The 71,678-nt window shown below is 45.8% G+C and overlaps 1 protein-coding gene and 1 pseudogene across 1 annotated transcript; both read left to right on the top strand.

The window, feature by feature from the left end:
* Positions 1 to 28,565: 28,565 nt before the first annotated feature.
* Positions 28,566 to 28,772, top strand: LOC133765005 (U2 spliceosomal RNA; annotated as a pseudogene).
* Positions 28,773 to 57,980: 29,208 nt separating this feature from the next.
* POU2AF1 (POU class 2 homeobox associating factor 1) lies at positions 57,981 to 62,060 on the top strand. The gene is made up of 4 exons (XM_062198356.1): positions 57,981 to 58,127; positions 58,611 to 58,653; positions 58,738 to 59,003; positions 61,606 to 62,060. The coding sequence occupies exons 1-4, from the start codon at positions 57,981 to 57,983 to the stop codon at positions 61,918 to 61,920; spliced, it is 771 nt and encodes a 256-aa protein (XP_062054340.1). The 3' UTR covers positions 61,921 to 62,060.
* The last annotated feature ends 9,618 nt before the right edge of the window (positions 62,061 to 71,678 follow it).

Raw genomic sequence — 71,678 nt, 5'->3', positions numbered from 1 at the left:
CCAATCTGACCCAGTGCTGAGTTATGGGACTGTCCTAGTGTTATTTCAATTCTGTGTTGTCTGGGAGCCCTGATTCCTAAGATCTTCTGGAAGAAGTTGCCCTTATTGTCTTACAGTAGATGCAGAGAGAGTTGGCAGTTGTTCCTGGAACCTAATTTTGTAGAATGGTGAGGTGATTGGATTGGGGAAGGAGGGAGAGTGGAAGGGTTGCTATCATGTGAGCTGTCAGTAGGGGGAGCTCTGCCACTGTGGTGGCTCCTCTACATCTCGCTGAAGGGGTCTACAGAGTGGCCCACATTTCTGCCCAAGGAACCCTGGCTGTGTGTTGAAGAGTAGCCAGGTCAGGAGGCACTGGTTGTGGGATTCTCGGCTAGAAAAGAAGTAGAAATCCACTGGTCTACTGCCCAGGGGGTTGCTGGGGTGATCAGGATAACATGCAAAGGAAATGCACCAGTGTCCTGCTTCAGGGAGTCTCAGTCAGGTGAGGAAGGGAGAGAGGAGTGTGACCTCACTAAGAAGCTGCTACAACATCTGCTTACTAGGATTCAGAATTTCCCTCCCTTCCCTGCTTGGGGGAACTGGTCACGTGCGTGTGTGTGTGTGTGTGTGTGTTACAGAGCCTGGGGTTCCTGTGTTGTCCTGTGTGGATACCTTGCATCCAGACTCATTGAGCATCTCTTGGGGAGATACCCGGCATGGCCCGGGCTGATCCCAGAAGTGGGAAGTTTGTACATGGGAGAGTTTCCACACAGCAACAGGTACTTCTTGACTCAGGTCGTCTGTCTTCGTATGCACTTGCTCTCTAGACTCAGACTGGGGTGGGGGGGTGCGGAGATAAGGTGCAGGGAAGCAGCCTTCCATTCCTGTCCACTTTCATTGGTCATGTGAGCTCTAGGGCACAGATGTGAGTGTGCGTTCCCAGGACTCTTGGGGTGGGGGATGGGATGCATAGCATGAGTGTCCATCCCCAGCAGAAGGTCTTAGGGTCAGGGGAACTAGGGTTAGCCTCTGTCAGGAGGCTGTGGAGCCATTTATCCTATGCCTCTCCTCATCAGACTAGACAAGGCCCCGAGAAGCCCCAGGACAGGATGTTAGGCTGGTTGTCCTTTGTGTTCCTGTGTGATAGGATTCTGTGTGGCCTGAATCCTGGCTTTGGGGCAGGTATGAGTCTAGAAGGCCCCAGAGCCAAGCTCAGGAACAATTTCTCATAAACATGTGAGGAGGAAGTGGACTGAAGTTGACAGAAGTGGGTTTTTACCTTCCTAGTGACTTCTGAGGTCAATCTTTGTGCCTTGAACATTGATTTTTTAAGACCGGAATGCCAGGGAATATGGTCAACTGAAGGAAGGATTTGGAGAGCTCTTATTTTTAAAAGATATCTGAAACCTGAAGAACCTTCCCTTCATCTTTCTATGTTGGGACCACAGAGGAGACGGTTTGGCTTAGGTGAGTTTAGGAGGATTCTACCAGACTGAAAGGTTAGAGATTCCCTCCGGGGAACTAGAGAAGGGACAGTTTTTCTGCTATGGTGAAATTTTCAGGGAAGGACTGAGTGACATGTAGAGATGCTGACTCCACTCTTCTGCAGCTTTGGTGTTCTTGTAGGTACCCTGATTTGGTCTCAATGGTATCATGAGAAATGGTTGTGACCGGCCATACCTGTCACCTTTTCTAAGCCTTAGTTTATCATGTTGCTGGGGAAACTCAGCTTCACCTTCTCTTTCCTGCAAGCTGAGTGATCTGTCCCTGCTCTGGCACCAACATCATTTAATGTGTGGCTCAGTTGGGAGCCCATCTTGAAACACAAGTGTACCCTGATGGCTGGACTCGGAGCATCTCCATTCCACTCCAGCTGTCTGTAGCGAGATGCTCCACCCTCGCCGGCCTGTCCTTGGGCTCCCCTGAGCTGAGTCAACAGCATCCCCTCTGCTGACTTGACATTGTGTGGCCAAGCTAAGCCAAGTCTGGTTACAATGAGTTGGTTCATCTGGAAGCTCACATCCTGTATTCTTTTCTAATGCAATGCTTAGCCAACAGGCACCCAGGACTGAAGAACAGCCCTGGGAACGGGGGCTGCTGAGGACGCAGGCATAAGCCAACCGTAAGAGCAGTGTGGATGTGGGAGGCCATCCTGCTGCCAGGTGTTTCTCTCTGTTCCAGGTTGGTTCCTGTCTAGCAACACGATGGCTCTGGCTGGCAGTCAGACATCCACTGCTGGTGCTTGTTGGTGGCTTGGCTCCCCTCCATCCAACCAGGGCATTTGGACTTCTTTTCTGTGTTCTGCAAGCCAGTAGTTCTCCTTGGAAACTGCTGTCAGTAATGTCATTTCCCATCCTGGTCCCAAGGAAGAGGCTTCTTTATTTCCTCCACATCAATACGTTCCCATGGCCTTGGCTCAAATATGAAAACCTCAGGGAATGCTAGTGCTGAGGGGAGAGGCAGAGATAAAAGGGCACACACAGGAGGTGGTGAAAACAGAAATAGAGTGAGGTTTGATTGGTCACCGGTGGTGGATAAAGCTTTGAAACGCCAGGATTGTAAGTCAGCTGAGAAGGCAGCTGGTCACAGGCCCATTCCTTGCTTCCTGGCCTGTTCCTTGGTTCCTGGATGTGGGTTGTTTGTCAAGAACCCTGGCAGTTCTGAGAGCCCCAGACTTCTGTTGACTTCTGTTATTGAATGAATTTTGTGTCCCCTGCCCTAGTCATATGTAGAAGTCCTTGTGTTGTGACTGTGTTTGGACATAGGGTATTTTAAGATTTATTTATTTGTTTAAAACTCAGAGTTACATTGGGAGAGAAGGAGAGACAGAAAGAGAGGTCTTCCATCTACTGGTTCACTCCCCAATTGGCCGCAATGGTCAGAGCTGTGCCAATCTGAAGCCAGGAGCTTCTTCCAGGTCTCCCACACAGGTGCAGGGGCCATCCTCCACCGCTTTCCCAGGCCACAGCAGAGAGCAGGATCAGAAGTGGAGCAGCTGGGTCTTGAACCGGTGCCCATATGGGGTTCCGGCGCTTCAGGCTAGGGCGTTAACCCACTGTACCACAGTGCCAGCCCCAGGAGTGGTATCTTTTTAAGAAGAGAATAGAACACAGTCAGGTACAGAAGGAATAACATGCAAAGACAGGAGACGTCCTCAGCAGAAATCAACCCTTCTGCCACTCAATCTTAGATGTCTAGTCTCCATAAATGTGGGAAAATCAAGTTCTGTTGTTGAAGCCACTCAGTGTGCGGCGCTTTGTTGTGGCAGCCCCAGCATACTCGTATACTCATACAACATTCTCTAGGCATAGAAGTGAGGGTTTGCAACAGGGCCCAGAGAGCAGTACATTAATTAGATGCTTCCATTTGGAAAAGCTGCTGCTTGGGTTCTCAGGATTGGTGGTGTCCCTCTGGCTTCTCCGGTTCTTTCTGCTTCAGGCCAGCACCAACCTCATCTTGTTTTGGTGGTTAGCCAAAATGGCTAATAAACACGGCATTTCTACTCTGCTTTCCCCTGCATAGAACCCTTGTGATAAGGGCTGTAGAATCTCCATGCCACTCAGCATGGCCGGTTCTGCCCTCTGGAAGCTGGCGTTCTACAGGGAGGGAAGGCATACGGATCCCCCCTTGTCTGCCATGTGACAGGTACCACACTAGTGGTTAGCACTGGCCAGCGGAGACATACAGGAGGACAACCTGAGTGTCCCAGAGGAGGTCACAGGGGGCTGGGGCTGAGTCTTGCTCTTCTTCCTTGGGGTCTAGCACAGTACGTTGCACACAAGTAATGCTCATCTGGTGTGTTGGTTGACCAAGTCTCTTGAAGTTCCTTCCAGCTGTACGATTGTGTGATTCTGTGACTGGGGAGGCCCCCACGAGTGAGAGATTGAAGGTAAACAAGTATGGGGTATTGTATTAGGTAGTCACTTATGAGGAACTGAACTGGAAACAAAGGAGGCAAGCATGGTGAACCTCCCCTCTTAGCTTCGATTTCTGGGAGAATCCTCAGGCATAACAACAGGAACCAGCCAGTGCAGCTGCCCCACACAGCTGATCAGAGGCGAGGTCTCACTCTCCACAAAGCAAAGGTTGGTCAAGCTCCTCACAGCTGTTTCCCGCAGAGAGGAAAGCCCCTAAGTTCCCAGGCAGTATAAACTCTGTGTTTATAAAATACACCCTGTGGCCCAAGAGCATGAAAACACTCCAGATGCACAAACCTGCAGCCGGTGCAGCAGGGAATCGAGATGCTTGGGAGTTGGGTGGAGAGAGAGAGCTGGGTGAAACCCCAAGTCAGCGTGGCTCTTCCTGGAGAATACCCAAACAGATCTAAAACTGAAGCTTGCAAAACAACAAACACACAAGCCTGTTAAAAACAAAATGTACCCAGGTGTCCTTTAAAACCGAGCGGTCAACCCCAGCAAGTGCTACAAGCAAGTGCGTGCAGTCCACTCGGCATCCAAAGAATTAGAGGGCAAGGTCGTGCTCCCCACCCACAGGCTCCACAAGCTCTGATTAGAATCCTCTCTGCCTGGCTTTTGCAAGATGGAACCACCAGGTGCTACTTTGAGAAGACAGGAGAGTAAGGAGGGCCGTCCCCCACCTTGTCCAGACGCTGCGGTGCCATCAGATGAGCTGTTTTGTTTCACGCTGAGCTGAGCTCACCTGGGCAGTGATGAGCTTGTGACAAGAATACCAGGCTGAGTCCAGATCAGCAAAGAGAGGACAGGAAGAGGAAGAGGAAGAGAAATGAACGCAGCCAGGCGAAGCAGTGACTGGCAGGAGCATTGTCAGAACTGCTGCTTAACATCATTTTGAATCTTCCACTCGGAGTTGATACAAGTTTGATGAGGGCAAGTCCTTGCAGTTAATTTCCTAGGCTATTGAAAACAGGTTGGAATAGAAGTGTTGGAGTCCACAGACTCTCTATAGACTATTAGGTTCACCCTTAGGCTGTGATGGGACCTGGGTGCCCTCGATGTTAGACAAAGCACAGGACACTGGGCATACTTAATCTCACTAGCCTGCTGGGACTCTGGGACGTGCTGGGGACCAGCTTCTCCAAAAACCTGCACTGTGAGACTCTATGTCCCCAGCTTCAGCTTCCTAGCTGGATGATAGCAGCAGTGATAAAATAATACTGGTGACCACCCTTGTTTGAGTCTTTGATGTACTTGGGCTCAGTGCTGGGCATACACAGGATCTCAGTGAGTCCTGCCAAGGGCCTGTGACTATTCCTTTCCAACCTACGAGAAAATGAGGTTTAGAGAAGTCAGCTTGCTTTCTCAGCGTAAGTGGTGAGCCAGAATACAACACTAGGGGCACTGACCCCGAAGTCTGTGCTCTTAAGGCTCATACCAAACCATGCTGCCCTGAGCAGACACCTTCGTGCCCTTCTAGGGCTGCAGCCGTGCTGGGAAGCGGTGCAGATGTTGAAGTGGAACCAAGGCGTGCTCTGGATGCCCTGAAGTATGGGTGCGTCACATGACTAACGGCTTTTCAGATCAGTTCTCCTTCTGACCTGACCTCAGGAAGCCAGAGTCCCCTGAGGTTTGAGGTGTGTGTGTTTGGTGGCCCTGAGTGGATTGAATGTAACGATATAACCGAGGAGAAGAACAAAAAGAAGGTGGCAGGGGCTGGGGGACGAGGAGAAAGAAGACAGAGAGAGACAGACTGAGTTGGTTATACCCGGGGGCCAGGAAGGGAACCAGTGGAGGCCCTGTAGCCCCCGTCTGTGCGACCGTGTTCCCCAAAGCAGGCCATACCATCCTGTGCTGCCCCAGCCTGCCAGTCCCTGTACCCTGTAAGCTTTTTTTGCCTTAATAGCTAAAGATGTCCTCACTTTCCCAGAATAAAGCATGTCTTAGAACTTCACAACAAAGGCTCTCCCTTCTGTGTTTCTCCACTCAGGGCTTCAAGCTCCTCTGCATATCCCCACCCCTAGCCCCCAGGGCAGGCGCATCTTCCCCTTCCAGTTGTGTGACCTGGCGCACCTCCATTCTGGAAGCGCGACTCTGATGTGTGCAGTGTAGATGTGTCTTGGAAGCTGCTGGGCTGGCCACTGTGACAGGTCATTCGTAGGTCACACGGGGCCACACGCCATGCTAGCCCCTTCCTGCTGCTAGTTTTCACAGCAGGAGATACATTGGAGATCTCAACACCTCTCTCTCTCTCCCCTCCTGCCTGACCTCTGGGACCTAGGTCAGGAGGGCATGCTGCTTTTAAGTACTAGGAACAAACTCCAGTTCTTTCATCCTCCATCCTTGTAAGACCTATAGATAGTGCTGTGTTTTGTTCATTCAGTCTCTCTCTCTCTCTCTCTCTCTCATCCCACAGGAAGCATTGGATCATTGGTTGCAAAGTGAGCGGTTTCATCAGCCATCAGTTTACAAGGTAAGGGGTGTGATGAGGTATGAGAGAGGACAAGCTTGGGAGCCAAGAGGAGCAATCAGAAATCAGGTGTCTATCCTCGGGGACTGAGGGAGCTCAGGCAGGGAATCGGCAGGGCAGACTGAGGCTTTCACCGGGCGGGGCTAACTCTGTCTTCTGCACCGGCTGAGGGCTGAGGCAGGGCAGTTGCTGCCTCGGCTCCAGCTTGGGTTCTAGAGGAGTTAGTGCATATCGCGGGTCATCTTGCAACTGGAATGGCGTTTTTAGAGCTGGTAACCAGCTTTGTGATTATAGCCATTAATGCTTTGTAGAAGTTTTCTCAAAGGATATATGAGCTGTAATTCTCTGTCACTCCACGGGAGCCCGCTTCCCTCTCCCCGGGCTCCCCAAGGACCCACACGCTTAGTTCTCTGTTGAATGCTCATCCCCTACCCCCTCCAGCTGGGAAGGGGGCAGCATCTCCACCAACAACCTCAGGCTTTGAGTCTCCCAGTTGGGAGATACCCTGTGTCAGTGCATGCAAATCTGTTTTGCCTGAAGATCTTGGGAGAAGAAAGGAAAGCTCAGAGGCCTTGATCTTGCCCTGTGTTCTGGAAAGCTGCAGGTTTCACTGCTCCTTTCAAGTGACCCGGATCTCATTACAGACACTAAAGTGGGGCATGATGCTGAGCCCCTGAGAAGCGGGAACTTGGCTGGCCTGCAGCCTTTGAGGGCCGGTGGGAGAGAACCACAGGCCCGTCCAGATCTTATCTGCTCAGGAAGAGGCAGGAAAACAACACAGCCGAGCAGTTACCAGCCGAGAACACCACCTAGCGTCTTCACACCACACACCCACGTGCGGTCAAGTCGCCGTTTCCCACGAAGATGAAAGAGGAGGGGAGAAGCGTGCCGGGATTCCCTGAGCCCCAGATGGGAGGCACCAACAGGGCAAGGAAGGGGCCATCAGGCCAGCCCAGGGGGAGGGACCCACTTCACTGCAATGGCTCTCCCTCTCCAGCAGAGGAGACCCAACAAAACCTCAGCGCAGATGCCCTGGGTGTTGCCCTGTGCTCTGGGGGATCCAAGTAGATGCTTCTGGCCCACGTGGAACTTAATAAAAATCGAGTGGGGAGTTCAATCACCAACAGAGGAAAAATTCAATACCATCACACACACACACACACACACACAACCCAGGAGCCGTTGCAACTGGCACATGACTAACTGGCAAACGAAAGGTGCACTCACTCTCAGTTTGCTCCCACACTGACATTTCGCTGAGCAGACAGAACAGAGAAGAGGAGTGTGGCAACAGCTGTGATGGGGGTGAGGAGGGGTCTCAGGGCAGCGTGGCATGACTGGCGCTTTCTCTGCGCGTATCCAGTTATGATAGGAAGGGCTTGTTTTCTGCAGCGGATTCAGAGCTTTGCCTTGCTCTGTGAAGGCCCTGCTGGTACCTTCCTGCAGGACGTCAATCATATCTGCTGGCAGCTGCCCCTTTTTTCAATCAGAATCCACTCTGGGAAACTTCCTCCGCTGTTTGCTGTCACCCCCTCTGATACAGACTTCCAGCTTCTAGCCTTCAGGAGCGAGGTCAGCGGCGCTTGTCCACGAGACTTTGCCATGACTCTGTTCTCTCCAGTCTTTAGGATGAAATGAATTTGAAGTTAATTGGTTTGGGGATAAGTCCTAGCTCTGTCGCTCACTGGGGTCACATGGCTACAGGATGACCGTGAACCTCAATGTCTTTATCTGTAAAAAGATATGAAAAGGATGAAAAGGTTATCTTTCTTGTATAGTTGTTCTGAAGGTTAAATGAGGTTGTAAATGTGAAGGGACCTATTGTAATGCCAGCTGTGTGTTCAGTGTCTACTACTGCTCTGTGGAAATACACCAATCTATGCTAGGGCAGTGCCTCTCAAACTTGCAGGTGCATTCAAGTCCTCTGGGGATCCTGTGGAAAATGCAGAAGCTGGTGTTGTGGCACAGTGGGTTAAGCCACTACCTGCAATACTGGCCTCCAATCTCAGGGTGCCAGTTCAATTCCTGGCAGCTCTGCTTCCAATCTAGCTCCTTGCTAATGCACCTGGGAATGTGGTGGAAGATGGCCCAAGTACTTGGATCCCTGCTACCCACATGGGAGACCCAGAATGGTGTTAGTGGTTTCTGGCTTTGGCCTGACCCAGGCCTGATAATCACAGCTATTTGGGGAGTGAACCAGCCAATGGAAGATATCTGTGTCTAGCTGTCTCTCTGTCACTCTGTCTGAATCTTAAATAAAAGCAGAGGCTTGAGTGAACATTTGTCACAGCACTACTTGGGATGCCTGCATTCCATATTGGAGTGCCTGGATTTCAATCCTGGCTCTTTTTCTGATTCCAGCTTCCTGCTAATGCATACCCTGGGAAGCAGCAAGTGATGGCTCAAGTAGTTGGGTCTCTGCCATCCCATATAGGAGACCCAGACTGAATTCCAGGCTTCTGGCTTCAACCTGTCCCATCCCCACGTGTTGTAGGCCTTTGGGGAGTGAACCAGCAGATGAAAGATCTCTGTTGCTGTCTGTCCCTCTGCTTTTCAAATAAATGAAAATAACAAAAAATTGTGAAAATACTGATGTTATTCAGGAGAACTGGGTAGGGTCTGAAGCCCCATATTTCTGGCAAGCTGCCGGGTGATGCACCTGCTGTTGGCTCACGGCCACACAATGAGCTGCAAGGCTCTAAAGGACTTGGTAATCAGAATCCTGTATTTCCATGATTTGCTCAGGTGCTGACCCTACTCTGCAAGGATGGCTTACACCGACTTTTGCCTTTCCTGTGCTTGGAACCTCTTTGCTCATGCTTCTAGTCTCCATTTCACTTCCCCTCTACTGCTGGCCTTGTTGGCAGCTCAGTGTGCTTTGTCTACTGGATCACGACTCTACACATCTCTCTGCCTGCCTTTTAGAGGGACACCGCTCACACTGACTGTGCCTCTTTGTAGGTTCTGGCTTAGCCTCCTAAGGCTCTCTTAGAATTTGCCTGAGGCTACCTTTGGCTATATCTTCTCTCATTTCCTTGTCTCCCAGGCTTCCAGAAAGGTTATGGTTAATTTTTGTGTTGAATTATAGCAACATTCTCTCCCCACGTTTTCAGATAAAATTACTTTCTTCCCATCCTTTTCTTCCATTATAGCTTGGTTCTTACAGACCTTGGTTTTTGTTTTGTAGGTGTTGCCATTTGTTAGCTGAGTAATCTTGGAGAAGTTGCTTGGTCTTTCTGGGATTCCACTTTCTTCCCTGTAGATGGGGCTAATGATAGTATCTACCTTAAGATTGTTGAAGGATTAAATGAGTGAACATATGTAAGGTATTTAGAAAGAGCACCATGTGGATGGTATTTATTGTTATTTTATAAACAATCCTTTTCAAATACTTTTGAAAAATGAGATGGGTATAATCTTTATCATCATCCTCATCAGAAAAACCATGTCAGTGTTACAGTGGCATTGGCCATAAACTTGTATGACACTGGCATCCTTGAGTCATGGGACATATATGAAACTAGAGAGGAATGAATTTAGATGAAGTTAAATCAAATGCAATAGGTAGTAAACACTAGCAAACATGTTTCTTGTTTTCTAGAATGAGGTGATTCATGATGGGTTGGAGGAAGCAGAATGTCCCTCCCAACTCAGTTTCTTAAACCACAACTATCTACGATGGGCCAGGTAATTGCTCTACCACCAAATGGGCTCAGAACCTTGTAGGCATGACTGATGAAATTCTCTTGAGCTGTCCAGTTCTCTTTTGCCCTTGTTGTAGTTTTCTGGTCCTTTCTAGCTCCTGATTGTGGTCTTGTCTCCCTTTGCTGGTCCTCCTGATTTCTTAAATCTAATGACTGGATTCAGCTGACCTGACCTCTGACTTACTACCTTTCTGTCTGCTTCAGGAAACCTCCCAATGGATTCTGTTCTGGCTTCCTAGGGTTTTTACTAGGGGGCCTTCTGAGTCTTACGTGCCTGTTCCATTTTCTCATTATTCCCCTATTCATTCAATTTATTTTATGTCTATTCTGTGCAAAACACTGCTGTAAACGCTAGGGAATATAGAAGCAAGTTCTCGATTGCCTGGAGCTTACATTCTCATATGTAGGATGTAGTCTATATTCCCAAAGTGTGCTCCATGGGCTAGCAGCAAAAGTATCACCTGGAAGCTTGTTACATGTGCACAGTCCAGTTCTGTGGATTCAGTAGTTGCACGTTAAGCAGATCTCTGGTTATAATTTGAGACACGCTGATTATACAAGGTAGTCTGTCCATGCGCTGAAGGAAAAGGAAGCAGATTAAGGGATTAGAGAGTGGTGGGGTGGTGTGCTTTTTATATAGGCTGGGCAGTGAAAGCTGCTTTGATAAAATAGCATCTGCTCAGTGACCTGAAGAATGGAGGAGAGTGCCAGGGAGATTGCTTTCCCAGAAGAGGAGACAGCAGGTGCAAAGACCCCTACATGGGACTGTACCTGGGTTGTTGAAGGGGTTGGTGTGGCTGGAGCTGGGGGAACAAGTAGACGATTAGAGCGGAGACGATGCCAGATCATGGAGGGCTTAGGGCATAACAAGCACATAGGACTTTACTCAGGTCACATGGGAAGCATTGGAAATTTTTTGATAAAGCAAGGGGCATAATTTGGCTGCAAAACACCACTCTGGCTGCTGTGACTGTAGAGGGACAGAGGTGGAGGTGAGGAGACCAGGTAGGAAGTGAGCACATTAATCCAGGGAGGACATGATGGCAATTTAGACTAGAGTGGTGGCAGTGGGAGTGCTAAGAATAATTGGAGCCTAGACATATTTTGAAGGTAAAATCGGTGGGATTTTATAATGGTTTAGGTGTAGATGTTGAAAAAGATCAAGGAGTCAAGGATGGCTCCAAGTTTTTGTCAAAGAAATTAAAACATGACTGCCACTAGCAGAGGAGCTATTGTTTTTAAAACCAATTATTTTATTTATTTGAGAGAGAAAGGTCTCTCATCTACTGGTTCACTCCCTGAATACCCATAACAGCTGGGTCTAGGCCAGGCTGAAGCCAGGAACTAAATCTATCTCTCGTGTAGGGTAGAAGGAACCCAACTACTTGAGCCATCAGCTGCTGCCTCAAGGGTATACATTAACAGGAAGCTGAGATCAGGAGTGGAACTAGGACTTGAACCCAGGCATCCTTATATGGATTGTGTCCTAAGCAGTGTCTTAACCATGACGCCAAAGGCCTATCCCTGAGGTAGAGCTGGTTTAATGGAAGAACATGGACGATTTTGTTTTAGACATCTGGAATTAGAAGTGCTTACTAGAAAATCAAAGTAGACAGGTTGAAGAGACATTTCCTTATCTGATTAAGATCTATGGGAGACATTTAAAGTAGGATGGACTTCTCTAGGTTCCTCTATTCTGACTACTGCATTTCACAGTTGAGCAAAATACTTCGGCCTTGAAAAAAGGGCACACAATTATTTGGTCATAGAGTTTATTTATTTGCAGTATTGAATTTATTGAGGTAGTTTCAGTGACTGGTGAAAATGAAAAGAATTGCTTCTGAGTCTTGCAAGTTGGCAACTGTAAATATAGAGTGTGGACAAGTGCATTTATCATGTGCAGTCACCTACATTGGGCACTTGGTACTCACGTGTATTAGCATCTAGAATTCCTTTCACACACAGATAAAGCTTGTACTGCTTTTCCAATTTACATTGTTAATTCCAAATAACATTTTACATGGTTAATTCCAATATGAGAATGCATAGATTTCAGAAATTTTTGCCCCTAAAACAAACTTTTCTTTTAATTCTATTGTCCATTACGCTCAGATGTATTACAGAAAATTTGGAAAACATAGAAAAGCACAGGGAATACAATAATTATCATAATTCTGCTCTGCATAAAAGTATATTGATAATTTTTAAAAGTATGTACATTCTGTTTTAGAAATATGTACATTTTGCAGAAATATTTTTAATAAAATGATCATACTATTTATGGTATAGCTATGTAATATTTTATAATGTTGGCATGCTATCTTTAATTTAAAAGTTACTTGTAGGTAATGCAGAGTTAACAACAATGTAGGAAAACATAATCTCAGAGTGTAAATTGATAAACATCACCATAGGGCAATTTGGCAATATCTATCAAAACCTAAATGTGCACAAAATATGAGCTATCAATTCTACTTCTAGAAATTTATCCCACAGATAATAGACCCATATATATACATAAATTTGTGAATGTGTATGTGTGTGTACAAACACACACATGGCTACTCCATATAGCATTTTTCTTAATAGCAAACAGCTAGGAACATAAATACTGAAAACTATAGAATTTATTTTTGGTCTTTTATACCCATTACCTACCATCTCTATGTATGGATTCTAGGTCATTGACTTACTAAGGTAAATTTGTTTATTTGGGGAATTTTCAAAACTTTTGGTGCTGTGGACATGTAGGAAAACTCATCTCTGGTATTTCCTGTCTAAGTCTCAATCCTGGGTTAGAGGGCTTGTGGGTAGATCCTAAGTGGTCATGTTGGCATCTCTAATCTTACCTACTCTAAACTAGGGACATGGAGGGGAGATACGAGGACTGTGTAACTTCCTTGCCTAGACACTGATAGAGGGCTCTGTGCAAACTGGTATTCAGAAAAGATTTCAGACTCATAGGTTCATTTTACAAATGAGGAAATTGAGGTCTATAGGAGTTAACTAATAATCAAGATCCCCCTCCAGGTTAGAACCAAACCTGAGGCCAGCACTAGATCTGCTGTCTCACAGCACTTGGAGTTGGAAGGTCTGTATCCAGCTCCTATCTTCTCCATTAGCTGGGTGCAGGAGGAATGAGTCCCCTACCCTAGATTTTCATTGCCCCAGCTGTGTGACAGACACCGCGCCAGTCATGTATCCCTCCTTCTTTTTAGCCCCTTCCTTTACAAAATGAGGTTGACCAATGAGGCAACTCTCAAAATATCTTATAAATCTGCTTTCTTTTCTACCATAACACAAAACATTTCTTGTTCCAAAAGCATCCAAAAGAGAGGAAATCATCAGAATCTGAACTGAACCCTGCACTGGGCAGAGGACAGTGACAGGAGAGGGTCCCACGCACTGGACTTACAGTCAACTCTTTATTCAGCTCCCTCGCCTCCTAGAGGAGTGGTTTTCAAAGTTTTCTCTCCTCCATCACCTCTTCAATCTTTCTTAGAGAAAATCGATACAGCCAGTTGGGAGTTTCTTTACTTTTCCAAAACCATGAACATCTGCCTAACACCCATCTTTTCCTTTTGAAACGTGTTATCTTGATTCTTCCCTTGGGTAACTCCAATGCTTACTTCCCTGTCACAACTGGACTTGTTCACTGTGTATCGCCTTCATGGGCCCTCCATTAGCTCATTTGGTGCCCCTCCTGTGTTCTTCCAAAGCAGCATACCACTCCCACCAACTGGGCTGTGACTCCTATCATAGCGTGAATCCCATCGTCTTGTAATATTTGCTTACCTGAAAGCTTCCCTTGTTAGAAGGTGTGGATTCTACTTGTGTCTCCATTTCCCTGCTACCTGGCACGTGGTTTGTTCCTAATAAAAGGTTTTTGTGTTTGCTTCTGTTTTGTTTTTGGAAGATGACTCACATGTGATGCTTACCTGGGTGGACCCGGAATGACTGCATCAGCTCAGTGGTGGCCTCTCTCCTGGGTCTGAATTTCCTGATGATGGAAGAGTCTTCAGGTTGCCTAGCCTCCCTCTTTGCATTTCCCACCCTCAGGCAGAAATGAATGACAGTGCAAGTGCTCTGTTTTATCTGCTTGGCCTCAGCCGCGCATCCTCTCCCCTGTTTGTTTGAAATTCCCTCTTGGGTGGTAGAGATGAGGATGTCGATGTTGGGGATGATTGTGGAGGAGGTAAGTTTGCCCTGGCCTATGGCTCTAAGCAGGAATGAGGGAGGAGCCTTCCCTGAAGTCCCACTGCTGTAGGACTCTTCCCTTCATCTTTTCCCACAGCCAATGGTCAGGCTCATGAGACTCTGAGTAACTCATGGTCATTGGTATCTCATTAATTGACAGATGGAAGTGGGTATCATAAGAGAAGAAGAGGGATGGTTTCCCCCAGGAGACTGTCAAGTGTAGTCACAGTTCAGTGGCTCAGCACAACCATTTCCAGTTGTCCCTGAGAGTCCCATCTGTCTGCTGTGTGAACTTGGAGGCTGAAGACAGGGATGGCTAAGTGTCACAGGAGCCAGGCACTGATCTAGGCAAGACTGCATTGCTCTTTCTCTTGCCCTGACAGAAGCCCTTGGCCCTGGTGCTGTTCCTGGGATGGAGAGGCCTCCTCACTACCCTCATTCTCATTCCCATGCTCCACACTTTCCCTTTTAATTTGCACCAAAAGTCACACATCCCGAGGAAGAAGGCCCAGTGGTTAAGGACTAGTACTCTGAGGCAGTCCGACCTGGCTGCAAATCCCAGTGTCACCACAGACCATGCAGCAGTTACTCACCCTCTCTGAGAGTTGGTTTTCTTGTCCAAAATGTGGTAAATATTATGCACACATGGCATTTCGTGAGGATTATATTAGACAACATTAATGAAAGGCTTTGAGCCCTCAACACATAGCGACTATTATGCTGTTTAGCTACCCTCTTTCTGACCCTTGTCAAAAGTAATCACACCTTCATCAGTGTTACTACAGAGTATTGCAATAATAACAAATTTTCATTTTGATAATATCATATATAATAAATAACATGCTATATATAGGCTATATGCTATATTGACTGTATAGTATTAGATATAGTTTAATAAATTGTTTTTGAAAATAGTATTTGTAGCATATATTTAGTAGTATTAATATGTAACATAATGATAATAGTAATAATTATAACTTTCATTAAATATCATATGTCACATTGTTCTATAAGCTTTATGTATTAATTCACTGAATTCTCACAAGGTCTGTATGATTGTTATTTAAATTTAATAAATATATAGGGCACGGATAAGGTGAGTAACTTTCCTAAGAATGGGAAATAAAAGGAGGAGGAAGATTTGAAATGAGGCAGACTCCTCCAGGATTAGAGTTTGCTGTCTTCTCCTGGGCTCTGAGGTTTTTTTTTTTTAAGATTTTATTTATTTATTTGAGAGGTATATAGTGAGAGGGAAAGATAGAAAAGTCTTCCATCCGCTGGTTCATTCCCCAAATAGCTGCAAAGGCCAGAGCTACACTGATCCAAAGCCACGAGCTAGGAGCTTCTTCCGGGTCTCCCACGTGGGTTCAGGGGCCCAAGCTCTTGAGCCATTTTCCACTGCTTTCTCAGGCCACAGCAGAGAGCTGGATTGGAAGAGGGGCAGCTGGGGCTAGAACCAGCGTCCATATGGGATGCCAGCGCTTCAGGTGGCAGATTAACTATTGCACCACAGCACTGGCCCCTGGGCTCTGAGTTTTACGACTGCACTGTCTGACTCACCCAGATTCTTGCTTCCACTTTGCAAGAGGAGTTGCTGCACAGAGATACCACCTGCAAGACAATCCAGCTTCTCAGTAGCTGATGGCTCCTGGAGGAGGATGCTAGCTTCCTAGTGCCTAGTTCTCAAAGCCTTGGCTTCCAGCTCATTTCTGGCCCAAATAAATAGGCTGTGTAGGTGAAGCTAGAAGCAGACAGGTGGTTTACTTTCCCCAAGGAAAAGCGTACCAAGCTTACTGTAATGGGAAATGGCCACCGAGTTACTGAGAATAAGAAAAATAGAAGCTCATTTTGCAACTTGGGATTGTACTTGAGAAATGAGCAGAGGTAAGATGTGGCACACGAGCATGGACTCAAATATGCGGTGGTCAGGCAGGCTGAAAGGAGCCTCAGGATTATATCCAGGGAACAGCTGGTTTGGGCCAGCCATCCGCTCCTTCCCTGTTCTCATGTGTGCCACCTGAAGCCACCATCATCGAAAGCAGTTCATGTGTTGTGAAATGAACACGTGGTTGTTAACAAGCCACTATGTCTTCTGATCTTAAATTGCCTCTTCTTAAAAGTACAGGTAAGTAAAAAAAAAAAAAAAACCTGTCTCAAAGGTTTATTGGAAGAAAGTTAAAACATCACACATTGTAAAAAGTGGCAAAGATACCTCATATGTATAGAATGCTTTGATAATAAAAATAAGGATGCTAGCAATAATATCTAACCTATATATAGCACTTTCTACACACCAGGAATTCTTCTAAGTGCTATATATACATGTTTAATCCTTGCAACAATCTTCTGGGATAAGTAGTAGTACTGTATTCATTGAAAAAGGTGAAGTACAGAGAGGTTAAATAAGTTGTCCAAAGTCACAGCTAGCAAGTAGCACAGTTGGCATTTGGACCTAGGTTACCTAGCTCCAAGACTGGGCTCTTAACTGCCGGGGTGCTGCACTTCCTCTCTGTGATGAATATACAAAGCACCATCTCCTTGAACCCATCCCGCTCCCGGATCAGGGTAACTCCTTGGCCCGAGGTTGCTGAGTCATTCTTCACACTGAGTGGAAGTATCTGCAGTCTGCTGTAGAACCCAAAGTCTGGGCTTGTAGTAGAAAAACATCGAGAGGTTCAGCGTTGTTCTCACTGGAGAGGCCAAACTCTCGGTTCTCCTGTTTCTCACATCTCGGTGTTCATTTGAGTCCCCAGTAGCTGACCTTGACTGCAGTGGAGGAAACTCAATAAACTAGACCACAGATATTCATTAGGCACCTGCACCAGGCCCAGAATAGAACAGGGGGTGGGGGTGGGGTGATGTATAAAGAAGCGAGATTATGTTCTCTGTCCCCTGTGTTAGTAACCTAATTGTAAACACCCAACAGGTGAAACAATAGAATGAGTTCACGATAATAACATTAAGTGATAATGTGATAATATATGAAATTGTTCAATGTTGACAATGAGTCTGTCAGATGAGTGGAACATGGCTCATCACATCCTGGTCTTCTTCTGCAAGCTCTGGGTTTTCTTAGGAATTTTATACCCAGAATGGGTGACCTGTCCTTTCTTGCCAAGGAGGCAATCCCAAGGAACATTCTTCATTCAGGAGCTCCTGCCACATTCAGTGAGATGTGTCTTTGTTTTCTTTTATCTACTTCTCTATCAGAGGTGATGGTCAACTTGAGGTTTGTTCTCCCTCAAGTAGTAACTGAAATAATCAGGCAAGCAGAGGGGACCTAGGGCTGGGTTGTTAAGTCAGAAAATTTGTTGCCATCTGCTATTCCTTTTGCTATGCACCCTTACCTCTCCAGGGACCTCAAAACTGCTTCTAACCCTGCATGTTTCAGGTGCGGGGACACCGTCCTACTTCTTCAATGGGCTTCCATCCTTTCTGTCCTAGCTGGGTAACTGTGGAGGAAATTGTTTGATCTCTTTCAATTTTATTTTTCTCATCTATAAAATGTATATATGAATGTGCATGTAAGGATAAGCTGAAACAATTAATGTGGAGCATTAACCACAGAAACTAGTACACAATGCATTTTTTCTAAAATGAAATCTTTTGTTATTTACTATCAATAGCCATATTAATATTACCGTCATCAACCATCAACAATATCATCACTATCATCGATACCATCATAACCATCATACTCTAACCAGTACATTCTGCCTCCTATTTCTTTAAGACCTTTCTCAGCTCTCCCTGTGTGACAACAGCTCATATTACCCCACTCAGGGAATATCTTTCTTCCAGAGCATAAGGGCGTGACTCTATGAGAATTGGTGCTGAAGGTGTTAGGCCCCTGGTGCGAGAGAAAGGAAGTTAGAGTTGGTTGGGGGCGGGGGAGAGGACTTTGGGAGGCCTCAACTTACCTCTCCTGCAGCTGTTCGGTGTGTCGCTGAGATAAGATGACTCACTGAGTTCTCTCCATTTTGCCACATGGCAGATAAAGGAGACCTCAGCCCCTTGAAACCATTTCCTTCTTCCTATTAATTACCGTGTCCTGGGCAAAGAGAAGACTTCATTTACATTTTAGCCCTGAACAATGGGAGTGCCTGGAGGAGAACAACAGAAATGTTTGGGGTTGGGATTCTGAAGCATAAAAAAGCAAGTTAATTATCTTTGGCTTTTCAGACAGATTTCTCTGTACACATTAGAAGTGGTGTTTCATCTTTGTAACCCGCGGCTGTACTTTGAGGGTTTCTGAAGTAGAGAAATAACTGTGCTCTGGTCCAGAGTCACGCACTAGCTAAGATCTCATAGGAAGATGGACACAAATACAGAGTGAGCAGCCCTGCACCTCTTGGGGCCCCCAGAGGAGAAGTCCTTCTCTGGAGAGAGGTTGGCTTGGTAATTCAGAATGAAAAATTTCATTCAGAAATCTTTGCTTGGGGGCTCTCGTTTCAAGTGCCGCTCTGCAAAGGGGTGTTCCGTTGAATTTCTTCACCAAGTCAATACAAAGTGCAAGGTGGAAATGAGTGTGTGGGGACATTTCCGATGTGCTCTTTCTTTTTCATTGCTTTTGGCTAAAAGCACAGTCAGACCTTTGTGCACGCTGTGGATTCCGTAAGGCCATTCTCTGAGTGGGAGAACCTAAGCCACCTTGAGAATATTTAGCACCAATAGTACATGCCAACTTGCCTCAAGGCTGGGGCGGCTCAAGGTTCCTCTGCAGCAACCCCTCTCTTCCTACACACTAGCCCTGGAAGGATCTGGAAGACACATCACCTTGGCTTGTATGTGAGGCTTGATCCATTCATCCATTGAACAAATATTTGTTGAGTGTCTGCTGGTGCCAAACCTATTACAGGTGCTAGGAGAGAGCAGTGAAAACAAGTGGGCAACAATCCCTGTGGACACTGAATTTACTTTGCCTCGGATTGGCTTAATATTGTTGTCTTGCACTTTCTGATTTTGTGTGTTTGTAAAATATATAAATGTGTCTTCTTAGATTTTACATATGCCCTATTTCTTAGATTTATATATACATATAATAAAATATGAATATATTCACATATAAATCATATACAAAGGAAAGTATGCCATTATATCTTCTTTGATAGCTGTTCTAAGAAGGCAAGTGGTGGATTTACCCAATTATGTAAAATAGCATCATTTATTCACTTGACACATACTTCCTGAGTACCTACTCTGAGTTAGAGGTGAGGATACAATGATGCACGGAAAGCTCATAGAAATTACAGTCTAAGGGCCGGTGCCAGGGCTAACTTGGTTAATCCTCTGCCTGCGGCTCCTGCATCCCATATGGGCGCCGGATTCTGTCCCGGCTGCTCCTCTTCCAGTCCAGCTCTCTGCTGTGGCCTGGGAGTGCAGTGGAGGATGGGCCAAGTGCTTGGGCCCCTGCACCTGCATGGGAGACCAGGAGGAAGCACCTGGCTCCTGGCTTCGGATCGGTGCAGCGTGCCGGCCGCAGCGGCCATTTGGGGGGGTGAACCAATGGAAGGAAGACCTTTCTGTCTGTCTCTCTCTTTCACTGTCTAACTCTGCCTGTCTAATAAAAAAATAGAAATTACAGTCTAATTTAATAAACATGCACACAAAGATGGTGATGCTGTGGTTTTTGTTGACATTTAATTTGGGCTTGATGGTGTACAAATCTTAAGTCTGATATCTGGAAAGATATGTATCCAAAGAGTAGGTCATATTCATTGTTAGTTGATACATTTTCAGCATGAATACTTTGCCCACTCCATGTACAGCTCTGTTTTTCTTAAATTTATTTATTTGAAAGGAGGAGTTACAGAGAGGGCTTGGGAGGAGAGACACAGAGAGAGATCTTCCATCTGCTGGTTCACTCCCCAAATGGCCACAAGGAGCAGGGCTGGACCAGGTCGAAGCCAGGAGCCAGGAGCTTCTTCTAGATCTCCCATGTGGGTGCAGGGGCCCAGCTACTTTGGCCATCTTCTGCTGCTTTCACAGGTGCATTCGCAGGGACCTGGAAAGGAAGTGGAGTGGCCAGGACTCATGTGAGATGTGATATAGGATGCCTGCACCACAGGTGGTTACCTGCTACACCGTAGTGCCCACCTCGCTCGCTCTCTCTTTTTTTTTCCTAAGAAAACATTCATTCGTTTGAGGGGCAGAGAGATGGGGATGGGGTGGAGGGAGAATGATATGAATAGCGAGAGCTTCCATCTTTTGGTTCCCTTTCCAAATGCTTGCAACAGCTGGGACTGGGTCACGCTAAAATCCCAAGCCAGGAAATCAATCCTGGTCTCCCCATGGCTTTCAGGGACCCAACTACTTGAACCATTACCTTCTGCCTCCCAGGGTATGCATTAGCAGGAAGCTGGAATCAGGAATGGAGCTAGGTCTTGCACTCAGGCACTTTGATATGAGATGTTGGTGTACCAGTTGGCAAATTAACATTAAGTCAAATGCCCATCCTCTTTTTGACTTCATGTGAAATAATTTTAACTTTACAGAGGATTGCAGAAATAAAGCACAGAGAATTCTTACATACCCTTCACCCTGTTTCCTTTAAGGTATCATGAAAGTACAGTACAAGGGATCTTCAAAAAGTTCAGGGAAAATGCATATTATGAAAAAACTGTTCATGGATTTCAAAAATTTTTTGCACTAAAATAGGGTATCTTTTAATTTTACTTTTCCATGAGCTTTTTGAGGTCTTCTTGTACCCTTATCAACACTAAGGCAATGACTTGGCTATAATAGTATTAACTGAATTACAGACTTTCTTTGGGTAAAGCTCTGCCTGTGCTGAAGATGTCCTCAGTTGAAAGTAGACGTTCTGTATTAAATTTGGAGTTTCAGACGGTCTTGGCTGCAGTCAGTGAACTATAAGAAGCTAAACTATGCAGAGTTAAACATTGTGAGAGCTTCCAAGGAGGTGACTGCAATTGTAGCTGCAAATTGTACCTTTTCCTGCAAAAGGCTTCCCATTTAGTGAAATGAATAAAGATGATTTTTGGCTGCCTCGATTTCCTTTCCCTGGCTGGCCTCATCTACATGTCTTCCTTGGTCCAGGAACTTCAGGTCTCGTTTCTCCATTACAATCAGTCATGAAGGCTCAGGAACTCATTCATGCTAGCCTGTGAATCACTGACTCCATTTGATGGTATTATCTCTTTATAGGCACCATTGGCTTTAAAGAAGGATTAACAATTCTATGTGATTCTCAACTTTGGCTACGTATCAACACTGTCTGTGATATGTTTATAAGACAGAGAATTCCGGACCACACTCAATCTTTGTAGTGTTACAAAGCTCCACAGGTGACTCTTATTCACAACCAGGACTGAAACCATCCCTACCTTGAGAGGTTCTTGCTATATAATCCCTGCACCAGTAGCAGTAGCATCAATAGGGAACTTACAAAGACAAGATCTCAGAACTAAACCAGACCTCCTGAATCAGAAACTGTAGGGGTAGGAACTGGCAATCTGTGTTTTATTAAGTCCACCACATGATTCTGATACATAAGACCCTGAAGTTTGAGAATCACTACTTGAAGCTAAGGACCAAAGTCCAACTGGGACATTTTATTCAGGAGTGGGGGAAATGTGTGTAGATGGCAGGAGTGCTCTCTGAAACCACCTTCCACAAATGGTTGGCCAATCTGTTGACATGAAACCATCTCTGATTGCTTGTTGACCTATTGAAGCTGTCTTGGACTTGCAATCAGCAGGGTTAGAACCTTTTCTTCAGGTTGACATACCTAAAATGGAAGCAACATAAGGGACAGTAGTATTAACTGGTGGTTATTATGTTGGTGGTCATGACTATCCCTTCCTTCCTCTCATGCCCCACAAGCCCCAGACCACAATTGAGAGTGATGTGCAGGGCAGAAGCAGAGGATAAGATTGTGCTAGGGAAAGTAAATGCTGTTATTTGTTGTGCTAAATTGTACTGAATTAGAGGCTGTGGAACTCTTCTGCACAGTAGTATTTCTTTAATTGTAAATTTGTGTAAAAAGTCAGTGATTGGAAGCATTCACTTGAAGGGAAGTGTCATTATGACCCGAAGACACCATAAATATTAAAGATTTCCTGGACATTTGGCTAAAATATGTGACATTTCAATTCTATTCAAGCCAACTATGGATTGATAGACAAGAGAGACATTGTCAATAACTACAGAATCAAAGAGAGAAGCCAAGCAAGTGAGAAGACCACTATGAAGAGGAGACATAGGAGTGCACTGGATATCTAGCAGTTGACTTGGTCTTACTTCTGAGGCTCAAGTAAGGCCTTTCCAGGTAAATGGTGTTTAACTTGAAAACTGAAGGTGGAACAGAAATTAGCTGGGTGAAGGGATGTAGCAGAAAGAAGGAGAAGGTGGGAGAACATTCTAGATAGAAGAGCATGTGGGAGGGCTTGGAGTAGTGAAAGAGAGAGCAAGCCTGGCATGGATGTTTTAAGAGCTACAAGTTGAACATGCCTTACCCTAGAGGGTGCAGGGGGATGTGATAGGAGAGGAGGAGGACAGACAGGCAACAAGCCCAGATCCCTGAGGGCCTAGGAAGTTAGATGAAGGATTTGGACTAGAGCCTAAGGGCAATTGGAAGCCACTGAGGGGTTTTCAACAGTGGAAGAAGATGACAGATTTGCATGAGAAATAAATCTCTTGGCTGCATTTTGGAGAGTGGGTTGGAGGAGGAATCATCAGTATTGAGAGACATGAGATGTCTTACAGTTTAAATCCACAAATGTTTGCTTAGGGAAAGTATGAAATGAACCAAGAAGATAGGAGATTGACATGTGCTTTGTCGCATGTTCTTTTTCAGCCCTACTTGGCTGAAATGGATATATGATAGCTATCATTGAAAAGCGTGTATGTATTTGACATATAGAGATCTAGCCAATGTCATGAGTCAATATTAACTGAACTTGACTCTGTGAAAAAAAATCTCAATCTAAAATGCAATGTCAGATGCCATGGGAGATGGATTCCAGGAAGAATTAGTCCTTGCCCACAAGAAGTTAACAATTAGATAATAGAGATAAAAACATTTAAATGCTTATTGAATATTCATGTAGTATAAGATTAAGCAATGATGGAGTCATAAACACTCTAAAAGAAGGACTAGAAATAACTTCTTGGAAGATGCAGGTCTTAGGCAAGGCTTTGAAGAGTACTGGGAAGTGGTTAGTTGGACACACATGGGAGCACATTGCAGATGGAGAGTGATACGGGCAGTGGGCCTTGTGATTGGATCCACATTTGTGGTTTCAGTTTGTCTTGATTTTCAGAGTAAGTCAATTGAACCTCAGACATAATAGAAAAGCACACTGACTTTTGGCAAGGAATAAAGGAGTAGTGAATGTTCCCATTTTAATTAGTGGTCGCTCTTCTGCTGCACCTGCTGGAATTGTGGCAGACTAAGGACATGTGGGTGGATTTGGCTGGAAAGGCTTGTGGGGTTGACTTGGAAGAGGTCTGGAAAGGACAGAAGGGACTGGGCCAAGTTACAGGGAAGTGCAGTGAGCCTTTTCTGTCTCTGGCCATTCACCCCAGAAATCAGGGTGCTCTGGTTTTTCAGGCCATTACCCAGGGTAAAGTAGATTAGAATTCACACATAACAGAAGGCATCGTTCTAAAAGTCCTATTCTCAAAGCCCTAACTTGGGGCTGGCACTGTGGCGCAACAGGTTAATGCCCTGGCCTGAAGCGCCGGCATCCCATATGGACGCCGGTTCTAGTCCCGGCTGCTCCTCTTCCAATCCAGCTCTCTGCTATGGCCTGGGAAAGCAGTAGAAGATAGCCCAAGTGCTTGGGCCCCTGCACCCGCGTGGGAGACCCGGAAGAAGCTCCTGGCTCCTGGCTCCTGGCTTCGGATCGATGCAGCTCCGGCTGTTGCAGCCAACTGGGGAGTGAACCATCGGATGGAAGACCTCTGTCTCTCTCTGCCTCTCCTCTCTCTGTGTGACTCTTTCAAATAAATAAATAAATAATTCAAAAAAAAAAAAGAGCCCTAACTCTGCCTGTTAGCAGAGACAATCTGCTCTTATGTTTGGAAGGGGAGGTTGACTCTGAATTGTCTTCCAGTCTCAGATTCAAGTTACCACTTTGTGGCCACCTGCTACTACCCTGGGCAGGGGCTAGGGAGGAGACTGAAGGGCAAAGGCACTGAAAATAGTCCTGCAACAGCAGTACCAGGTATGGCCCAGGCCTGAGACGAGACAAGCGCACCTCTGGGGTAGCTTCTTGGAGATGTTTGTACTAGCCAGCAGACCAGGCTAAGGACTGTGGGAGGCAGGCAAGGTGGTGTAGGGAACCTGCCTCCGTGTTTGTCTGGAAGACATTAATTTTCAGGGCAAGTTCAAATGGCATAGGGCACAGTGGCTTCAACCATGTGTTTTCTCTGGAGCTGTTATAGGGTTACCTGAATTAAGGGCCAGCAAAGCCCAAGCTGTGGGAGACTCCAGGATAAAACCTACAGACCCAATCCACTTTCCTGTCACTGGTGTTGGGCTTCTATCTTTTGTATTTTAAGGTTCTATTTAACAATTCATTTGAAAAAAAAAGGCTCTGTGGATAGAAACTGGCTAAAAATCTTTGTGTTTTGAATGACTTTTTTTTTTTTTTTTTTTTTTTTTGGACAGGCAGAGTGGATAGTGAGAGAGAGAGACAGAGAGAAAGGTCTTCCTTTTTGCCGTTGGTTCACCCTCCAATGGCCGCCGCGGCCGGCGTGCTGCGACCGGCGCACTGCACTGATCCGAAGCCAGGAGCCAGGTGCTTCTCCTGGTCTCCCATGCAGGTGCAGGGCCCAAGCACTTGGGCCATCCTCCACTGCACTCCCGGGCCACAGCAGAGAGCTGGCCTGGAAGAGGGGCAACCGGGACAGAATCCGGCGCCCCGACCGGGACTAGAACCCAGTGTGCCGGCGCTGCAAGGCAGAGGATTAGCCTAGTGAGCCATGGCGCCGGCCCTTGAATGACCTTTTGCAACATGCTTTTTTGGTGCCTTCTAAAGGCTTAGAGCTGTGACCCTGAGTATGACTGCAGCAGCTACAGTGGTAGCAAAGTTGAGCCTTCGGACTGGCTCAGCATGTAGAGCTGGGCGCAGGATGGGAGCAAGCGCTTGAGAGCTGCCAGCAGGAGGAACAATGGGCTAGTGTGTGTGCTGCCTGAGGGTCCCGTGGAGGGGACAGTCCACCGGGGCTGTGGAGGCGTGTTTGTCTGGGCAGGAAGCCACAAGGGACCTTGAGCCAGCCTCCCCTGGCACATCTCCTGATGGCACCTGCAGTGAAGCCCTTGGCACCTTAAGGGTGGGCACTCAAGCCTGAGCCCACCTGGCCTAGGCTGATTCTTCCTTATTTCTTGGTGGTGGTTGAGGAATACCCTCTGTTTCAAGAAAAACTCTCCATCATGTGCAAGCCCCTGGACTCACTGTCCGAAAGCTGGATTCCCTGAGCTGCAGGTACTAAGCTCTAATGCAATGACTCTGAAGGTGAAAGTCCTGCTGGACAGAACATTCATAGGCTATTCATTTAAACGTGTGTTGGAGGGGATATGGTATTTGACTCATGGGTTAAGATGCTCCTTGGGATCCCTGCATCCCAAATCAGAGAACCTGGGTTTGAGTCCTGACGCTGCTTCTGATTCCAGCATCCTGCTTATCCACACTCTCTGAGGCAGCAGATGATGACTCAACTGCTTGGGTCCCTGCCACCCGGTTAAGTTCCAGGCTGTTGGCTGACCCAGCCCTGCTGTTGCAGGCATTCGGGGAGTTGAATTAGTGGATGGCAGATCTCAATCTCTGTCTCTCTGCTTTTCAAATAAAAATTTTAAAATGAAAAAATACAAGAAATGTAAATAGGAGGAATCATTTTATGCATGTTTGGGGGTTCTTCTATATTAGGACTGCTGGGTCTATGGAGTTGAAAGGGAGTAGTTTGATCACAATGTGACACTGTTCCTGATGTCAGTCACCTCTCAGACCAGGCACACTGCTGGGCACAAGTGTCCATGGAGGAGATGAGCAGTGAAAATGAGAGGCAGGCGAGGTGGGCAAGGCATCTGCAGTAGTTTTAATCCCATGTGTGGAAAAGGCAAGACCTGCAAATCACAGGACTGAGCCGACTATGGCAAGTTCAGAAAGCTGTACCTTGTCACTTTGACTTCTTCCCATGCCTGGTATTCTCCAGGCTCATTCCTGTGTAGGCTCTGTTGCTCAGGATGTAGTAATGTAATGGCCAACATTTCTCGAATATCACTTATTGTTAGGCATTGAGGAATGTATTTTCATGGGGTTTTTAATTTGATTCTCACAACAATCTGTTGAGGATTTATTTTATTTGTATTTTTACAGATGAGGACATATAGTGTTTTGGTCAGGATACATAGTTTTAAGTGTAAGGGCTGGGATTTGAATTCATAACACATTTGATTTGATTCCAAGGATCTAATTCTTACCTGCTTTTTGTAACAGAGTCTTTTTTAAAAAAATATTTTATTTATTTGAGAGGTAGAGTTACAGACAGTGTGAGGGAGAGACTGAGAGAGAGGTCTTACATCCACTGGTTCATTCCCCAAATGATCACAATGGCTGGACCTGGGCTGATCCAAAACCAGGAGCCAGGAACCTCCTCTGGGCCTCCCACATGGGTGCAGGGGCCCAAGCACTTGGACCATCCTCTACTGCTTTCCCATGCCATAGCAGAGAGCTGGATTGGAAGAGGAGCAGCCAGGACTAGAACTGGTACCCATATGGGATACCAGCCCCGCAGGTGCAACCCACTGTACCACAGCACAGACCCTGTAATGCGCTCTTTACCAGCCTCTTTCAACAATGTTAATTGTTATTTGGAGGAAGGGTCAAGTTCAAGTTGGATGAAGCTTTGCAAAAGGTGAGAGTTCCTGGAGTTGTAGCTTGAGGCAGAACTTGAGGAAAGCTATGTCATGTGGACAATCATCTTACCCTCCTGGGGAGCTCCCTCTGCTTCCCAGGCTAGAGCTCAGACTCTGGTTTTGCTTTTGATAATGGATAGGTTTCCCTCATGGCTTGTTTCTGCAACTTCTTCCCAGCTGCCCTCAAAGCTAGGCGTGGCTAATGAGGAAATTCTTTAAGTATTCTAATGGTGCATCCTATCTTTAGGAATAAAGTAGAAGGTCTCCTAGTACCATGATCTCTCAGCACTCACTGGGGATTCGTTCCAGAACTCCCGAGGGTGCCGAAATCTGGGGGCGCTTAAGCCCCTTATATAAAATGACATTGCTTTCCATGTCATCTGTGCACATCCTCTTTTGTATTTTAAATCATCTCTGGATGACTTATAACACTTTGTATAATGTTATACTATGTAAACAGTTGCTGTGTGATTTGTGGAATAATGACAAGAAAAAGCCTATATTGGGGCCAGCGTTGTGATGGGCCTAGTTAAGCTGCCACCTGCGATGCCTGCCTCCCATGTGGGTGCCAGTTCATGTCCTGGCTGCTCTACTTCTGATCCAATTCCCTGCTAATGGCCCTGAGAAAAGCAGTGGAAGGTGTCCAAAATGCTTGGCCCCTTATACCTTCCTGCATAGGAGACCCAGAGGAAGCTCCTGACTCCTGGCTTCAGCCTGGCCCAGCCCTGGCTGTTGTGGCCATTTGGGGAATGATCCAAGTGATGGAAGAATCTCTCTTTCTCTTTCTGCAACAGCTGCTTCATTTCCAGATTCAGCTCCATGCTCATGGCCTGGGAAAAGCAGTGGAAGATGGCCCAAGTGTTTGGGCCCCTACCACCCACATGGAAGACCCAGATGAAGCTTCTGGCTTCAGCCTTGCCCATCCCTGGCTGTTGTGGCCATCTGGGGAGTCAACCACTGGATGGAAGATCTCTCTCTCTCTCTTTCTCTGTAACTCTGACTTTCAAATTGATAAATAAACACTTTTATATTAAAAAGTCTGTATCTGTTCAAAATAGACATTTTTTTCTGAAATTTTTAAAGATTTATTAATTTATTTGAAAGTCTGAGTTAGAGGGAGAGATAGATTGTCCATCTGCTAGTGGGTTGACTCCTTGGATGCAGAACCAGCTCTATGGGGAGCTGACTGTATACAGTTCCCTGGGTGGCCTGCATCCTGAGGACCATACTCCACTGTCTCCTGGCTTCAGCGTGTACTTCTCAGGTACCTATAGGGAGCATGCTATACTTGAGGGTGTTAGGGAGGATGAACAGGAGCAGGTGTTCAAACGCTTAGCTGACATCATAGCCTATGACAGAGGGACACATGACTTCTTAGGTTAGATTATGTGATTGACTGGAGTTTATAAACTATGATTTGGATCGCTTCTCGGCCTTTTGGCTAAGATCAAGTGTAGTATCTGTTCTTATCAGTTTAATAAACTATGCTTTGGTACCTGGTTCCTTGACTCAGAATAATAACAAGTGAATTGCGGATAACAGTGGACTTGGAGGAGATCCAGATAGCAGCAGCCTACAGTGATCACTCTTCTAGCAATCTTTATGCTCCTTGTTGGGAGGTATGTTTATGACTCTCGGTGACTATATAGTATAATCCTGGCTCTACCACAGGATTCCTCTCAATGCCCAGCCTCAAGCCCGTCCATAAGATTGTAATAAGAATAGCTATCCTTTTTATATCCTTACCAATTGCAAAGTACTGTTGTGTTCCTTTATATACATTAAATAATCTAACCCTAATAAAATTTTATTGTATATGCACCCAGAGGAGATAACTGGGACGTATTTGTGTTGATATGTCCTCTGCCTTTTCTCCATTTCCACTAGAATGGAAGCTCTATGGAGTCAGATCTTTATGGCTTTATTCACTGCTATGTCCTCACTGCCAAATATAGATTGAATAGCATTTGACAAACATAGGGGGGTCTTCAAAAAGCTCATAGAAAATGCATATTATAAAAAACTGTGGATTTCAAAAATTTTTGCACTAAAATAAACATCTTTTAATTTCATTTTCCATGAACTTTTAGAAGTACCCCCATTTGTTGAATGAATGAATGAATGAATGGATGAATGAATGAATGAAAGATGGACTGTTTGGAACTTAACTCTGTTGTAAGGAGGTAGTATGATGTGGTTAGGAGCCACAGAGTTAGATTAGCTGGGTTTTATGTTCTCCTTAGGAGCTCTGTGTTTAAGCAAACTTTCTTAACTTCTGCCTGCTTCCTCATATGCAAGATGATGTGAATACTTCCTAACACATAATTAGTGCTTCAGACGTCTTAGCTCTCTTTGGCTTTGTGAGCTGAGAGATGCAAGTGGAGTTCCTGGAGTCATTTTATCTTCATCCCCTTCCCTCCACTTTTTATTCACGATGTGATTGTGTCTATTTCTGGGACATGTAAAGTAAGGGAGATTTTTTTTTTTTTTTAGAAAAAACTACTCATGACAGTTTATATTTGTATGCCTGCTAGTTATTCACTTTTTTTTAAAAAAAAAAATTCTCCCATAGATAGTAGCAGAGACACTGGGCACATGTCAAGTGTTTTCATATTCATTACTAATAAAAAACCAGTAATAGCAACAATGTTTATCATTTATGGAGTCTTTGTGAACCTTGAATTCCAGAGGCCAAGTGAAACTTAGTTGGTTCACTTGTGTCACTCTTGTATTACTATGCCCAACACATGCCTCTTGTAGACTTCCTGCTCACTTGAAGTAACTGCTCTGTTTTTGTAGGCAGATATTTTTCGCTTTGAATTTTTGAGATGTCTACAATTTGGAGCAATCGTTCTCTCCCTTTTCCTTATTTTCCTGTTCCTCCACTTAATTTCTATCTCCATTTTGTCTTCTCCATCTCTTCATTCCTTCTTGCATTCAAGTCGCTTTCCCACCAAATTAAAGAACTATATTTCAAACAAAGAGCGCAGTTGCCAGCCCCGCAGCTCCACCCATGACCGAGAGTTGCCCGGGAGCTTGGCACACATGCAAAGAGGCTTGTCTTCACCTGTTGGAGTCTTTTCCTTTTAGTAGAAAACTCTACCTTTGATTCACAAGGAAATAGACTTTGGCTTTCTTGCAGTTCCTATTTCCAGAGTATTTGTACACAAATCGCAAGATACACCTGGTGAAAATCCAGTCACCGGAGGGCTTGTTGTTTTAGGAAGAGGAAAGGGGAAGGAGGTTCCCTTGCTGCGGCTTCAGAAGGAAGAATGACCAGCATCACCTCAGACATTGGCTACCGCCTTTCTCTGTATTCCTTTGAGCATTCAGCTCAAGGTGAACAGGACATGGGTCACTAGCTGTGCAGGCCAATAGCATCCCTGATGTCTGCTTTTGTTGCCGGGGCTCCTGTTACTTGAGGCCTTTCAATGCCATGCAGAGAAGTAAGAAGCCCGGAAGCTGAGAGGTCTGGGTACAGGGCAGGCAGAGTGGGTGCCAGCACCAAAGGTCGCTGGACCACCATTTGTTGGGGGAACTATAGGAGTGGGGTTGTTTTTGGGCACAGAATATTCCTAGTGCCAAGCTGCTTCTTGTGTGTGGGAAATGTTGGGCGTGTGCTCAGCTAGACAAAAGATGCTCCATGCTACACTGAAGCTGCTTGCTTTTGTTTTTCTTCTTCATTAGGGCTTTCTAGGGGTATTCCAGTGAAGAATTGAAAAGGGGGTGGATAGAAAAGGAGATCTTAGGAAGCACTACTTTTTGGTTGTCTAGGTTAGAGCTTCCTAAATTCCCAGACAATTTCACCTGAAATATTTGTTTAAAACAGAAGAAAACAAAGCAGAAACCTGGCAAACAGGATTGTGGACCACTCCAGATCTCCCAAGTCAAATTCTTTGGGGATGGAGCTCAATGAATATCTTTTTATAGTAAGAATCCTATTCCATTTGGCTGGGAACCATTCTCTAGGAATTCTTACTGGACTTTCCATAGTTAAAAAAAAAAAATCAGTTCTTGACACCAGAAATAACTTGCTTGAGCAAAGCACTATCTTCCTCAGCGTGGTACCCCTAATACCTAGCAGAATTCCAAGCACAGGATTTGGACTAATAAGAAATGTAGAGGGGCTGGTACTGTAGCATAGTAGGCTTAAGCCTTTGCCTGCAGTGCCGGCACCCCATGTGGGCACTGGTTCATATCCCAGCTCCTCCTCTTCCAATGCAGCCCTCTGCCCATGGCCTGGGAAGGTGGTGGAAGATGGCCCAAGTGCTTGGGACCCTACACCCACATGGGAGACCTGGAAGAAGCTCCTGGCACCTGGCTTCAGATTGGCCAGCTCTGGCCATTGTGGCCATTTGGGGAGCAAACCAACAGCTGGACGACCTTTCTCTCTGTCTCTCCCTCTCTCTGTCTGTAGCTCTATCTTTCAAAAAATAAATAAAAATCTTTAATCAAAAAAAGAATTGTAGAATGATCATGGAAGATATTTCTTAAAGGAGGCCATTAACTGTGCAGGGAGAGTCATGGTACTGTTGGTGACGTGAAGACAAAACTATTAAATAAAGCCTATTACTCAGTGGTGGTAACAAGCAATGGTTAAGAAAAAAATTCTCTGTCTTGGTAGGACCACAAGGTGGGTAGAATTAGCCTAGAGACTTTATTTTTCAAGGGTTATTTTCTAAAGCTCTATGATAGTAAAGAATCTCAAAGGTAATAACCTCCAGGTTTTCTTGACTAATTTCCAAGAAGATTATTTATGGAAGTCTTGAGTTATCTATAACAAAGCCACCTGGTCCTTGATTTTCCCATATGCAAAATGGGGCATGGGACACTTGCCAGCTGCCTGGTTGATGGGAGGTTGTCATTGGGACTACAGGCCATATGTCTAGCACCAGAAAGCATTCAAGAATGGCCATAAGGAGAGTTGGGTATCCTCCAGTGTGCCATGGAGGCCAGGTTGTTACATACAACAAAGTTCAACTTCTCAACATTGGCACCCTTCCAGGTCACTTGCACTGACCCAATCTCTATTTGTAATCAGGTGAATATGAATTCCTCATAACGCATAGTTGTAATACCTAATTATTTAAGGTACCATAAATTGGAAAATCCTGACCATTTGGGCCATCCCTAGATAAAGACCTGCCATGCAGCTGTCAGCCATATTTGCAGGTGGTGGCTGGGAACTTGAGAAGATAAGATATGGTCGGAATTTTGCTGCTGCTTTGAAAACTAGAAATTGCCAAAGTTTGAAGAGTTCTGTAGTGTGCATGTATGTTAACAAAAATGTGAAAGGGGATTCAGTTACATAGTCTTTTGCTCTGAATGAAACAATAAAATTAGTGTAGGTAGAAAACTCTACACTTAGGTTATTGCACTTAATTTTTTTTTAAAAGGACAGATTGTGAGTAGTAATATACTATAGCTGCAAAGAAAGCAGTCTAGTGGGAATTGAATTCAACTTTGATTTTTGCACAGTGATGACAGTTTTTTTTTTTTTTTACAGGCAGAGTGGACAGTGAGAGAGAGAGAGACAGAGAGAAAGGTCTTCCTTTTGCCGTTGGTTCATCCTCCAATGGCCGCCACGGCTGGTGCACTGATCAGAAGCCAGGAGCCAGGTGCTTCTCCTGGTCTCCCATGGGGTGCAGGGCCCAAGCACTTGGGCCATCCTCCACTGCACTCCCAGGCCATAGCAGAGAGCTGGCCTGGAAGAGGGGCAACGGGGACAGAATCCAGTGCCCCGACTGGGACTAGAACCTGGGGTTTCGGCACCACAGGCGGAGGATTAGCCTAGTGAGCCGCCCATAATATTTTCATCAGCCAATCAATAGGTAACTGTTTCATATGTATTTCTGCTTAAAGGCACTTTATTTTTATACACTGTTGATTCAGTATGTTCTTGAATTCATGATCACAGTTGAATTCAGCACACAATTCATGGCTGGAGAAAGCCTAACACATCCTTCTTGCACTTAGGGATACTAGACAGCACTTCAGTGTTATGCTTAGGGGCCATATTTGGACTAGAACCTGGTGTGCCGGCGCCGCTAGGCAGAGGATTAGCCTGTTGAGCCACGGCGCCAGCCTATTTGTTATTTTAAAATAGATTTATGTAGTTATTTGAAGGGCAGAATGAGTGAGAAACAGAAGCAGAGAGAGAGAAAGATATCTTTCATCAACTGTTTCATTCCCCACGTGATCACCACAGCCAGGGCTAGGCAAGGCCAAGGCTAAGAATCAGTAATTCCATCTTGGTCTCAAGTATTTGGAGCAGTGTCTGCTGCCTCCAAGGTGTATTAGCACGAAGCTGGATAGGAAGCAGTGTAGCCGGGACTTGAACCACTCACTCTGATATGGAATGTGGGCATCCCAAGCAGCAGCTTAACCTGTTGTACCACAACATCCACCTTGGCTATTACATTTACTCATTGCAAACATTATTATTTCATTTTGGGAGAGGAGAACAGGAAAGCTAGACGAGCTTAAACAGTACAGCAAAGGCCCCACCGGCAATAGTGCAGCCAGGTTCCAAACCTGACTGTATAATAAATGATTTCTTGACTCTGTGCTGCTGCTTCTCCCAGCAGGAAAGTCTACAGAAGAAGGAAATGATGGACATTTGCTGTGGAGAAATGAGAAATGGGTATGGCCAATCAGTGTGTAGAGGAAGTGTGAGAGGTTACCTGTAGGCAGCAATGAAGCTTGCTATCTTCCCTCTGCATTGCCCATTTTACCTCGGAGCCATTACACTATAGCTGGACTTAAGCAATTTCTCTTTCCTGTATTCAAAAATTTGATACCATAGTATTTCTCTAAGATAAACAGTGATTCTTAACCTTGGGACACTCATGGACTCTGTGAACTATTTCCTAAAGAAAATGTATATAGGCACATAGAATTCATGGACATCTCCCCCCACCTTTAAAATCACTCTGGTTCGTCCCTCCGCTCCCACCACTAAGGTCAAGAAATCGTTATTGATCTGATTCAACAAATTGGCTTGAATTTCTACACCACAGACAACCTGAATATTGATGAACCTGTAGGCCATCGGTTTTTCCATGCCTTGGTCTGTCCATATTGTAATGATGGCAAATCTTTTATTGAAAGGACATAAAGTTTTTTTATCTATTTAACACCAAGTATCTGGCTGTGTGCTATTAACAGTTTCTGCTTTGTTTATTGTTGAATCCCTAAAGACTAGAATACTACTTGGCACAATTCAAGGTATAATTTATTTATTTTTTTGTTCAATATATGTTTCTGAGAATTATGGGTAAAAATGTTTGCAAATTAGTTATATAAATGTAATAGGACAATTTGTTCTTAAAGGGAATTTGTCTATAATTTTTCCATTATTCGAATTTCACTGTAGATTTTTGGCATATAAACATTAGCAAGAGAGTTTCCTTCTAATCCTAATATTCCGAAAGTTATTTTTCTTAAACTATACATAGATGTTGGATTTTATCAAATATTTAGAAATTGATTGTGGTAATTTCTTAAATTTTCTCCTACAGTTTATCAGTATGGTGAATTATATTACCAGATTTTTCTAAGAATAAATCATCTTTGTGTTCCTGGAATAAATAATACATATTATGATATTATTACATGTATTCATTATATATTTTATTATATATTATATAATAATTATGAAAATCATGTTTCATAATTTGTAAATAATATAAATATTATACAATAATATGATATATAATATAATCATTATTTTGTGATATATTATTATTTTTTCAGATGGTACCAAATTCATTAAACTCATCTTTTATCAGAATTTTTAAATCTATAGTCACAAGTTAAATGGTCTACTGTTTTCTTATATCAACCTCATCTAGTTTTAGGGTAAAAATGACATCAATCATTTATTTGCGAGCTTCCTGTGAATTTTTTGTTTTAACTATACAACATATTGTTGGACTTTTAAAAAAATTTCCATTCAATCCAATAATCTCTATCTTTTAATTGGTGAGTTTAATCTTTTTATAATTGTTACAGTTATATACTATTAGAACTTATCCTGTTATCTTATTTCGGTTTCCCACTCACTTTTTTTTATATACACCTTCTTGTTTTCCATGGAAAGATCCAGTTTTCTCCAATCGTTTAAAAATTAAACATTTTATTTCTGTTTTTATAGTAAGAACACAAATGGCAGTTGCCTCTTATCTCATATCCATACTTATATTTATTTTCTCCAGTGATTTCTTCAATTCTTGATAGCCAAATAGGTTGAAAATCTCAAATCTGAAAATCCAAAATTCCAAATCCTCCCAAATCCTAAACTTTTAAGTGCTAATACGATGCCATAAGTGGAAAATTCCATTCCACGCTTACTCTCTTGAGATGGGTTATAGTTAAAACGAGGGTGCACTAAAAGTATTATGTAAAGTTACCTTCAGGCTATGTGTGTCAGGTTTACATGGAGCATTAGCGAACTTTGTATTTAGACCCCATCCCCATGATATCTCAGGATGTATGTATATTACACAACCTGAAATCCAAAACACTTCTGGTTCCAAGCATTCTAGATAAAAGATATTTAATCTGTATTTTCTCCTTTATGAAGTGAAGGTTTTTTTCTGAATTTAAAATTACAGGCCCCGTGTTGTTTTTCTTCAATATTTTAAAAATATTCCTTCATTGTATGTTTGCATCTAGTTTTGCTGTGAAGTATATTGACATTATGATTCTTGTTCATTACTTGTGAATATACTGTTTTGTCTCAGTAAGCCTCTAGAATTTTCTCTTGGTATTGGTTGTCTTAAGATGTCCTGTAATCTGTCCAGGTGATAGGTTTTCCTTACACTATTGTTTAGCTGCCTCTGCCACTCTCTGGAACTGACTTGTCAGAGCACCTGCAGGTTTCTTCTCTTTCTCCCCTCTTTCCAGAGGATGGGGACTTATTCCTCGGGGTATAAGTTTCTCTTTACTGCTCTAGGCTCAATCATAGTGATTCCTCATTACTGCTATGAAACGTGGTTGGCGCTTGGCTCTCGCCAATTTGAACTCAAGGAATATAGATATATCAGGGTGATTATTTAGGGCTCTGAATCTTGTCAGTTGAACTTGAGTCTGACACTCAGCCTATCACCTAATAGCCCTGTGACATTGGACAAGTTAAATTTCCTAAGCATCTCTTCGTTTCTCTAAACAACACATATAGAGATTTCCTCAAGGAGGTGTTTTGTGGGGACTAGAGTAGATAATGAATTTACATACAGCCTAGTGTATGGTGAGTTGTTATGATTATTACCTCATGGAAATCATTATGCCTATGGAGAGAAACAGAGATGACTAAGAAATGCCTTAATTTCCTCAACTTAGAGCGAACGAGACAGATAACAAAAATACAGCGCCACGTATGAGAGGACCGACAGGTCATGTATCCCCTTAAGAGACTGTGAGGTGTTCAGAGACCTGCCATTCATTTTATAAACAAGGAAACAGAGACCAGAATGACTGTATGACTTGTGTAAGGGGATGTGCCCAGTGAGTGGCAGAGCCACGATGGGGACTCACATGTCCTGTCCCTGAGCCAGAACTGCTGGGGTGTGCCATCACTTCCAGTGCACATGTCTCAAGGAAGCCTCGGGCCTGTGACCTTGCTGTCTCCCAGGCCAGTGCAAAATGCTGCAGCCTCCACAGTCCAGGGCCCCCACTGACCTGACCCCCAGAAGCTTTTTGGTGAGGGCTCATCACTCAACCGGGAGATGTCCTTCTTTGTCCTACAAATGACTTCTTTATGTGAACATTATTTCTCCTGATGACCTGCCCACAAACCAGCAACCCATGAGACACAAAGATTCATGACTACACTTGACAAACTTTTACTGGGGGTCAGAAAGTTGTAGGTGGTCCTGGGTAAGGCACCGAGGAGACAGAGGGAACCCCTTTGAGGAATCCATAGACATTGCATCATATGATGAGCAAGGTGCTGCAAGATCCGGGAACAGAGGGAGGAATGTTTTCTAGGCTAGGAGGTCTGAGTCAGAATATTTTTCACCAAAAAACATCCTTCGTGAATTGGATCTTGAAAAATGGAGAAGTGATTGGTAGGTGAGGAAGTGGGGAGGGGAATCCAGCAAGAGAGGAGCACACGGCCGAGGGCAGGGAACTGTACCAATGCTCAGTGGTGCTTAGAAGGTCCTGGGAATGAGTGGAAGGAGGGTTGTGGGGGATGAGGTAGAGAGGAAGGCAAGAGTTCAGTGGAGAGGGGATTCTAGGCCTCCAGCTCTGTGGCTGGACGGAGGAGGTGATGACTTTGTAATCATAAGCTTCAGGGTCTGCAAGATTGCTCCTGGCCATTTGGATGGCAAAATAGTAAGGCCCTGCCTTGGGGGCCCAAGTGGTCTTGACCCCCAAATTGACTGGGTCACCAGGGCCTGAGTATGTGGGCTTTGGACACACGGGCCCCAGAAAGCTTCCAGACTGGTGCAGCCTGGGGCCTAAGCGCCCCATCACTAGCAGGTTGGAAAGCCTTTCCTTTTCCTTGGAGGAGCTTCCTGCCAAGCAGAGAATCCCTGTTCACACTGCGCCTACGAGTCCCCTCTGAGACGCCAATCCAGTGAGAGCGTGGGTGTCTTTCTCCTTTCTCATGGGCATCTCGACTGTCCGAATCGGTGCCCCCCATACTTAAGGCATGAGTAAGCCTTGCCATTTTGGTGGTGGCTGGGGGCAACGGGAGGGGCCGTTGTGTTTTAAAATGGAATAAACAGAAAAGCAATATTAAGAGATGAGGAGGTTGTTTAGTGAGGCTTGAAGAGATGACAGGTGTTTCCTCCTGGGCTGAGAATCAGTGACCCCTGGGAATTGCATTTCCCGTTCAGCAGGCGCCCATGGCGGGCTCAGTCCTGCCAGCATCCTGGCGGTGTGGAAGCCTGAATGGGCACCAGAGAAAACCCTGTGTTTTTCCAGAGGGTCTTTGGAGCTCATCCCTGGTGCGAGGGGGTCCCATGCTTGGCCTGGCCCTCACACCATTTGCACTCATCATGGCTACACACACACACAAACACACACACACAGCACAGCACATTACACTCTGTGGCTGTGTGCAAGCAGCCATGGCCTCCGTGCTGGGTTTAGTCCCAGCTGGCTGGCTGTGTGCGTGCAGCGCTCTGCAGCTGGTGGGCCTCAGAGGGTGCGCACAGTGGGGTGACAGGCAGCACTGCACAGGACACAGCGCACCCGTGCCTGAGGTGGGAGGATGTGATGACGCAGCCCCACGCAGCGGGAACTTGGGCCTTTAAAAAGCCCAGGAAACAGCCTCAGAGCAAGCGGTGGCTCCACTGGAGGGAAGCACACCCAGGTCTCACATTAAAGAAGCCAAACTGTCTGCTTCAAAGAGAAAAGGCAACATCCTGTCACAGGCCATGCTCTGGCAAAAACGTAAGTGGTTTTTGGCTGTGGCTGTCAGAGCCAAGTAAGCCGAGGAGATCCCAAGTCGGCCTGGAATAGGGGAGCTGGTGGTGCCGGGGTGCGGGGGTGGGGGCGGGGGGGGGGTGCTTAGCGTCTGCTTGCAGGCCCGAGGAGTGGGAAGGGCAGAGTGGGCAGGATGGAGCCTGATGGAGAAACCAACCTGTCAGAGGTGATGCTGAGTTTCCAGGCTCGAGAGGAAAGATCGAGCGTTCCAAGGAGGGACAGCTCATCGTGTCCCCGCTTCTGGGCATGAATCACTGTGGTGAAGAAAGGGCAGCTTATGATTCACAAGACCAAACTCAGCCGTGATCGGGGTTTGGGGCTGAGAGGGGAAAGTGGTGCCGTTGACATGAGAGGCGTCGGTCGTGTCAGCAGCCTCTCTTTAGCCTGTTGTTGAGATGCCTGGATCTTGCTGGCCGGCTCAGTGAGCTTTGTTTCTGAGGATGCCTTGGGATGCGGTGGAAACTGGGTTTTGTGAAGACCTTCCTGTCATTCTTTTTTCCTACTCCGTGGCAAGGCAAGGGGGCGGAAGGCTAAGCTTTGACCTTGCTTTCTATCCCTGGAGTTGGGTGGAACAACTGTGAACTTGATTTTCCGTTATGTGGATTGAACGGAGACTTGTGTTATTCACAAGATTATCTACAGAGTTCCTTTCATGAGGTAAACAAAGTCAACTCAACGCTCATGAGAGTTGAGCCTTATTGGGACTTAGTTTTGTACTTCCCCCAGCAAGAAATATTACCAAAAGAAACCCTGCTCTTGTTTTAAAAAGGTGCTTTAAAATGATTTAATGAACTCAAGTACACTCTACCTCAAGCAAGCACAAGAGAATCTATATTTACAGAAAAGGATAAATTAGAGAGTGTTTATTTTATGAGTAGATAATCTTCAAAGTTCTGAAAATACACCTTCACTGATTAAAATGTGACTTGCCATCACTGTATCACCAATTTCTTGTTTCCTTTGTTTTTTGTGTAAATTCTCTGGGATTGAGTTTGTTAACATACAATGTGGAGGAGTGATTTCAAAATTTCTCAGATTGAGGAGTGTGATATTGTTTGATATCAGCAAGATACTTAAAAAAAAAAAAGGCATGAACTTAAGTTTGGGTTTGAGAGCAGTGGATTCCTCCCAAGATAAGGAGGAATATTCTAGTATGGGTGGTGTGCAGTCCTGCCAGAAGGAAGAGGGAACAAGACCCCACCCTTGGTGGGGAGGGGGAGCAATGTGGATGAGAGTGGGTGGGCATTGATGTCTTTACTGGGGGCTTCTGAGCATCTACGGCCCTTTCAGTTGCAGCTGAATCGTCTGGGGTTTGTGTGGGCCCCTAGAGAGGATTCTGCCTAAGTGCCCAGCTTCTACGGGCAGGTCACTTTGCTTTTCTTCAGTCCTTAGGTTTCTCATGTGTAAAATGGGGTAAAAACAATCTTCTGGGGAGGGACCCTTAGTACATGCAGGTGCCACTGAAATGCTATTGACTGCATTGGTTCTGCCCCGGCATCTGAGATGGGGGTTGCACCCCTGCACACACGAGCTTCAGTATTCCTTCTCCTTGGTTATGCAGTACATTTTCCCTCCTTTAATGCTTTTTAAGAGATGAGTGGTATTTTTTTGAAAGGGGTTGCTTGAGGGCATGCTTTCTGCTGACACCCTGGAGGCTAGCCAGGTACACAAAACTCTACCGTATGGGAGATCACACTGTAAGCTCATCAAGGAATAACTGGGGTGAACATTTCCACATGTTCAGATGAACACACAAGTACATTCTCTTCCATGCCCTTTGGAGCCTTAAAGAAACTTAGAAAAGGCCCTGGGCATCTCTTCCAAGACTCTGGACCCAAGCTGTGTGGGACTGAGGGCACCTGAGTGATTGAACTCTGTGGGAAAACCAGTGAAAACAGGACTGCATCATCAGCCTGCCTACTTAACATCACCCATGGAAGGGCAGGGTTTGAAATCAGACACCAAGAGTGCTGAAAAGGCACTTTCTTTTTTCAGAAAACACCCTCGAGGCATGAGCTGAAATGACTGTACTCTGGGGTTCTGGAAAGGGTTAAGAAAACATTGACTTTGTAAATGTTGCCTCCTCCCTATCTAGCCCATGACCCTCCTTTGTGGACTGCATATGAATATTGGCTTCGGTTAAATTCAGAGAATAGCGTGACAAAGGTCAGAACTACTGGTGCAGAAAAGTAGAAATCTTTAAGCCCCAACCATGGATTCGAGATTTGCTTGACTGGTCAATCGGATCAAGAAGGCACTCCACCTGCAGATCCTCTCCCTGGCTTCTGCACCTGGTCTTGCCTGTGCCATGTAGATGAGAACTGACATCCACCCAGGTAGTAGCAGGGCAGTAGGGAACAGCAGGAGTGTTGGATGGGACAGGTTTAAAGGTGGGCTCTGCAACTTCAGGACTTCACCTCCTCACATTGTTTAAAACGTGGAAAATAGGGAGTCTGTAGTTCTCTTGTGAGAACTAAAGAAGAGAATGCAAGGGAAGTGATGTCAAGTTTCCTGGCCAGTTAGCATCTTTCCTCCGAGCCCATCTTGAGTGGCTATGGTCGTGCCAACTTCCCTCCTGTGTATCCTTTTCAACACTTCGTAGTGAAAAAGCCACAGTCAGAATGTTCTTGGATGCTAAGGTCTCGCAGAGTTTTCCAAGGGTCTCACACAGGGATCTGCAAATATGGCCTGTGAGCCAAATCAGGCCTGCCGCCTGCTTTTATAAATAAAGTTTTATTAGAATACAGGCGTGTCTATCAGTTTGCATTTGGTCTCGGACTGCTTTTGCAACAAAAGCAGAGTTGAGTAGTTGTGACAGAGACTGTATGGTACAGAAAGGCTAAAATATTTAGTATCTGGCCCTTTGTAGGAAAAGTTTGCTGAGCCTCTGGCCGGTACTTTAGGTATTCGTTTCCTTAGGTTACTTGGGTTGCTGGGGTTGTACATTGCAGAGAAAGCTTGCAACCAACTCATTAAATACTTTGTACGATGCCCAACATTGATTTAAATGTTGGGATTGAGTTGTTAACATACAATACGGAGGAGTGATTTCAAAATTTCTCAGATTGAGGGATGTGATATTGTTTGATATTTAAACGAATTTCTCCCTGAAAAGCAATGGGATTGTGTATGATAAACTTAGCATTATTAGTTAGAAAGTGAATGAGTTGAACAACTGCATTTTATTTTGTCCATATTAGGGAAAGATCTATAATAGGCAATCTTGGCTGATTTTCTTCGAGTTGGTGGTGTGTCGTGGTGTCCCATAGACTGAGGAACAGGAGGTAGTTTTATTAAATTATTGTGGCACAATACGCCTTTGCTTTCAGACAATTTGTACAGAGTAGAGGTTTTAGCAATTAAATAAATTAGGGTCCCAAAATTTCATAAATATAGAATTTTGCTTTTAGGATTTACTCCAGGAGCCCACTAAAGGGAAATGAGGAAAACATGCAATATGCACACGATTTTTGGAACCTTATCTCCTGCATATATTTAGGCACTTTTATAACAAAAAGTAAATCAGTTTGTAGACAACCCCTAATGTTTCTAATCTGTGTTGCAACCTTTGCTTATTTAATGAACCTAATAAACACCCCTATTTCTTGCCAAGTTTAACTGTTGATTCAGAAGTTCTTGCTATGAAAAACAAGTAGAATCCAAAAGAGAGACACATTCACACTCCCTTCTGCAGGTGAAATAAGGGACACACCTATCAAGCACGCAGATTTAACTGGCGAAAGAGCAAATGCTTTTCATGGCGGACACTTTGCTTCCTTCTCTCTATATTTATCAAAGATAAATGCCAAATTGATTCTCCTTACACCCTACAAAGTTACCAAGTCTGAAGTTTTGAAAGCTGTCTCCCAAGTCACAACTGCAAACTTTTTCTTTTGTGAGAAACAAAACAGAGTCAAGGTTGTCTATACTTGTTCCCTAAATGGATGGGCACTTCATTAATTAAGAAGTCCTATAAATGTTTGCATTTAACTTTATCATTGCAAAGTATGTATATCAAGATTTTCTTCCCAAGACTTACTTCTTAAGTCATTTATTTTCCCACTGAAGGAAAATGTCCACCAATTTCTCATTCTTAGCTGACCATAGCAAGCTGGCTAATTGATTGGGATCATTAAATATACTTTTCACCTTTATAAGATATTTCGCAACACCCTAGTTCTCAGGTTTTCATAGAACATCTGTTTGATGGGAGTGGGCTTCTTTGGGGTGGAGGAGCCGTCTCTGGAACCTTCTTGGTCTGGTGTGTGATCTGTGGACAAGGCATTGTTCTGCTTTTCAGTCTACAGATTATTAGGTTATTAGCCAACTAACCACTTTAGGTCTCCGATGTTCCAGCTGTGAAATGAAACTTGCCCTTTTCTGGCCAAGGGCAAGGGGAATGGACTCGATTGAGGTTCTTTTCCAACTCTAACTGCGAGTTTTCCTGCTTATAAAAAATAAAAAGCTATTTTAAACCATGAGTCCTAACAATTTTATAGAAGGGATTATTTTTTTAAAAAAGATTGATTTATTTATTTGAAAGCAGAGTGACAGAGACAGAGACACAGAGATCTTCCATTCGCTGATTCATCCCCAAATGGCTGCAACAACTGCGGCTGGGCAAGGCCAAAGCCAGGAGCCTGGAGCTTCCTCTGGGTCTCCCATGTGAGTGCAGGGGCCCAAGGACTTGGGCCATCCTCTGCTGCTTTCCCAGCAGGGAGCTGGATATGAAGTGGAGCAGCTGGGAATGGAACCAGTGCCCGTACGGGATGCTGGAGCTGCAGCCTGTGCCCTTAGCCCATGCGCCAGCTCGCTGGCCCCTAGAAGGGATTCCTACCTCTACTTAGAGCTGACTTTTGAAACCTTGGCTACACCCTGGGATGCTCTGGAGAGATTCAAGAATCATTGGTGCCAACCCAGAGCTTCCCAGTGGCTGCTTCCCAGGTGGTGAAGATGTGCAGTTAAGTTTAAAAACTGCTGTGCTAGAGGCTGAAATTGATTGAGTCTAGTATGACTTTGGACATTGCGCTACTTTGAATAGACTACGCTCTGTACTTTCAGCGGTGATCAATACAGCTATTGGGTAGTGAGAATTTATTTGATGGCATGCAGTGTATTAAATGTTCTGTTGGATTAGTTTGTTTTACATTTGGTTCTCAGTGAAGAGACCCTGAAATAACATCATCTTAAATATGACAGTGGTATACTTTCTCCCAGGTAAAAGAAGTCTAGTGTAGGCTGTACAGAATTGTACAGAGGCTCCACAATGCCAACAAGGTTACGTGATCTTTCTGTCTTTCTAGTCTTCTGTCTTTGGCATATGGCTTTCGTCCTCAAGGTTTCTTCACAGTTGTCATGGTAATGTGAGCCACGATACCTGTGATCTTCAACACATCTTCACACATGGAAGAAGAAGAAAATGGAACAGCAAAAAGATCATGCCTCTCTGTCACTTATCCCACCCACCCCTCCATCACACAACTGCCCTTGACAACAGACTACTCCTGCCTGCAGAAGAGAATCATGTCATTGTGTCGCTGGGCACATTGCCACCTTCCTTCATGTGGGGTTGCTAGTAAGGAAGAAGGGGGCGCACAGTGGGTATAACACCTGCAAGTCATCGCAACTGTGAATGTGTTATCTCATTTAATCCTTAGAAAAGCTCAACAAGTAGGTTTTCTTGTTAGGCCCATTTCATAGATAAGGAAACAGAAGATTACAGGTTAGGTCAGTTCACCCACTCAATGAAATTAATCTGAGCCAGACTCCCAGGTACAGACCTTCTATGTTGTCCTGTCTCCTGCCGCGTTCACAGGATGTAGAAGGTGCTCCTGATGAGAGCACAGGCCTGCCACATTATGTCAAGGGCCAAAGGCAACATGAAGTGTACCAACCGTTCAACCTAGTGAACTCATTTTAATGTGTTTAACTTACACTTTGGCGTATTCATTGACAAAAACAAGACCCTTGCTTGCTGTTGTGCCTCTTCCACTAGCCTTTTGCTGACTATTTAGCTACAGTGGAAAGCTCAGAGGAGGGACATTGATTCTGCCCCCAAGTAACCCAGCCCATGTGCTCTCTGCTTAGCTTCCATGGAGAGCCCTGGGTAGCAGCGTGTGCCGCGAACCAACGCTTCTGCTTCCTTAGCTCCTGCTTTGTTCTGAACCACATAGATATTGGAAGTCAGGCTATCCCTTCACATTTCATTGTGTGTGTATGCGTGTGTGTGTTTGTGTGTGTGTGTGTAAAGCCAGATAGAGAGCAGGGTTTTATTTTGAGTTGGAGATTGACATCTCTAGACTTTCTTTGCTCTTAATGACTTAAAAAGAGGAGCTTCTGCCACAGGTAGATCTGAATTTGCGATGTGTGGAGTTACGCCTTCCTGGTTGTGTTCCTTTGCCTCCTTCCGCTGTCATTTTCTATGCATACACCAGTGATGTGGGTCTTCCTTCATAGGATTGTGGTAGCTGCTTACTACTGCGGGTGACATGAAGGGAATGCTCAATACTAGTTACCGTTCTTGTTTTCCCATTCTCTGTACCTCAGAGGGCTAGTATACAGTACCATTTGGATAGTCTCTAAGTTCTGCATTTCTTGTGAAACGACGGAGCACATACTTAAGTTGTTTAACTTATAATGGGGTTAATGATCAGAATTAATTCTGATAGTTAATCTGATTGTCCTCTGATCAAACTTAGATTATGGGACCACAATTTCCCTGCCAACCTTGTAAGGTAGGATAGAGCAAAGCTTGTACTGACTGGCAAACGTGGTTTTTTTTTTTTTTTTTTTTTTTTTTTTTTTAATTCACAAGATTGGGCTGAGGTGTTTATAATCTAGATGTCAGGAGAATGACACTTGAAACATGCAAGAAATAGCACTCATGATACCGAAACCTGAAACAACAACGTGCTGCCTCCTTTTCTTAGTAATGGTTTCATAAGTACCACTTTCTGGGAAGAGCTGATTGCCAAAGAATTGCAAACTAGAATTATCTTCAGACCAGATGTTGGGACCAAAAAGTATTTGATCACCTTAAAAAAACTGAATTATTTTTAAATTCACAACAAATAGCCATAAATTTAATTGGAAGAGAGAAGAATACAAAGATTATTAAAATCTTCCAGGGCTGAGAAACACTGAAGCTGTAGAAATGAAAGAAGAGAGGAAAGAGAGTTGAAAATACAAACAAATCTTGATGTTGAATAGAAGCCATAGCAATGCAGGAAAGAAAGATGTAGAAGGAAAATCAGCCATCTGTTTATCATACTATGCATGTGTGTATCCATCCAGTAATGTAATTGCTTCCAGCCAGAGAAGTCAATTAGTGAAGAGAGGGGAAGATGAAATTAGGAAAGGTGTCATGGATCTCATTGGATATCAATCCTGAATAATAAATGATAATCAGATTGTTTTTTAAAAAAGATTTTTTTGAAAGGCAGAGTTAGGGAGAGAGATGGATCTTCCATCTACTGGTTCACTCTCCAAATGGCTGAAACAGCTAGGGCTGGACCAGGCTAAAGCCAAGAGCCTGGAGCTCCATCCTGGTCTTCACATGGGTGGCAGGGCCCATGTGTACCTTTCCCAGGTACATTAGCAAGGAGCTGGATTGGAAGTGGAGCAGCCAGGACTCAAACCGGCACTCATATGGGATGCTGGCATCTCAGGCGGTGATCATAACCCACTGCACCATAGCACTGGCTCCAGTTACCAGACTTCTTGCTTAGATCCTGGGGCATGGATGGACATCCCAGGATGTTTTAACAATGGGAAGAAGATACAGGGCTATCTAGGCTGATGTCTATCAATTCCTTTCACAAGCCTCTTCATTCAAACCAAATCGATTGCAGAACAATAGAACAGTTTGGGGTATCTAAGACCGTGATACATGGTCACAGGCCTTGGTCTAAGAGTGAGGAGCTGTGAAGCAGTTGCATTGGTTTTCAAGAAGCTTTGACATTGTGAAGCTCAGGTTTTCTTTCAGTCTTTATGGGTTTCTTGTGAATAAGGAAGGGGTTAAATTCCTCAAAAACTGACCTAGTGGAATCATTCCCAAGCATGATACTCCGCCCACCATTCCCTGCCCTTTATAAAAGATTTCCCCATGTCATGAGGGCCATTGGTTAGTAAACCTGAGAATTAGCCAAAATGCTCATCTTTTCTGGCAGTTGCATCTCTTGCCATGAGTCCATCACTGAGGCTAATTTCACCCATGTAGGCTGTGCTCAAGGCCTGCACAAACCTTAGGACTTGGGCAGCCAGAGCTGATCCCAAATATACAACTGATGCTGGGGTCTGAAGAATCCTTCCTCCAAGGAAGTGGTCCTTACCTCAGGATCTCAAGAAAAGTTTCTTTCTTTCATAAGACTCCTTGGTCTTGAAAATAAAAAAAAAATTTGATATTGCATCAGGCGTGAGGGACGTCTGGCCCGTGGGCCATAGAAGGCCCGTGAAATTATTTGGTCTTGGCCTTGCCAAAGCAAACGCAGGTAGGACTCAAAATTCAATAAATCTATAGCAGGCCAATTTTTAAGTTGGTAATTTTGTATGGCCCATGAATGATGTTATAAATACCTAAATAGCCCTTGGCAGAAAAAAGGTTCCCCACCCCAGCTTAAATCAAGAAAACACAACTGAGTTTCTTCTCCAGGTGCATGACTGCAGGTTTTTCCCACCCTAGAGCGGATTGGCCATTCTAGATTCAGGCCTTGATCTAGTAAAGAAATAGTACCTGTCTCCTCTACTCCAGTCCTCATGGCGATGCTGCCTTGTGAGAGACTTTGGATGGGTTTCTGGGGTAGGCAGACTCTCCTCGTTCACCCCGCTGGGATGGAACTGTTGGTCTGGAGCGCTCAGGTTAGGTCACTTCTTTCCTCTTTTAATGCCTGCTGCTCTCTGTTACACTGAGGCAATGTTCTGTATGTCAGTCAGGAACCTTCCTTGCTCTGACCATGGTAAAACCTTCTTCTCGGAGCACTCGAGAGCCCTCGCTGCGTGTTGTCACATTCCCATCCCGTGTCATGTGTGCTCCTATGTCTCGAGCCCCCCAAAAGGAGTATCTACAACACAGCCTTAGCCATGCCTGTGTCCTTGGGGAGAAGCCTACATGTTCCTTCAGGGGCTGCGTCTGTGGTCCGGACAAAGGACTGCCATCTTCCTGGGTCTGCCGCCTAATGGCTGCCACTCAAGAATCTCCTAGGTGGTCATTCTTGGAGTCATCATTGCAATTAAATCTGCCACAAACCCCGTCCTCTGTGCCTTCCGAAGAAAGAAGTTTCCTGCTTAGCTCGTAGTATCTTTACAAAGGCCAGTGTCAGGCTTTTGGTGTCTCCCATTGTTTGCAAGTGAAGCCTTTGATGAGTCCTGTTGTGGCATCACTGGCTTCCCTGTCTGCTAAACAAGGCTGCTGGGCCATGTTGGGCCCAGGCACTTGAGGGATGACTTCCAGGAGCAAGATGAAGGCAAGGCTGAGAGAGGCCTTGCAGGCAACAGAGAGCCCTTGGTGTGCTGAAGACAGAGACATTCAGTACCAGGATGCAGCCGACATGGGCAAGTTAGGGTCACTGTACCAAGGCTGCTTTTCTGATGAGAGATGGGCTGTGGATTGTTGACTGACATGGGTGAGGAATGGGTGTTTGGTGTGGTCTATTATGGAACCAGGTCTTTAACTGTGTTAATTCCATACCATCCTCTTGACAACCTCTGATGTGGGTAATATCCTTATATTGCACATGGGGAAACTGAGGAGCACGTAGGTTAAGTGATTTGCCAAGGGTTGTGCAAGTGATTAGTAATGCAGCACACTTCCAAAACTGTATCTGCTGGAGTCCCAAACCAGATCACGTGCCTCTCAACGCCACAGATTTTAGGGTTGCGTTGGGTTCTTCTTCCTCTCCTAGCTGAAATACTCATAGGTCCACCCTTAGACAGAGGCAACTTACCACTTCATCAAGGGTAGCTGCTGTGGCTTGGCTCAAAAGCTAGTGAAAATTTAATCTTGGGAAGTTACCCTTGAGACTCAACGTAGAACCTCTGAAGCCAGCTGATTTCCAGCTTAGCATCTGAGCTCCTGGGCCTGGTCTTCTCCTGGTGGGCTGATCGGTGAGGATAGGATAAGAGCAGGTGATGATACATCCTCAGGGTTCACTCAGGGCCTGCCACCTTGCGTGTCTTAGATGAGGCTCCCACTCATTGGCGTGGCCTGAGTCCTTGAGCCCAGACCAGTCTGTGCATTTGCGACAGGACAGTCATACCTCTTACCACTCTCTTCTCTACACAGTCCCTGTAGACTGGGGCCTCTGGGGCACTGCTCATTCAAGCCTGGCGTGATCAAGGGGAGGTAGAAATCAGTGAAACAAGCCAGAACCACTGCAGTTCTGAGGCAGATGCTCTTTTGTCGCAGTTTGCAATTCTAGCTACGCTTTTGCAATTATTTGGCTAAAGTCTGTACACCCCCATTCGACTGGCCCGTGAGTACCTGAGGGCAGGGACCCAATCTACCCTGCTCAGCACATCCTCGCCCAGTGGGTGCCCTGCCGGGGGTCTCCTCGTCTTGACCCATACCCCGGGACACGGTGTCTCGGATGGGAACTCTTTCTGCTCTGCTAACCCCAGTTTCTGTAAAAGGCGAGCAGATGCAGCTGGTTCCTCAGGTGGACCTCGCTGCTGTCATTTCTGTCGAAAAATACCAAAAATAAAACCTTGCGGGGAATTGTTTGGGTCTCTCAGTTCTCGTCACTCCTCACGTGAGCAGGCGGCTGGTAAGTTTCTCGTGGACTGCTCGTCCCTCCCGGCTGGGAAATAGCATTCCTTGGGGGAATTGACAGTGCAAGGCCACTGGCTCAGGGTGGCTCGAGTTTCGACTCCAGCTGGAACAGGGAGGGTGAGGCCTGGGCTGGGAAGCGAGTGAGGGCCGACCTCCAGAGTTACCAGAGGAGGCCACATGGGACTGTGCTTGGGATCAGAGATCCGGGCTTTGGCTGATGACTGGCAAGTAACAGGCAGATCACTGAACGTCTCTGAGCATCACTTTCCTCATCGGTATAGATGGAGAGGGGACAGAAATACCTCCCCTGCCTATATCAGAGCCTGTGGTGAGGCCTCACATGAAATCATTTGTGTCAAAGACTGTGGGCCGCAGACCACCATGCAAATGTGAGCATGGTTATTTCCGAGGTCCCAGGAGTTAAGTCTGTGACCAGGAAACACATGGACCTCTGCCACCGATTCATCCCACAGACCCGAACCGACGTTGAGAAGGGTGGATCCAACGGACTTCCGTTCTTGCTCTGCTTGTTCAGCGGGAGGTGAACACGTGGTGTGGATGGTGCTGCAAGCTTCCGGGGAAGGGCCACCAGGGCAGCGGTGAGGAAGCAGTCACAGGACAGCTGCCACATGGGAGGCCCATGCACTGAAGCCCCTTGGCTGACCTCGCCTGAGTTTATGGGGTGGGACATCCAGAACTTTTGGGACAGTTCAGTTCATTGCAAGGCCTCAGGGTGGGAACAGCTAAGGGGGGCGGGGCCTGGGTGAGGCAGATGGGCTGTGGGTAAATGGGCTCAGAATTAGAGAGGAGTCCCTGGGTGACCATGCTGGGCATCCATGCTCTGCTGGCCATGCCTTCCTTTCAACAGGGCTCACTTGACCCCTAGACTGCTTTAGTCTAGGGCTCTGTGGTTAGAGACTGAACAAGCCATGGCAGTTCTCCCAAATGTCCTTTAAGAATTCCCCTGGGGCCCATATTGTGACATAGCAGGTGAAGCTGCCAACGGGGACACCGGCATCCCATAGGGGCACCTGTTTATGTCCCAGCTGCTCCACTTCCAATCCAGCTCTCTGCTATGGCCTGTGATAGCAGTAGAAGTTGGCCCAAGTCTTTGGGTCCCTGCACCCGCATGGGGGATCCGGAAGAAGCTCCTGGCTCCGGTCTGGCCCAGCCCTGGCTCTTGGGGCCATTTGGGGAGTGAACCAGCAGATGAAAGATCTCTCCTTCTCCCTCTCCTTTTTTTTTTTTTTTTTTTTTTTTTTTTTGACAGGAAGAGTGGACAGTGAGAGAGAGAGACAGAGAGAAAGGTCTTCCTTTGCCATTGGTTCACCCTCCAATGGCCGCCGCGGCTGGTGCGCTGCTGCCGGCGCACCGCGCAGATCCGATGGCAGGAGCCAGGTGCTTATCCTGGTCTCCCATGGGGTGCAGGGCCCAAGCACTTGGGCCATCCTCCACTGCCTTCCCGGGCCACAGCAGAGAGCTGGCCTGGAAGAGGGGCAACCAGGACAGAATCCGGCGCCCCGACCGGGACTAGAACCTGGTGTGCCGGCGCCGCAAGGCGGAGGATTAGCCTAGTGAGCCGCGGCACCGGCCTCCCTCTCCTTTTCTTTCCCCTTCCCCCCACCCGCCCTGTAATTCTGCCTTTCAAATAAATAAAAATAAAAATCTAAAAAAAACCCAAACAAACCTAACAACAAAAGAATTCCCCCACTTCTCTTTATCAGGACTATTTTTTGTAGGTCCTCTTGGTCTGCTTACGTCTGGGGAAATTCTAAACAACCGTGGCCTTCCTTGAGCATTTCCCAGTGGGCTTGCCTCTGGTTGATGAGTGAGCTCTGCAGGCTGATGGGAAGGAACACGTCTCTTAGCATGGGGACACAGGAGGACACAGGAGGGGAAGTGCCACCCGCAAATCCCTTCCCTTGTCCGATCAGACCGGAGAACGTGGGACCAGCCACCACCATTGAGATCCCTGGAAACAGAGATTGTCCTCTACTGACAAGACCCCGTGAGGTGACTCACTCCTTCCTGACTGCCCCTGCAGCCCTACCTGCCACAGCAGCTCGTATTTCACTTTCCCTCTCTTATGGCCACCTTTCCCCTTGTCTATCTTCTCCCATGCACTGGGTGTTATCCAGATTGCTACAATCTGTGAGTGACATGTTTATATTTGCTGGGATCCCCTCAGTTCAAACACTAGTGAATGGAAAGCTCACATTTACATGCATATGGGATCTTTTGTTGGCCTACTTTAAAAAGCAAAGTAAACTACAATCTAGTGTAAATTGGTGGGAAAGTCTTTCTGTAGTGTGTCAAATCCAAACTTTGGACAAAACCCAAGTTCTTTCTTCCTGTTGGAAAAACATCAGCCATTGTCCATGAATGGAAAACACAAATATGAAGACTTTGACTCAGACCTTCACCATGAAAAGAGTCCCCACATTGATGTTTCATTTAAGGATGTCAATGATCTTTTAGTTGGCCTGAGCTAATGCTTCCTCAAAGTCCTCGGCCATCTTAGGCTAGGAACACGAACACAATTCTTTAAAGTGAAAAGTGTCAGCAACTTTTGTGACTTTGTTTTCAGTTAGAAGCTTGCACAAGTTTGTTAGCCCTTGGCTTGGATTCGTATTGTCCAATTATTTGTATTCGGTTTTGTGATAAGAGAAAATGATTTGTGTTTCTTCTTAGAGTTGTTTTTTTCTTTTAATGATAACGAAGATTCAGCAGCAAATGAAAATAATATTTGTAGAGATTTCTTGGAGCTGTTAAGAAATAGTTGGTCATGTCCAGTGCCACGGCTCACTAGGCTAATCCTCTGCCTGTGGCGCCGGCACCCCAGGTTCTAGTCCCGGTTGGGGCGCCAGATTCTGCTCCGGTTGCTCCTCTTCCAGTCCAGCTCTCTGCTGTGGCCCGGGAAGGCAGTGGAGAATGGCCCAAATGCTTGGGCCCTGCACCCGCATGGGAGACCAGGAGGAAGCACCTGGCTCCTGGCTTTGGATCGGTGCAGTGAGCCGGCCGTAGCGGCCATTTGCGGGGGTGAACCAACGGAAGGAAGACCTTTCTTTCTGTCTCTCTCTCTCACTGTCTAACTCTGCCTGTCAAAAAAAAAAAAAAAAAAAAAAAAGCTGGTCCCAACTGATGGTGTGTCACATGTCCTTTTAGGCTAGAAAGATTCTTTCAAAAATGGCCTTGTGGCTGCCACTCTGAAGTTCAACCAGTCAGTTGTGAATGGAAACAGCTCTCTGTGGGTGAGATTGTCAAGATGGGTTGGAGGGTTGTGAAAACGCTTCCTTGTCCTGGGTTCCTCCTGACACTTCCAACAGCTCTCTTGACTGCTTTCCAGCCTGGAAAAGCAGCCTGGCCCCGGTGGCCCCGTAGGAAATGGCCAAGGGATAAGAGCTGGGAGAGCGCCTTCTCTTGAGGGTGCCTGGGAGGCTGTTCCAGGGAGCGCATGGCTATCTGACATGGCACTTCTAAAGCCACCCGCAGAGAGAGGTTACCTGTGCCCAGTGCCACTCCGAGCTATCGGGAGGGACCTTTCTGCTTGGCTGAGTAGCTGCTGCCGCTGTGGTGTGAGTGTGGTTCGCCTGGGGTCGTTAAGTAAACAAGAGCTGACCATTTTGCATACTTCCTCAGTGATATTTTATTATACCTTCATCAAAGACCTGGAAGACCATGTTGATTTAAATCAGTAGAATCCTGTGTTCCCTCAGCTCGATGCAAAGCGAGCACAAATGCCCACTTGCCGCCGGGGTGCGGTCTGGGGTCGCCCGGCGGCTTGCTCGGCGCTCTGCGGCGGAACAGCGGCTGCAGCACTCTTTATTTTTGTGATGTGGAGCGTGTCCGGCTGTGCGGCAGGGGGAACTGAAATGTCGTCTGCTGACTTCTCATACCTTAACATTTTTGCTCATTGCTCATTTTGGAAAAGGTCAGCCCTGATAGGGGACAAATTCATTGTGTGTGTGTGTGTGTGTTTTTTTTTTTTTTTTTTACGTGTATGAGTAGTTTTTTGTTTTTCCCTTCAAACCCTATTGGTGGCTGACTTCCAAGGATCTGAAAAGGCACTGTGTTGGATTCCTTAGCTTGAAAAAGATTTCCAGTGAGGGACGAGGAGCTCATGTTTAGGTGAAAAGGTTTTCCCCAGGGATGGACATTTGGATGCCTGCGGGAGGCATAAAAGGCCCTCAGACCACAGGACACATGGTGAGAAAGCTGCTGACACGGCTGGCGTGCTAGCTGCAGCTGCAATGTTGTCTGGGCGTTATTAAAATCTCTGGTCAACTCTGCCTTGGGAAATTGGGTTTCATCTTTTTTTTTTTTTTTAAAGATTTATTTACTTATTTGAAAGGTGGAATTACAGAGAGGCAGAGAGAGAGAGAGAGAGAGAAAGAGGTCTTCCATCTGCTGGTTCACTCCCCAGATGGACACAATGGCCGGAGCTGAGCCGATCCAAAGCCAGGAGCCAGGAGCTTCTTCTAGGTCTCCCGCATGGGTGCAGGGGCCCAAGGACTTGGGCCATCTTCCACTGCTTTCCCAGGCCATAGCAGAGAGCTGGATCGGAAATGGAGCAGCTGGGACTTAGAACCATATGGGATGCCGGCGCCGCAGGCAGATGATTAACCTGCTGGGCCACAGCGCCGCCCCCGGGCTTTCGTCTTCTCTGCTGATGTGTTATTATTTTGAACTCTTGTTTTATCTTCTTTGGATAGTCTTTTCTATAATATTATTTTGGGAAATTATTTTAGCAATTTTAGTTTATAGGATTAACTTACTTGAAAAGCAGAGAGAAAGAGAGGGAGGGGAAGGAGAGAGACACAGGGAGAGAGAGAGTCTCTTGACTGCTGGTTCACCCTGCGAATGCCTGCAATAACTGGGGTTGGGCCAGGCCAAATGCAGGTGCTGCGAATTCTTAGTATCCCACATGGGAGGCAGGGACCTACCATCACCTGCTGCCTCCTGAGGTATGCATTAACAGGAAACTAGAATCAGGAGTAGAACCAGTACTTGCACCCAGGCCCTCTGATATGGGATTGTGTGCATCCCAAGTGGTTTCTTAACTGCTTGCTGTGTCTAATGCCTGTCCCTATTTCAGAATTTTTTTTAATACACTTTAATCTAATTGTGCTAATGTTTGTTCACTTCAGGGATCCAGAAGCCCAAGGTGAGGCAGTCATGATTTCAAACAATCTTGTTTTCTCTCAGATTTGTGCTTGCAAGCTCAGTTCTCATGCTTGTGGCAGAGAGGAGTACAGAGCTGGCTGTGGGATTAGAAACGTTTACTGTTTTCAGCTTGCAAATACATTTGGCTGTTGGGCTCCTTTGGGAATTGTCCCGAGGCTCTGTTTTCTGATATTTCACAGACACTTGGCAAAGACACATTGGGAAACACCCTCACTCTGGCCTGTTCCATTGGAGTCAGTTACAGGATGCCTGACAGCTGGTTGTAGACACACGGATGGGCAGTCAGGAGCCCCTTGGGACTTTTGTGACTGCAGTGGGAGGAGGCGGGAACTTCGAGATTGCTCCGCATACGGTCTGTTGTGCCAGGACACACCTGTTGACACTGTGAGTTCCAAGGAAGCCCAGACATTAGAGGTGATACCCTCCGCACATAGCACCTCCCCCAAGCCCTCTTTGTTCATTGATTTAAAACAATAGGAGGCAGGAAGCCCCCACTTGAGCAGATCCTGGAAGTGCCTGGCTAGTTCTAGCTAAGTGAATGCCTTGTCCACCTCCTGGGAGAGAGTGGGCCAGGGAGGCCTCTGGGCCCTTCCTTACAAATGTATATGCAAATCAGGGGTGCTAGGGGGAGGATGAACCACACACCAGCCTTTGATCTGGTGTGAAATGTGTGCATGCAGGACTGAGCCTTTCTGGTCCCCCAGCTGGATTAAGAGAGTACCACAGTATTCAGACCCCAAACAACCCCAAAACCCACTTTTTTTCTCCCAAGTGCACAATATGGTAGACTGCACTTTGCACGTAAGAAATAGCTGGAAACCTAACTGGTGACAAGCACTGGTCAAACAATATGGCTGTGAACAAAGCTGACGTAGCTGCGGGTGACTGGGAGACAGAGTGAGCTGAGCGTGTGAGAGGGGCAGGTGCCTCTGCTCTCTGTCATGGCCACACCTGGACTCTGATCAACGCAGAGCACCACCCAGCACAAGGGGAAGTGGCAAATGGAACTTATGCAGGAATGATGCTCCCTGAAGGCAGGCTATGGTTAAAAAAAAAAAAAGCATGCCATTGAAAAATAGCTGAAGCAATTGGGTACCTTCTGTGTGTCTTGAGATGTTGGAGAGAGCTGATGCTTCTAAAGCTAATGATATTAACTTTCATGGACTAAATGCTTACTCTGTGGTTTGCGTGTAACTCGCAGATCACCTTACGACACACTTGCCCTTCTGATCCTTGTTTTGTAGAGGAGAAAGCTGTCAATGGACCATGAGTTGTGAGTTTCAATGGAAGGTAATGTACAGAAATATGGTGCTTGCTACTGTAAGCCAGGTTCAGTAGGAGAGAGAGCGTGCTGATGTACTGACAAACCATGTGGTAGGTTTGGCCTTGGGAGCTCGCCAGTTATTTCAGTGGATCTTCACAACAGTTGTGTGTGAGAGGAGGTATTATCTTAGAGATGAAAAAAGTAATGCCAGAGACATTAAACGCATATGAACACTTCCTACCAGTAAGTAAGAGCCCTGATGCATTGTCACTGCTGCTTAGAACAAAGATGAAGGTACACAGGTGGTCTGGGGGCACAGCTGGCTGGCTGGCTCCCTTGCATTTGTCTGGCTCAGTGCTATGTTCCTCATACTAGGGATATGGCAGAGACTGAACACCAGTAGAGATCCCTGATAGGACCAAGGAAGTGACAATAAAGACAGTTAAACTCTTAGCAGGATGTTGTAGACAGATTGTTGAGTTAAATCAGTAATGGATGATGAGTGGCTCTAAGCTCAGCGGATCCTCCAATCGAGCAGTGAGATCTTAATATAATGTACTTTGAGGCCCACACAAGATTCCCAGGATCAGACTCCTGGGGGACAGAGCTTGGGTATCTGTCTTGCCTCACCCCCGAGTTGATTCTGCCATGTGGCCTGGTGAGGAACCCCAGTGAGGAGTCTGAAGTCCAGTCTGTGGGGATGGCATTCATGACCCCAAATGATCTCACTCCTGTCCTGCTGCCTGTCCCCAGCTCCTGTCTGCCTGCTGGGCATCAAGACCAGGCCATGCTGGTGCGTGGCCCCTGGGGGAAGTCTGGTGCTGAGTCAGGCACGGGACCTTATCAGCCGGGTATTTACTGAGCAAAGTTCAGCCAAGGCACCACTGCAGATCCGGGTTTCACAGATACCCAGGCTTCCGGGCCTTTGATTCAGAGTCCAGGTCCTTGGGACCCTTATCGGTGGAAGATAATGGGTTCTCCACGTGTGTCCTAAGGGCCAGTGCTTCTCGTCACTCTTGGCTGATCCAGGCCTACCCTCTAAGGGCCGGGGCCCCTGGGCCCCAGTCCGTCAGGGTGGGCAGACTCACCATGGCTACTTTCACAGGCCAGAAAGGTCCCTCTGCTCTGGCTTGTATGAGAGGTGGTGTTTTGCATTCTGGCTTTGAACAGGGTGAGAAGGAAACTGTCTCTCACAGCAAGGTGGACACCCACTGGCCCCAGGACCCGTGGATCACCACTGGGTATTGGTCCCATGTCCTGGGAGTCACAGAGAACCTGAGAGCCACTCATTTCAGCCCCACTTAGTCTGAAGGTCTTGGAGAGAGGGAGGAAAGATGAATGGGGGTGTATTTGAAAAAAATCACCCAATCGATTAAGCACCAATACTACTGAGCTTCGTGTGCACCTGCCACTCAAGAGGTTGCAGAGACATAAGGTGTGATATCCCATCTTACTAAGTTTCAGATCTAGGTGGGGGCAAAAGCAATGGGCATCAGCAAGCACAACTCATTAGTGCACAACAGACTGAAAATTTATCGACTGCTGATTTTATACAAAGTGTGTCCTGCACTTCCTGTTTGCTATGTCAGGTGACTCCTCACAGCGCTCTTTTGCTGAAGAAATTGCATACCGCGGGCCCAGAGGGGTCTGGTAACTGGCCCAGGATTGCACAGCTGGGCAGTGGCAAGGGCTGAGTCTCCGAGTCCCTCACCTCACAGCTGTGACGCACACTGGACAGAGCTGGAAGTGTGTTGGGGAGTATGGCGGCAATGTTCAATCAGGAGGGTGGTGCTAGCCTGGAATCAGGAAGAATTGGGGGGAAATTCCAGCCACGGAAAACTCGGTGAAGGGATGAGACATGCAGAGAACATGCAAAGTGTACGCCAACCTGCTGGCCGGAGTCAGGGTTCACGTAGCAGTTAGGCTGCAAAGTGGTTGGAAAAAAATGGATCCCGTTGTGCACGTCTTTCGATTCCAGCCTAAGGAGCTGGGTCTTAGTTGTTTGGGTACAGGGGAGCCATAGAAGGTTTGGGCAAGGCAGGAGGAGCAACAGTGCCAGGAGTGAGATTCTAGGAGGTCTCGTGTGCTTCTCCGTGATCGCACACAACTGAGGCGGGTGGGCAGATCCTCGTGGAGATGGACACTTGGGCGTGGGAGCTTGTCTGAGAAGGGTCATGGGCTCCAGGGATGTTGCTTTCCACAGCCACAGCTCCAGAGCAGGCCCCGGCCCCGCCTCGGCCCTACCAGGGAGTCCGCGTGAAGGAGCCGGTGAAGGAACTACTGAGGAGGAAGCGTGGTCATGCCAGCAGCGGGGCAGCTGTCACGCCTACTGCGGTGAGGGGGCTGCTGTGGCCAGGGTGGTGGGGGCTGGAGGGGTCAGGCAGGGCTGTCCTCCCTCGCTCACTGGGAGCATGAAGACAGCAAGTTGCACAGAGACTGCTCCTGGAGAGAGACCGACCTAGGGGAGAGCGTTGGTGGTTCCCTGAAGTAGGATGAGGGATGGGGGCATCAGCTGGCTCGGCCAGGCCCAGGTGGAGTGAGCAAATGGCTCTCACACCCTGGTGTGAGCTGGGTCCTCCCCTGGGAAGAGGGAGATGCCAGTTCCCTAAGAGCACAGCCTTCTTGCTAAATGGAAACACCGGTCCCTCACAAGTGTAGGTGCTGATGTAGGGTTGGGGTGTGAGTGGGGTGTTTTGCTCTAACAAGGGAGATTCTTACCCTGTTCTCTGCTACCCCAGGGTCCTCTAGGCAAGTCCCTGCCTAGGGCCCATTGGAGATGGCCCAACACCCATCTTGGTCTTCTCTTCTCCCCTCTAGGTGGTGCTGCCCCATCAGCCCCTGGCGACCTACACCACAGTGGGTAAGAGCTCCCCCAAGCCCTGGACCCCTCAAGGCTGCTATGCTCAGTGGCACCTGCAGTTCTCTGATTTCCTGCCTCCCACAGGTCCTTCCTGCCTTGACATGGAGGTGTCTGCTTCCACAGTGACGGAGGAGGGGGCCCTATGTGCCGGCTGGCTCTCCCAACCTGCCCCGGCCACCCTTCAGCCCCTGGCACCCTGGACACCCTACACAGAGTATGTGTCGCATGAAGCTGTCAGCTGCCCTTACTCGGCTGACATGTACGTGCAGCCCGTGTGCCCCAGTTACACGGTCGTGGGGCCCTCGTCGGTGCTGACCTACGCCTCTCCGCCACTCATCACTAACGTCACGGTACGTCACGCAGAGCAGAGCTGCGCTCCCCCACACTGAGGATGCTCTCTCAGAGCCAAGCCTGACTTTGTGACCCCTGCTCTTTCCTACTATTGATTTCCAGGATAACCGGGTCGTTTGAGCCCATCCTGTCCTCCAAGGTAGCCTGCTCTTCTTCCTTCTGACCTAAAGCATCTTCCACAAAGACGTCATACAGCCTCTCTCATTGTGTCTGAAGCCCCCCTGAGCTGGGGAGGGTTTTTGCTGCTTCTCTGTCCTCAATCCCCCCAGCTGCCCAGTAAGCAGGGAGACCTGGTTACAAGCTAAAGTTTTTAATGAATGGGATGCTAATGAGGTCTGTGTGGGGTCTCAGGCCCCACCCCCCAAGCCTTTCCTTTATACTCAGATAACCTATGGGGTGATTGTTCACTTAGCAGTGGGGATTCCAAAAAATTTCTAGATCAAATGACAGGTGATACAACTGTTCATAAAACTGTAATTCTGACGGAGTCAAACCCACCTGTAAGATATTGTTTTTGAGTTCTGTGTCAGAGTGCTTGTGTTCAAATCCTTACCCCTTCACTTACTAGCTGTGAGACCCTGAGATTAGTGACTTAACCTCTCTGAGCCTCAGTGTCCTTATCTGTAGAGTGGGAATACTAACAAGTGGGTCATTGTCAGGATCAAATGAGCTACTGCCTGCAGAGTGCTTAGCATGGCTCCTGGCATACAGAAAGCACTCAGTAAATGTATCAAAGTCTGCTTAACAACCCTGTTAACCTAGGGCTGCCTTGCAATGCCAGACAGGAAAGGAAGAACCTATTTCCCCAAGGATGGGGGAAGTGAAACAGCTTTATGTAAGTGGTACCTGTTTGACCAAAGGAATGAGAACCCCTCAGGAGTTCAGGGGAGAAAAGGCCTGTGGTTAGGGTCATCTCTAGTTCCAGGGAAACGTGGGGGTTGAACAGGGGCCTTGTGTGTACTCACAGAGCCCACCCTCCATGGCGGAGCTTGCTGTGGTTCCCCCACGTCCCCTCTGTTTCCCTCCAGGGTCCAGCATCAACCTGATGCACCTGCCCGTGCCTCCAAGCACCTTCCAGGCACGGCCCCCAGGAGTCCTCCTTCCCCGTGCCCACCTGGCTACCCAGAAAGCCAACTGTGGGGCCTGGCTGATGGTGGTTAGGAAGGAATGAATCCAACACTTCCCCCAGGCTACTCATTTCCATGCCAGGGGATGTGGGGTGGAGAACATAAGGGTTCCCAGCCATTTCATTACCAAAGATTCTTTTTATTATTGATTGCCTTTCATCATCCCCACCTTCTGCTTTGAAAGGTTCTGTGTATCAAACAAACTGTATTCATTAAGAAGTAATTTATTTGTTTTGCCATTTTGTAATTTAGTTCATCAAAGCCAGTGCTCGATCAGCAGAGATAAGACCGGTGAAGGTGCCGGGTTGATGTAATTCTATCCCTGAGCAAAGAAACCTGCAGTTGCAGTTGATCTGTACAGGTTTATGATTCCAAACTGTAAGATTTTCATTCGGATTTTTAAAACACTGGCCATAATAGGGATTCCCCAGATATTCATCTGGTTTCAGGATGCTGCAGGGCTGGGCGCCGCTGGCTTCCATCAGAGGAGAGGAGGTGGTTTGGGGCAGTGCAATGTATGCATCTCCTGGGTGTTAGAAGGCCGGATGGTCTCTGGAGCCCTTTCCTCCTCCATCATTCTATGGGGAAAATACCCTAGCTCCTCACTACTCACATTGTGGTTCTTGGACCAGCCGTAGGGCATCCCTAAGCTCAGAGCAGATATGCAGAATCCCGGGCCCCATCCCAGACTTTCTGTATTGTAAGGAGATCCCCAGGAGGTTGGCAAACAGGATGCCCTAAATGACTAAGAGTTTACACTCAAGACATTGTGGCAACCAGAGAGGAGGGGCGGTGGGGGAGGTTTTTCCTCTCTCACAACCCCACATACAGGGAAATTTCTCTTCCATCTGCTTCCTTCACTTGTGAAAGAACAGTAAGAAGCCAGGCTCTGACTGGCAGGTAGGGAGCAGGTCTGAGACAGAGGAGGATGTAGCTGTGGAAGGCACCAGGTGGTGGCAGTAGGAAGGCCAAGTTTGCTGATAAAGCAGTTCTTCCCTTGCCTGGCCTGTGGCTGGATCTTCCGGTACTGGTCACCATCCAAAGTGGGTGGGAAGTGATGGAGCTGTGTTGGTCCACAGGGACTCCAGATGCCAACGCAGTTGTGTGAAGCCAGAATCGTCTTTGTGGCCAGGCAGGAGAGCAACCACCTTCTAGATACAGCTCCTAGGCTACCATAGGCTGATTGTTTAACATGTTGCATTTTCATAGATTTTAAGATGGGTGTGTTTTTCCATTTGAAGACCTCTAAAATCAAGATGCATTTGATAGTCAATCCTCTCTAATTTACTTAGCCACAGGTCTTCATTACTATTTGTCTCTGAGCCTTTGAGTAGAAGTGGGTGGAGCTCCTGCAGTGAGAAGCCAGGGAAAAGTAGAGTTGGACGGGGAGAAATGAAGATGCCCACTATAGATGAGGAAGGGCCCATTGGTATTTCAGGGCTACTAACCCTTGGTCCTGCGTTTCCTATTACAGACCAGAAGTGCTGCCACACCCACGGGAGGCCCCCAGCTGGAGGCCCCAGAGCACCAGGCGCCCCTCACCTATTTCCCGTGGCCTCAGCCCCTTTCCACGCTGCCCACCTCCACCCTACAGTACCAGCCTCCGGCCCCAGCCTTGCCTGGCCCCCAGTTTGTCCAGCTCCCCATCTCCATCCCAGAGCCAGTCCTTCAGGACATGGAAGACCCTAGGAGAGCCATGAATTCCCTGGCCATCGACAAGCTTCTTTTGGAAGAAGAGGATAACGACAGCTATGCGCTCAACCACACACTCTCTGTGGAAGGCTTCTAGGGCTGGCTCCTGCCTGGGAGTCCTATTCCCTATACTGAGGATTTACAAGGATTGAGCCCCAGACTCATATCTGTTTGGAGTAATCATGTCATAACTACACTTGCTGTCTAAAACTAGAACTGTAGATCTTCCCTCCTGCCTCTCTCTTTCTTTCTTCTTTCTTTTTCTACTCTGTTCCTTTTGGGCAGGGAATTCTAGGGATTTCAGAGATTTGTATATGTATATATATATATGTATATTTTGCCAGATGTTGCTGAGTCTGTGGTCCAGGCACTTCCACTTCTACTGTGCCTCATTCCTTGAGGAAGGCCCTTTCTTTCCAGTGGCCGCTGCTGACCCATCGCTGGGCTGGTTATACCCTCTGCCGTTCTGACATGAGCGGAGTGCCCTGTGGGAAGTCCAGCCCTGCCTGCCGTCACCTTGTGAGAGAGGCAGCCAAGAGCAGACCTGCTGCCAGAGTCCTTGAGTCCTTGGTTCCCACAGTTACTCCTTTGTTTGTTATTCTTAGCTTTGGCCAGATTGATAGCCTAGGCAGCAAAGTCTTGAGACCTGGGGCTGAGTGTAGCAATGGGTGGGTGGGGGGAGGGAGTTAAGGAAATCAGGGTGGGTAGCGGTGAGTCAGTGACAGGAGAGGGGGCAGAGGAGGGAGGGGGACATGCACAGGTGTGTCTTTTGTTGTAGATGTGGGTGTAGGGGGAAGCTGGGGTTTTATGGGGAGAGGAGGAAGGCCAAGGCATGAGTTATCTCTGGGTTACTTAATTATTAAGATGACAGTCAATTTAAGAAAAGTTTTGGTGTGAGAGGTAGTGCTGTTCTCTTTGAGAACACATGCAAGGTCAGCTGGGCTGTGATGACCAGGACAAATGATGGGCTTGGTCATTTCTGTCCCAAGTCCAGACCCTTGGCTATGCTGGGTGTAGATCAGGACCCAATGAAGTCCGACAGATACAGAGTCCTTGCTCAGTGCTGCTCTATGGGCTTCTTTTATGTCTCAGATCATCTACAAGCCACAATTATGTGAAGCCAAGGCCCTTCCATTCAAGCACCATCCCTTCTGGGGCCAGTTATACCCTCAATCAGAGGTCCTTGCAAGTACCTACAAGTTGACTTGTAGTTATTTTTCTTTGCTGGAGAAACAGTGGATTTTCAGGGGATCCAGTGTAGCTGTTACTGAGGGTGCTTAGCCCCCGAGCGTGGCATGTTTGTCTGCTGATGACTCCATTGCCGCTGTTGGGCAGACACTTTCATTGGTGGAACCCACATAGAAGAAGTAAGGGACTTTGCTGGGAAATGACAGTTTTCTGGACACATTTGCTTTGGCCTTTAAAATAAAAAACTTTGGGGGCAGGCATTTGGTGCAGTAGTTAAGTCACTACTTGTGAGGCCCACATACCACATAGGAGTGCTTGATCTGAGACCTGGTTTCTCTTCTGATCCAGCTTCCTACTAATGTACACCCTGGGAGGCAGCACATAATAGCTCAGGTACTTGGGTTCCTGCTGTGTGGGAGACCCAGACTGATTTCTAGGCTCCTGGCTTTGTCCTGGCCCAACCTTGGTTGTTGGGAAGTGTAACAGTGGATAGACGAATAGATGATTTCTCTCTCTCTCTCTCTCTCTCTCTTTCTCCCTCTCTCTCTGTCTTCTAAGTAAAATGAAAATAAATAGGAAGAAGAACAACAACTAAAAACTCTGTAAAAAGTTGCCTTATTGGATTTTTTTTTCTACTTTGGGATTGTTTTGACACAAATTTCTCAGTAACTGCCTAAAACCTAGCACGTAGGATGGCACTTCAAAAAGTTCATAAAAAATGGAATTAAAAATAAATGTATTTTGTTGCAAAAAAGCTGGAAATCCACATATAGTGGAATCTTCAAAAAGTTCATGGAAAATGCATATTATGAAAAACTGCATAGGTTGAAAATTTTTTGCACCAAAATAAACTTATGTTTTAATTGCATTTTCCATGAACTTGTTGAAGTCCTCTGGTATATATTGAATACTTTTATTCAGACTTAATATTTACATTTAAAAGCTTAAGGTAGCATTTTAGGTGATAAATTTATACTTTTGGTGGTAGTGATGGTGAGTGTACAAAGTTGGGGAGGGGTATCTTGGTCCTGTTTGGTTAAAAGCCTTGGTTTCCAGTAAAAACAACTCTGTAAGATTTTCCAGCTAATTATTCAAGGATTTGAGAAAATGCAGAAGCAACCCTCGTAAAGGAGTTAAAATGGCAAAAATCAGTGAAGACAAAGTACTTTATACATTTGCTAAGATTGAAATGGTATTTTTTCCTTCTTGGGATAAATGTCTTGGTTGTAGTAGTCCATCTCGATTCCTTCCTGGATTATTCTGCTAAGATGGAAACATTTTCAATAAAGATTTGTAGAGATTTTTCTGTGCTGGAGTGTTTTATTTCTCATCAAATCAATGTCCCCTAGCTCTCATTACCATGTCAGTATCATTAGTGAAAGGGGCTTGCACTAGCCTTGTTGATTTTGCAAATTGATCTCTTGTAGGAGCAGATCAAAGCAGTCCCCTCTGTGCTGGGTTGTGGTTCTCCCAAGCAGAACATGTGTGTGGCCAGGGGGCTTGGTTTCTGGGAGAGCAGGGATGGAGGAGAGGAAGTGAGTATTTCCAGCCTATTGCTCTTCACATCATTTGTGTTACATGAGTAATTTTTCATGACATTGGGTATCCGGGGCAAGTGTTACTACTACTAGTGACATTTCTACATCAGACTCTGAAAATCCACCAGTCAGGACCCAGGAGCAGGTGACCATGTAGGCACCATGCCCAAAGGAAGTCATCTCTTGGGGCCAAACATCACAATGAAATGGAAATTCAAGAACAAGTCAGAATTATCCTTGGAATGAGTAACAGTTTGGAAGAATCTCCTTTTCTTGATGATTTTCTGACCTACAAAGGGCTTCTGAGTTCACTGGCTCCATTATTAATCTGTATCTGTATTGTTCTTCTGTATGTCTTTTTCCAAATTTGGGGGGACAGTTGCACAGCCAGTTATTTAGCTCACTTGAGATGATCAGTAGCACTACCTTTTGGCTTGTTCTACATGTAGACCATAACCCAGCAAAACGGACATGGAAGGAAAGATATTTGAGTTTTTCCTTTAGCTTTAATGAGGTTCAATTTTAAGGGGAGCTCTATTAAAAATGCACTTTATCTTATCCACTCTCTTTTGAGGTAGCTCTATGAACAACCCGACCTGCAACCTGAAGGAAGTGGTCAATCAAGTGTAGACGGATGTTATGCAAGACCCTGATGCATGAAGTTGTCCTCTTCCGGCATGGAACTGGGGAGCAAGGAGGAGGCAAGTGTATGGTAAGAAGTTAGGTATCTGGAACATAGTGAAATCACATGCCAAGTGGCTCAGATTCTCTGAGCATCAGGCTGTATGTAACTCTAGGTGGAAGTCTGAGGTCGTGTTCTGAAGTTAAGTGTGAATTTCTTGAAATCAGAAACCATAGAGAACTTATTTTTTATTAACTTCATTTGTGAGTCAAATATGAGACACTCAATAATTCCTCATTGAATTGAATTAATCTTGGATATTTACTGTTCACTGATCCTAAATATCTTTTTTTAAAAAAAGATTTATTTATTTTACTTGAAAGTCAGAGTTACACAGAGAGAGAAGGAGAGGCAGAGAGAGAGGGAGGTCTTCCATTCGCTGGTTCACTCCCCAATTGGCCGCAACAGCTGGAGCTGCGCCGATCCGAAGCCAGGAGCTGGGTACCTCCTCCCAGTCTCCCATGTGGGTGCAGGGGCCCAAGGACTTGGGCCATCTTCTACTGCTTTCCCAGGCCACAGCAGAGAGCTGTATTGGAGGAGGAGCAACCGGGAGACTCGAATTGGCACCCATAGGGGATGCCGGCACTGCAGGTGGTGGCTTTACCTGCTACACACAGCACTGGCCCCCTAAATATCTTTTAAAAATTATTTAGTTATTTATTTGAGAGGTAGAGAGAGCAAGAAAGCACATGCAAGCACACTTCCTTCTGCTGGTTCTCTTCCCCAATGCCTCCAACTGCCAGAAATTGCCCAGACTGAAGCTGAGAGCCAGGAACTCAATCCTGGTCTCCCACTAGGATGGCAGGTACTCAATCACCTGAGCCATTGCTTTTGTTTCCCAGGGTCTGCTTTAGCAGGAAGCTGGAGTCTGGAGCTGGAGTCCAGCATCCAGAACCCTGGCCCGATGGAGAGGCATGCAGGCATCTTAACTGAGAGGCTAAACTGCCATCCCGGCTCCTAAATACTGATATGGATAATTGCAAGTCGATTACAGCAGAGTCTGTTGCATTAGCTTTAAGTACACATGATGCTTCTCAAATGTTTCTTCTGAGTGCGTGAGTAGAGATATCCATTAACTGGTATTCTCAATCTACTTTTCAAATTTGCCTATGACTATGGCTGCTATTCATTGACATTTAAAAATTTTATTATAAATCAACCATTTATAATTACGTATGAGGTGGAAAGTGATGTTATTATTTATGAATACAATGTGAAATAATTAAATTGAGCTATTTAACATGTCCATCACCTCAGACAGTTGCCATTTTTTGTGATGAAGATATTTGAAATGTACACTTAACAATTTTGCAATGAATGATATGCTATAAGTAATTATATTCACCACACTGTGTGAAATATTTTTAAAAATCTCCTCATTTTTCCTAACTGAGATTTTATATTCTTTGACCATCATCTCCTGATTCCTTCCAACCCCAGCCTTTGTGCAACTCCCCTCCTTCCCCCGCCCTTCTACTCTCTACTTCTACGAATTCCACTGTTTGGAATTCCTTTGTGATGTTAGTCTTTGCTTGGCTTATTTCACTTAACATAATGTTCTAAAGTTCTGGTTCCATTCATATTGACTCGAATGACAGAATTTCTTTTTTTTTCTCTTTTATTAAAAAAAGATTGATTGATCAATTATTTATTTACTTGAAAGGCAGAGTTATAGAGAGACAAGGAGAGACAGAAAGATCTTCTATTCACTGGTTCACTCCCCCAAATGGCCACAACAGCCAGGGAAGCCAGGAGCCAGGAGTTTCATCTGGGTCTCCCATGTAGGTGCAGGGGCCCAGAGACTTAGGCCATCTTCTGCTGCTTTCCCAGGTCATTAGCAGGGAGCTGGATGGGAAATGGAGCAATCAGGACTTGAACTGGTACCCATATGGGATGGTGGTGCTGCAGGAGGTGCCTTATCCCACTGTACCACAGCGCCGGCCCCCAAAATTTCCTTTAAAGGCTGAATTGTGGGGCTGGTACTGTGATGCAGCAACTTAATCCTCCACCTGCAGCATCCCATATGGACGCTGGTTCTAGTCCCAGCTGCTCCTCTTCCAATTCAGCTCTTCTGTGACCTGGGAAAGCAGTAGAAGATGGCCCAAGTCCTTGGGCCCCTGCACCTGCGTGGGAGACCTGAAAGAAGCTCCTGGCTCCTGGCTTCAGATTGGCGCAGCTCCGGCCATTGCAGCCATCTGGGGAGTGAACCAGCAGATGGAAGTTCTCTACCTCTCTCTGTAACTCTGTCTTTCAAATAAATAAAATAAATCTAAAAAAAAAAGGCTGCATAGCATTCCATTGTGTATATACACCACCTTTTCTTTGCATCTGTTGATGGATACTTAGGTTGATTCTGTAATGTAGCTGTGTGAATAGTTCCGCAATGAACATGGGAATACAGGTATCTCTCTGACAAACTTATTTGAAGTCTTTTGGGTAAATAGCCAGAAGTGAGATTGCTGGATCATATTTTAATTCTATTTTTAACTTTTGAGGCAGCTTCACACGGTTTTTCATAATGGCTATATTAATTTACATTCCCACCAACAGTGTACAAGAGTTTCATTTTCTTGAGATTCTTGCCAACACTTGTTATCTTTTGTCTTTTTGATATAGTCATTCTGACAGGTGTGAGATGATATCTCATTGTGGTTTTGATTTGCATTTCCCTAGTGATTAGTGATGTTGAGCATTTTTTCATGCATCTGTTGCCATCAATGCATATTTTATGAAGTGCTAACCCTGGGCTAGGCCGGTATTGTGGATGATTGTGGATGTCTGCTTTGAAATAATATTCCAAAACTTCAGCGATGTCTTTTCAGTGTGAGTACCTATTCTTATATGTGTATATTTGGTTATGAATAAATTATATCCTTGAACTGTTTTATGAATATATTATCTATTATAAAACCTTTACAATACTAAGGATTTTAAAAGATAAATATTAAATAAATATTTAGCTATTTCATTTACTGACTAAAAATTTATTTTTTTTCTAAATCTATTAACTAAATAATATTTAGAACAATTTATTGACTATGCCTAATTTCTCTTAAAAATATTTATGATGTATCAATTTTAAGACCTGAGTTTAACTTCAGTTGATTTCAGTACTTCATTTAATGAATGTCATAGCTCTGAAGACTACCCAAACATATTTAGATCTAAGTAAATACAGTGTGTCATTGGCTGTTCTAAATATGTTACAAAAGTAATGTATAGTTCCTCCTGTGAATAATGCAAAGGCACCTATATGGGATGCCAACCCTGCAGGCAGTGGCTTAACCCATTGTACTACAGCGCCGGCTCCCAGACTTAGATCTTGCTGGTTTAAGACTCGGCTGCTCCATCTCCAATCCAGCTTCCTGCTACGGCATGGGAAAACAGCAGGAAATGGCCCAGGACCTTGGGCCCCTGCAACCATAAGGGAGACCCAGGAAAAGCTCCTAGCTCCTGGTTTCCACTTGGCCCAGGCTTGGCTAATGTGGCCATTTGGGGAGTGAACCAGCGGATGGAAGATTTCTGTCTCTCCCTCTCTCGTTGTAACTCAGCCTTTCAAATAAATAAATAAATCTTTAAAAAAAGAAAACTAACTCTGAAAGATTGGCATTAATCCCTTCTAAGGGTTGTCCCTCTAATTATCTAATTACTTCCCATTAATCCCTACTTCTTAAAAATTCCATCACCTCCCAACATCTCTTCACTGGAGACCAAGCTTCCAGTACACAAACCTTTGGGTGGTGCTCTGAAATCATATCCAGCTCGTAGAAGTTCACATTTTAGTGATCAACTCATCTTGCTTTGCCTGGGACATTCCTGGTTTTAACATTGGAGATTTTATCTTTCCAAAATGATTCTTTGTTTTGGGGCAAACCTGGACATTTGTTCATCCCAGTCCATATATTAAATATAAGTAAATCTTAGTTTCTTTTTTCTTTGATGACCTCCTCCTCCTCTTTGTCCTCTCTCTGTCTCTCTCTTAACCCCAATGAAGTGTCTGGTGAGATTCCTAAGACACAAGTCCCCCACATTAGAACTTATTTTAAACTTTTATTTAGTAAATATAATTTCCAAAGTACAGTTTATGGATTACAATGGCCCCCCCCCATAACTTCCCTCCACCTGCACCCCTCCCATCTCCCGCTCCCTGTCCCATTCCATTCACATCAAGATTCATTTTCAATTATCTTTATATACAGAAGATTGATTTAGTATACATAAAGTAAAGATTTCATCAGTTTGCACCTACACAAAACATAAAGTGTAAAATACTGTTTGAGTACTAGTTATAGCATTAATTCACATCGGACAACACATTAAGGACAGATCCCACATGGGATGTAAGTACACAGTGACTCCTGTTGTTGACTTAACAATTTGACACTCTTGTTTATGGCGTCAGTAATCTCCCTAGGCTCTAGTCATGAGTTGCCAAGGCTATGGAAGCCTCTTGAGTTCGCTGACTTTGATCTTATTCCGATAGGGTCATAGTCAAAGTAGAAGTTCTCTCCTCCCTTCAGAGAAAGGTACCTCCTACTTTGATGGCCTGTTCTTTCTACTGGGATCTCACTCACATTAGAACTTATAATAGCATTTCTTGCTAGATTCCTCCCTAAAATCTTCTGTGGGTACCATATGAGAGAAGCCGGTCCGGCTTGAAGAACCATGCCATGATGTATTCTAAATCAGGGCTAGGTCCATGAGCATCAGTGGTTCCACCAAGGAGGGGTTGTGGTGTTTGTCAAGGCATGGCAGGAGCGTAAGTTACAGTCATTAATCAAGTTGGCACTAAAGACTTTCTTTGTCTAACCTGATTCTAAAGTGACACCCGTATTAAAATGTTAAATTCAACTCAGTTGAGAATGTCTTAAGAGACAGCAAACACATTTCCCCTAAAGTTAAGATGCCATCTTTTCCCCCACCTAATCCAATTAATGGAAGACTCCAATGGCTGTTCTCATTCTGCATGTTGGAATCATTTGGAAGTTAAAGAAAAAAATCGCTATATTCAGAATTTGCCTAAGACCAATTAAAATGGGACGATTAGGGGATGAGTGGGATGCAGACATTGGGAGTGTTTAAAGGTCCCCATGTGATTCCAGTGTGCGGCCAAAGCTGAGAACACCCACTCATCTACTCTTATCTCTCCCATGGTGCTGGGATTGTTGTCAGGTCTGAATGAACTCATAAATTATTCAACAGTCTCTTAATCTGTAGTTTTGGTTAAAAATGCCTTTCAAAGGCGGGTGTTGTGTAGTGGGCTCAGCTTCCGCTTAGGATGCCCACATCTTCTGTTGGAATGCCTGGTTCAAAGACAGACTGCTCTGTGCTTCCAATCCAGCTTCCTACTGATGCATCTGGGAAGGTAGCAGATGATGGCCCAAGTACTGTGTTCCTGCCACCACTCACATGGGGAGACCAGGATTGAGTTCCAGGTACTTTGCTTTGGCCTGACCTAGCAGGTATTTGAGGAGTGAACCAATGAATGGAAGATCTCTCTCTATCTCTCTCTTTTCTCTACCACTCTGCTTTCAGATAAATAAATCTTAAAAAATGCCTTTCAGAGGAAGGAAATATATGATCAATAGGATCATATATTACAGAGATAATTCTCAATGGTGTCTCTCATTATTCTGAAGGGATTGTCTTTTGTTTTTCCAGCTGATGCTGTGCTGTGGTTTGAACAAGATTTGGCTTTGCAACTCACGCGAGTGTTTTAAGTCCCAAAGTCATAGTAAATGGTGATAGAGAGGGTGGAATCTTGATCCAATTGTGGTGGGCCTAGTGGGAGCTCCTGGGGTCCCTAGGACATTGGGGACGTGTCCTTGGAAGGTGGTTATTGCAGGAGGTGGTTGGTTATAAAAACTGAGTTGGGCTCCTCTGCTTTCTGCTTCCTGGCTCTCCGTATCATCTTCCCTCTGCTCCTGTTCTGCCTCCCACCATTATCATCAGACTCCAGACTGATGGGGCTACATGTTCTTGGACTGTGAATCTACAAAACTGTGAGTCAAAATAAATCTCCCTTAGTAAGTAGCCTTTTCCACATAGTTTAGTTATAGTGACAGTTGACGAATCCTTTCAGATTTAAATATCAGTATTCCCCCTTTTAAAATAAAATCTGCAAACCATCTTACTACAAAGAAATAGCATAATTCTTTGAGAATTCTCTAACAAAGGTTTCCAGAGCTTTGGGAATTACATTCCACTGTAATGTCTGACATATTCTAAGTCTCCCATGAACGTTAGCTCTTTTTAGGTAGAAAGGAAGTCTTGCATCCTATACTTTTAAAATTTAAAAATACCTCTCAGGTCAGTTAAGAACACTTTATAAGTGAAATTTAAATATAGATTAGTTTTCTTACTACTAATGTTGAAATAGAATCTTCCGACTGGAAAATAATTTATCATCCTCTTTATAGTAGTCATTTTTCACTAGTTTTAGATCCA

The sequence above is a fragment of the Lepus europaeus genome, chromosome 7 (genome assembly GCF_033115175.1).
Source record: "Lepus europaeus isolate LE1 chromosome 7, mLepTim1.pri, whole genome shotgun sequence".
NCBI lineage: Eukaryota > Metazoa > Chordata > Mammalia > Lagomorpha > Leporidae > Lepus > Lepus europaeus.
The sequence above is the reverse complement of the archived record's forward strand: the minus strand, read 5'-3'. Positions and strand labels throughout refer to the sequence as shown.

Coding starts and splice junctions, on each gene's coding strand:
- POU2AF1 (XM_062198356.1), top strand. CDS start 57,981: ATGTTGCTTTCCACAGCCACAGCTCCAGAGCAGGCCCCGGCCCCGCCT. Junction 58,128..58,610: donor CAGCTGTCACGCCTACTGCG/GTGAGGGGGCTG, acceptor TCTCCCCTCTAG/GTGGTGCTGCCCCATCAGCC. Junction 58,654..58,737: donor GGCGACCTACACCACAGTGG/GTAAGAGCTCCC, acceptor TGCCTCCCACAG/GTCCTTCCTGCCTTGACATG.